General features: G+C 42.8%; 3 protein-coding genes across 3 annotated transcripts in view; all 3 read right to left on the reverse strand.

Annotated features, from left to right (window-relative positions):
• Positions 1-15190: 15190 nt before the first annotated feature.
• Positions 15191-18051, reverse strand: LOC117725889 (microsomal glutathione S-transferase 1-like). Its single transcript, XM_034525737.1, has 4 exons — positions 17870-18051; positions 17368-17500; positions 16899-16990; positions 15191-16014 (listed from the first exon to the last, which is right to left on the reverse strand). The coding sequence occupies exons 2-4, from the start codon at positions 17482-17484 to the stop codon at positions 15768-15770; spliced, it is 456 nt and encodes a 151-aa protein (XP_034381628.1). The 5' UTR covers positions 17485-17500; positions 17870-18051; the 3' UTR covers positions 15191-15767.
• Positions 18052-40873: 22822 nt separating this feature from the next.
• dera (deoxyribose-phosphate aldolase (putative)) lies at positions 40874-53821 on the reverse strand. Its single transcript, XM_034526594.1, has 9 exons — positions 53597-53821; positions 50124-50221; positions 49705-49852; positions 48604-48699; positions 48389-48523; positions 47435-47563; positions 42260-42372; positions 41405-41554; positions 40874-41291 (listed from the first exon to the last, which is right to left on the reverse strand). Exons 1-9 carry the CDS (start codon positions 53625-53627, stop codon positions 41235-41237), a joined length of 957 nt encoding a protein of 318 aa, XP_034382485.1. The 5' UTR covers positions 53628-53821; the 3' UTR covers positions 40874-41234.
• An 11174-nt stretch (positions 53822-64995) lies between these two features.
• Positions 64996-72089, reverse strand: part of hmga2 (high mobility group AT-hook 2) — a 45551-nt gene continuing 38457 nt past the window's right edge. The window contains exon 5 of the mRNA XM_034526800.1: positions 64996-70376. Coding sequence (XP_034382691.1) covers positions 70320-70376 — 57 coding nt within the window. The 3' untranslated portion in view covers positions 64996-70319. The remainder of the gene's footprint in view (positions 70377-72089) is intronic.

Consider the following 72089-nt stretch of genomic DNA (forward strand, 5'->3'; position numbering starts at 1 on the left):
GGTACCACTCTCCATCCATCCTTCAGAAAGGAGACAGGTGATGAGCAACTCTGGACCACAAGCAGCAATTTATTTTCTCTCCAAATGAGTTTTCCTCACCATGCTCAGAGTGTGTGATGTGTGTAGTGGCTATTATCCTTGCTCTGTTCAATTATTGATTTGTGAGCGCCACAGGGTGAAAACTAGAGCACACCACGTACAGGCCAAATAAATCTGTTTGCAATTTCTTTCCGGCTTCGTCTCCATCTTTCTCTCCCTCGTGCTCCCGTTTCCACATCCCAGTTATGCCAGCAGGCTCGAAACTTCAGCGGCTCTGGTTTCTCCCAAGTGCAGCGTTGCAGTCCCACCCGCAGCATCAATGACATCTCCACAGTGTATAAGGGATGTCGCCTTGACAGATACCCCCGCCCCCCCAATCTGATCCGTCAAAGGACTAGCAACACAACCAACACTCTGACATGCTCCTGTACTCGGGAGCAGATCCTCGGCCTGGAGAAATTTAGAAATGATCACAGACAAACTGCGATAGTAGTCAGTTACATCCCTGTAGCACAGACACTGACACACCTACAATGATGACATGATCTGCTTTACGTATGTCTAAGTAAGGTCTCCAGGGTGCCTATAAAAGTACTATACTTTTGCATTTGGCAATTCTGGTTTAACTGGAGACATTGTAGTCTGTAGTTATGAATGTGTTTGCTAGTCTATAAACTATACAGACAGGTGGGATTAATCGAAAAACCTCATTACATGTGAGGCAAGTATAATTGAACAATTAACATTTTGCAAAATGTCAAGTATTAAAAATGGTGAACAGGCCCAGGGGTTGGGATCAAAATCGCAAGAGGTGTGATGAATTATATCCTAACAGCTCAAAGCGCCATGAGGGCCTCCGCTTGTCCTGCAGCTCCTCAGCAGGTAAGGGACCCGGCCTCCTGCTTAATGGGCCCTGCCTCCTGCCTCATTTGTAGCCCAGTGGTTCTCAAACTGTGGGGCGCGCCCCTCTAGTGGGGCGCAGTGGTATTACAGGTGGGGCGCAGGAGGAAATGCAAAAAGACCTTAATTGAGAACTTCACATATTACAAGTTCAAAGTTGTGCACTTTGAACCCCAGTAATTAATAAATACATGTTGAAATGCCTGTTCCTCCGTGTACATGTTTACGTTAACAGGTTATGATGCGCATGCGTGACGGACGAGATCATTGGCAACTCGCTGATTCTTGGCATTTTCTTCTGCTGTTGCCCTTCAAAACAAAAGCTCAACATTGAGCATGAATTGAGAGAAGCCGTATCAAGCGTATTAAGCTATATATTTGTCAGTGTGCTTTTTTTGCACATATATAACTTTATTTGCATTGTTGTAACACAGTGATTGCACATTTGGTTTACTTGAAAGTGATTGCAAAAGTCACAAAAAGTTATTTCAATAAAAAGTCAGCATAGACCATTTTGTTGGAAAGGCGGGACATGAACATTTTTCTTCCTCCAAAGTGGGGCGTGACAGAAAAAGTTAGAGAACCACTGGGTTACACCAGCAGTTACGATATATTCAGAAAGGTTATTTTTAATGTGTGCGCCTGTGTGCACAACCTGTTGAGGCCAGTTTTGTTGAGGTTTTGTTACGTCAATACATAAGTCTGTCATGTAGCTTACGTAGCCTAATGTGGCGTTAGTTGAGTACGTAAGTTACGCAACAAAAGTAAGGTGATATAAGTCAACAGTGGTAGCAGTGGTCCTGTGGTTGTGTCTTCCCCATGCTTTTTATTCTACATCACCAAACTTATTTAGAAGCAGCCTTGCACGTCATCAAGTTAAGGCTCACAATTTCCTTGAATATGTACAGATTTCCATACATAACATTTTGTAGGTAAGTATGAGCAGCGAACGAGAGCCTGACAGAATTGCTTGAATGCAATCGTGGTACATTATGGATGCTGCACAGCCACTTCTAGCAGCTGATAAGCAAGCTTTTATTCCTTAATAAACATGTTCAGATTGATCTATTATTAACTTGGCCTCTCATAATGGCAACATTTATGTCTCACTAAAATGTTGCAGAATGATTACAAGTTAATTAGCCTCCCTCTGGGTTATTGATTTTCCTCCTGCAGAAGTCATTAACTCCAAAAAGGCCGCCTGAATGGCATGGTTGCAGTTTGCTTTATAATAATGCATACGGGATGCCACTGTTGCTGGAGTTTAAGGGAGTTATTAATCACAGGCATTGTTTATACTATTTCATGCGTGGGGAGGTTTTCTTCATGATATTATTGCAATAACAAGATGGCAGGTTTATGAACAACAATCAAATTAAGCAAACACTTGCACAAAAAAATGAAGACACTGCGAGACATGCATTAGTGAATCAATGCCTGCCAGCCAATGGCCTGGCCTCCTTCCCAATGGCCCTGCCTCCTGCCTCAAAGGCCTGCCCTCATTGGTCCGGCCTCTTTCGCGATGCCTCATGCCTGGTGACCCTGATGGCCCTGCTGATGCCCCCCCCCACACTCCCCCCTCTCTACCTACGTCCATGCCTAATTATTCTTTGAATGTGTTTATGTAACTCTGTAACGCTGTTCATCTGGTCACATGACATCTATTCATCTGTCCATCCGGGGAGAGGGATCCTCCTCTGTTGCTCTCCTGAAGGTTTCTTCCCTTTTCCCTGCTTTACAGAGTTACAACACATTTAATGAATATGACAGTTCAATTCAATTCAGTTTATTTTGTATAGCCCAATATCACAAATTACAAATTTGCCTCAGAGGGCTTTACAATCTGTACACATACGACATCCCTGACCTTTGACCTCACATCGAATCAGGAAAAACTCCCCAAAAATAACCTTTGACAGGGAAAAAAGGGAAGAAACCTTCAGGAGAGCAACAGAGGAGGATCCCTCTCCCCGGATGGACAGATGAATAGATGTCATGTGTATAGAATGAACAGTGTTACAAAGTTACATAAACACATTACATGAATATGACAATGTATGAATGGAACTCCAATCTATAAATGTATGAATAATTAGTAGGCATGGACCACGATCCAGACCTCCACAATCCAGTGATGAAAGGCCCACCCAGTGTGACAGATTGCCTCATGCCACGGCCGACAGTAACTACTGACTTCAGAAATACAAAAAGGAAAACTCAAAGAAGGACCCATCCCAGTTTAGAGACACAACCTACTGATTTGTACAACCTGATGATGGTCTGACTGCGATATTCTTTTCCTCTGTGGGACTTTGCTGTAGCGTGGTCTCAGATTTCAACAATTACTTTGACGAGTACAATGTTCATAACAGAAATGATGGCCCAAACTACAAAAGTAAGTTGTAATAAATCAGAGTCGACCTTTAAACCAATCTGTGATTGCTGCAGAGCAAATATCCCCCAACCTAAATGTGGCCCATGTAGACGACACCGTGTGCATCTCAATGAGGAGACAAACGACTACATGGAAAACAACCGCTGGGCAACAACAGCAACAACATCAACATGAGTTGAGCATGAGCATATTCACCGGCCTGCATCTGATTATCAGACAATAGGTCAATAGGGCTCTACCACTTTGATAATCAATTCATCTGTGGATTATTACTTCCATGAAACCATTTATAATCAGACAGAAAGCGGGGGGCTGGGTTTCAGTGTTTTATTAAAAAAACTAAACCTTTTTCTCCTCTTCTTCTATAACCTTTACTACAATAAATAAATGGAGCATAAAAGGGAAATGGAGCTTATATATAACTCCAGAAACCAGCGACGAAGGAGATTTCTTGAGTGCTGCCACAGCGCATGCCGCGCATTCCGAACGTTGACCCGACTAATCGATGATGACATTTATATTATATATAATTCATTCCTGTTGGTCAACATAACGTCTAATTTGAGCCGAGATGTTTGCCTGATTAGTATCACGTCTTTGTTGAAGTGATAGCCTCCTCCGACTCCCTGTGGTTGATGCCACGGCGAAGCAGGAAGTGAATGATGCTGGACAGTCTGTCTGCTGCACTAATCATCACCGCTGTGTCACACATGTGTCTCTGCAGCCAGTCTGCACCCGAGAGGACCAGAGGATGAAATATGGCGGGTTGAGTCTCTCCACAGCCCAACTCGTCTGCACTGAGGTCGGCTGCCTGACAAGCATAAATTATGTTAATAGAATTTAATAAAAAACACTTTATTCCAAAGGTTTCAGTACTTTGAAATGTCAAGATGATCTAGTGTGCTACCTGGAGAGAATTCTGAAGCTTAAGTTAGAACACTAAAATATTAAAACAAGAAATTGTGATCCCTCATAAGGAATGACAGAGCGTGATGAAAAATGGAGAATGTACAAGTGTGTCTCCCAGGTGGAGTTTTCTCCATTTATTAATTGATCTGAGTGTTGAATCTAGTCCTCCATTATGGCTCTGTATAATGAAGAAGATATTAAACAGATTTGGGAATATTCTAATGAGAGAATTGCCTTTTTTTTGTTAACTCCACTTTGTAATTTGCAATCACACTGTTATCTAAAAACAGCAAAATTGTAATTAAGTAAGAAATTGGGCTTTTGTGTTAAGTTTGGTGATTAGTAATGCTGGTCTATTGAAGAGTGAAATTATCAGAAAATTATTCTTATGAATACAAAAAAAACACAGCTTTGTGTGCCATCTCCCCTCTAACATACACACACACACACACACACACACACACACACACACACACAAAATGGAACAGTCATGATGGTGAGACTGTAAATTATCCACTGCTGGTTGTTAATTGAACATTTCCATTGTTACCATGACAGACTGCCTGCTGATTGGCTGTTGGCCCCCAGTCTGCCAGGGAGGTCCACAGACTGTTGTGAGTAGGGGAAGAACACAATGAAGGGAAAGAGACTGAAACAATGAAAGAGTGAGCTGAAAACAAGAGAAAGAAAAGCCTGGGAAATGGAATGGAAAAACCCAAAATCAGAGGTGGGGGATTGACGTTGGGTGCTTGGCCACGGTGTTCAATTACAGCATGTGGGAGGTTAAATCAATAACATTTAAATTGCTTATGGTAATCTCCTGCAATGCCGCTCCAATCACTGGGATCAGCATAAGCAATCTGCTGACCCCAGCACCGGTCAGCCACAGATTAAAACATATGAGGAGGAGTCAGCTGGCATGAAGGGTCAAACTGGAGTGGGCGTGCGCCAGTGTGGATGTGTAGGTGTGGGGTTTTTTTCTTCAAATTAGTTAGGTGTTAAAATGCAAATATTGCTATGTGCAGTCAACGTGAGAGAGCGAGAGAAGAGGAGAGGAGAGCTGCTGGAAACAGACTTGGGACGTTAAAATGTGCTGATGGAGAGTAAAGGTTTGGAGGAGAGACCTCCAAACCTTTACTCTCCATCAGCTGAGATGTGTTGGTATTCAACCGCCCACTGTTCAAGACCTTTTCTTTTCTTTTGGACCAAATGAATGTCTATTTAACCACAGTTGAAGAGGATTCTGAATAATATCTCAGACGTTGTGTTCAAGGTTTTGCTTCAACATTGGTGGGGACACATATTAATCAAAGGGTCTGGGGCCCTCCCCTAGAACATTTTGAGCTAATCTTCTGCATTCTGGGGAATTTTCTGCATCAATTTATGCTGAAGACAATTCAAAATCTAAAACTATAGTGGAATAATATGCATTAAGGCTTTCAGGCATTGCGTAATGCTTTCAAATATATGTTTTCTCCTGTACATCAATTCAGTTTATTTTTCAATATCACAAATTACAAATTATCCTCTGAGGGCTTTACAATCTGTACACATACGACATCCCTGACCTTTGACCTCACATCTAATCAGGAAAAACTCCCCAAAAATAACCTTTCACAGGGAAAAAAGGGAAGAAACCTTCAGGAGAGCACAATCCCTGGATTGTGGAGGTCTGGATTGTGGTCCATGCTTACTAATTATTCATACATTTCTGTCATATTCATTAAATGTCTTGTAACATGATTGTAAGTCGCTTTGGATAAAAGTGTCAGCTAAATGTAATGTAATGTGAAGAAACCTTCAGGAGTGTAACAGTTCAGCTCCACACCTTCTTTCTCTTAGTGGTTGTTTTCATTCTGTCTGCCTGTTTACTAACTCATTTCATTTCAGATCCTGCTTCATACCTGATCATCTCTCATTCCTTCACCTGGTCCTCATGCTCGTCTCACCTGCAGCCCATTCCCTCGTTAGTCCCTCACTACTTAGGTCCCCTCACTTGTCCTCTGCCAGATTGTCTTGTGTTTTTCTGACCAAGCGCTCAGCGTTCTGTAGTGTGTTTCCCTGTTTCTGTCTGTACTGTTCCTGCCGGTACTCCAGTAAATAATAATAATTAGTTTACTCTGTCTCGTGAGTCGTGCTTTGGGTCCCTGGTTATCGCCCTGTGACAAGGAGAGCAACAGAGGAGGATCCCTCTCCCCGGATAAACAGATGCAATAGATGTCATGTGTACAGAATGAACAGTGTTGCAGAGTTACAACACATTACATGAATATGACATCAAGTTTTATCATTTAATTTTGACCTCTGCACATGTCTTCTCTCCTCTTTAGTGTCTTTTATTTGGGGAGGTAATCTCTTTCAATGAATGTGGAAACTTTTCCCATCAGTTAATTCATTTATAAACACCTTGACTTGAATGATGTCACTATCTACACATGGTCTACACATATCTGTGTTCTCTGAGTTGAAAGGGATTAATTGTCGTAATATAATAAACGTGTAATATTATGAGAATAAACTCGCAATTGAATGAGAATGAAGTCATTACTAACTCTACTTCTTCCCTGGAGTCTTCCCTGTGCCTTCTCGCCTCAAAGGGTCCATTGGACCTGGCTGTGCCTGGAGCTGGTCCTGGGTCCTGACTCCTTGCCCCTGCTTCCTGCATCCAGCCTCTGGCTTAGACCTGGCCTCCTTCCCAATGGCCCTGCCTCCTTCTATGTGTCTCCTGCCTCAAAGGCCTGGCCTTATTGGTCCGGCCTCTTTCGCGATGCCTCCTGCCTCCTGCCTCCTGCCGTGGCCCTGCTGATGCCCCCCTCTCCTCTCTTCCTCCTTCTGTTTCATGGATTGTGGAGGTCTGGATTGTGGTCCATGCCTAATTATTCATACATTTCTGTCATATTCATGTAATGTGTTGTAACTCTGTAATGCTGTTCATCTGTACACATGACATCTATTGCTTCTGTCCATCCGCGGAGAGGGATCCTCCTCTGTTGCTCTCTTGAAGGTTTCTTCACTTTTTGGGGAGATTTTTCTGATCTGATGTGAGGTCAAAGGTCAGGGATGTCGTATGTGTACAGATTGTAAAGCCCTCTGAGGCAAATTGTGATTTTGAGCTATACAAAATAAACTGACTTGAATTGAATTGAATAAACATTTGTGTATCTGGAGGGCCTTATAACACACAACCTGAAACAAGACAACCCAGCTCCCTATCAGAAAACATGTGATACAACAAGCCATTCAGTCCCTTCATCTGTCCCATGCAGGCTCATTACAATATAGCACCCAGTTTGACATGCACCTTTGCCAGTGGTGTATAGTAACAAAGTCGAAATACTACTCAATTCTGCCAAAAGCGGGGTGGGTTTCATATGCCGAGAGACAATACTGAGGCCTTGGTACTGACATTGAAACTCTTGGACAGAGAGTCGTAGCCATGTTGGACCTGTGTTCAGTACGAGGCTTTACCGCAGCACAGACAGCTGTGGAAGATGTGGTGAAAGCAAACTTAGGTCTTTAATGGTGAAAATATTCTGGAGAAAAGCCCGCTGGATCTCCCAAGTCTTTGCATGGTCAGAAGAAAGAGTAAAGAAAATGTGGTCTCAAAACGACCACCTGGTGTTCCCCAATTGTTTCATAATTCTCTCCGCCAGCTTTGAGTTGTATTCCGTCTCACCATTCATTAATTTTTCAGGACCTTGGGTGCCGTTGTACGATATAAATATCTGGCTCACCTCAGCACCGGTGTGGAGTGTGACTTTGAAGTTGTGCCTAATGAAGCAGTTGTACAGTTAACCAGCTGAACAATAAGGCACAGGGCAGATCTTAGGCTTGTGGATGACAGCTAATGAAACAGAGAGAACAGACGCACAGAGGGAACGTCTTCACTACTGTGTCTAATCAGGCTGTCATCTATATGTATAGGAGGCCCACAATGACTACAGAGACACATGCACATACTGTGTGTCTCCTACTAAATATGTCATACACTGTAAATGAGCTTTCTCAGACGTATTTTGGAGGAAACGTGATTGCTGCTGGAAGTATGCTCAGGATGGCAGGATGCTGTGGTGGATGCTTGGCTGTACAAGCCACAGCACCATGCGTTGTTAAAGGTGAAGGAAACCATGGTGTGTACATACATATCTTGTTATCTTGTTCAAAACACAATCTGGATGTCATCATTGTTTCAGCCTGTTAGTCCAACTGAAATGCCAATCTGTGTCACTTCTCACTAATATTTCTACCCATGCTATGCTTATACCTAAACAAAGGGATTGGTTGTTTGCCAATGACTCCAAAAGACATATATGGCGTTTGGAGAAAACGAGCATCGGGTGCATGTTATGAAACAAATCTACGAGGTTAAGTTTAGGCAACAAACTACTTTGTTACATTTCGAAAAATAGCAGGGTTAAAATCAGCATGTATTAATAATACCTAACGTACATAACTAACCCATCCAACTGTGATGCTCGGTTTTCTACAGCACTGACTTCCAATTTGCTCCGGTCATAATTACTATGGCCTACTCATGAACGTAAATATTAGTCATATTAGGGCTGCTTCCACAGAAAACCTACACAGGGGTTTTTGGGGGTAGGACGGTCTGCATTTCTCTGTCATTATTTTGACAAATCCCAGGCTGCAATAGAGCCGGGGAAGCATAATGAACCCATTCTTAATCTGGCCTTCAGAGCTCTGATTGGTCAATTAGTTCTCCACCCTACGGAAACAGCCATCAACGAGAACACCAGACCATCTGAATCACTGAATACATTGGAGATGTGGGCAGTGGTTCAGACTGAGGTCTGGGACCAGAATAGGTCAGGGTGGAGGGTGGAACATACAAAGCACAGGTATTGAACACCCGAGACTTCCTGTTTCCTTAACCATGTAATCAAGTTTCCCCGGGAGGATATTGAAGAAAAGACTTTGGCAGTGAACATTTAGCAGATTCGCTCAGGACAAAACATTTGTTGGCATTGAAAATAAGTTGTACATGAATTTCCAGGAGACAGGGTTGATCTGCACAAACACAGAGAGCAAGCATGCCTCCTATAAATTACATTCCACTAGTCTGCATTCACAATATACGTTCAGTGGCTACATTCAGGGGAAAAGCAGGAAATAGTGTGCTTTTCATATAGAGGAAGGGTTTGGGAGGTGGGGTACTTCACAACTAACAGCATGACCAGTGCTATTGTAGGCCTGTGTGGTCCTGCATGTTGGGCCCACTGTGAAGACACACTTGTGGATATAAGCAGCTGACTATAATATTTATAACACTAACTCTTGTACCCGAGCATGTGGCATGTCTACATTAGTTACATTGAGGGTGCTATAAAAACCAAGAAACCATCCCAAATAATAAATCAACTAGGTTGGAAACACATTTTCTCCCGGATTATGTTTGTTTTTGCCGATTCACAAGTATGTTCTATTTCATCCTTGCTGACTGCCCGAGGAGGTACTTAGCATTGGATATCTTCCGTCTCGCGCACACGCAGGTCGAGTCTTAATAACAACAAAGTTACCTGTGACCTCAGATGACCCCAGCCGGGTATAATTTCCGACGTCATCCTGAGATCAGTCCTTTTTCATCTTCTTGCTACGCAGGCTAACTACTACCCATGTCCACAGTAGCACAGTGCTCAGGCTTACTGGTAGGACACCAGTAATTACTGCTACCATACCAGTGATGAAAGTGTCCTCTCACTGACTGTTCCCTGCCCCTCTCTAGCAATCAGCAGAGCGCCCACCGCTCAGAATGACTTCGTAACCCACATCAATTAGTGGGAGTTCAACTCAATTCAATTCAGTTTATTTTGTATAGCCCAATATCACAAATTACAGGGCTGCCGGATCCAGCCCAACCTACCCGTTTCAAACGCCAGGGCTCCCCTCAAGAGGACTAGGTCCAGCGTGCTGGCTTCTAGAGTGGATCTGATGACCGCCGAACTGGCTCAGAGGAAGTCGCTTCTCCTGACCCTCCACCCTGGTGTGGGAAGGATTGAGGCATCAGATCCACCCGCGGCTGAGTCTGTCCGAGTGGAGGATGTTAGCTCAGTGTCAGCCAATCTCTTGCGTAAGAGCGGAGATGTCAGCCAACTGGTTCTCCTTAAGGGAGAGTACCGGTCCTCTTGGTCAAGATGCCCTGGCTCACACGTGTCCAGAGGGTCTTCTTTATGCTTCCCCTCCACCCCCCATTTCCTCTGATCTGCCAACTACTCCTCATGGTTCTTCAACATGGCCACAGACTTTTGCTGGTGGCACCTTTATGGCCAGCCAGGACTTGGTTCCCCCTGTTGCACAGATTCTGCTGCGGTCCGCCATGGCGCCTCCCCGACAAGAGGGACCTCCTATCGCAGCTAGGGGGTGGGATCTGGCATCCCAATCCCAGCCGCGTTCAACTATGGGTCTGGCCGCTGGAGGGCCCAATAGGCTGCAGAGCGGCTGCACAGAACCAGTCAGAAGGACTATTCTGAATGCCAGAGTGCCATCTTCCCGTCTACAGTACAAATGCAGATGGAAGCTGGCAATTGGCGTGTGGAGGGACCTAGTACAGTGCCCTGTGCCTACTGTACTCGAGTCTCCGCCGTCCCTTCTAGATAAGGGCAGGTCTCCCTCTATCCTCAGGGTGTACGTAGCTGCTATTTCATGGCAGCATGCTAAAGCCGACAATGACGCGGTGTCCCTGGTGTCCCTCTTCTTAAAAAGGGCTCCACTACTGCGTCCCCCGAGCCCACTGAGGGCTCCTCCAGGGAACTTGTCTGTGGTACTGGACACCCTATGCTCGCCTCCCTTCAAACCCTTGGCAGAGGCAGAGCTGTGATGGCTGTCGGCAAAGACTGTTTTCATTCTTGCCATCACATCTGCAGAGCAAGTAGGCAAGCTACACGCCCTGTCGGTGAGTGAGTCATGTCTGAGGTGTAACTCAGATGGCTCAGGTGTCACACTGTGGCCTAATACAGTGTTTCTCCCAAAGGTGCTGGCACGCTCGTGTCTCAACCAGCCTATCCAGCTTGCTCAGTTTGACCCCCACCATAACTGTTAGTCGTTTATGGTGGATCTAAGAGGGGCAGTGCCCTTGCAAAACAGCGCCTGTCCCACTGGATAGTGGAGGCCATTGCTTGTGCATACAGAGTGAACGATCGTGCTCTGCCATCCGGAGTAAGGGGCCATTCTACCAAGAGTGTTTCCACATCAGGGGCAACCCTGAGAGGTGTGCCCATGGAGGATATATGTGCTGCAGCCTCAGTGGCATCACCGAGCACATTCAGCAGAGACTACAGAGTGAACGTTGCCACCCTCCATCCACTGGAGGTGGTTCTTCGTCCAAATTCCTCTGCTTGAGCCATGCGAGGTAGGTTCCTTGGGAATCCTCGTGACTCTGTTGATATAAGTCATCCAGTGCTAAGCACCGCCTCTGGCGGTCAGGAAGGATGAAATAGAACGAAAGTTACGTATGTAACTACGGTTCTATGAATCCTGGATGACCGCCAGAGTTCTTGGTCACTCGGACTCTCGTGATTTTCCGAGAAGATTCCGTAGGACTGATCTCGGAATGACACCGGAACTTATACCTGGCCGGGGGTCACCCGAGGTCACACGTGACTTTGTTGTTATTAAGACTCGACCTGCGTGTGCGCGAGACGGAAGATATCCAGTGCTAAGCACCGCCTCTGGCGGTCATCCAGGATTCATAGAACTGTAGTTACATGCGTAACTTTCATTTCCAATCATAATCACGTCCCCATGAGGAGGGCTGGATGGTTCAGACCAACACATGGTTGTGTCCCATGGGAAACCAAAAGCAATGTTGACTTACTAAACATAACATTAATTTGCATAAGTTGCATTTTGTAAATGTTTTTTTGTTTTAATTTGCAACATGAACCATTTAAAAAAACTGCAAACTGAGTGAAAATACATTTTCCTCGAAAAAATGAAAAAGTGCGAATGCAGTTCAGTTGTAAAGGAACGTAACTTTTAGAAGAAATGGTTGCTAACTAACTCAAAAAGGTGTGATTTTATTAATTACTTCATTTGAAGAAAATAGTAAAATAATAATTGATATGGTCTACTTCATTATTACCTGATTGCTGGGGGATGATACATTCATTTCTAAAAATAATGGCATAATGGGGATGCATTTGTTCCACTTGCTCTATTGCTCAGTGCCCAAATGTAATTGTCCCTCAAGTGTTTACTTTCAATACACTCTTTTAGAAAAACACAATTGAGGCAGAATTGCTTAAATATATTTTATGAAAGTTGCACAGTTGCACATGAGCGGGCTATAATTGGATGGAGATGTTGCAAACAGAGTCCTGCATGTAGCACGAGTGAGGCGTGCTGGGTGTGTCTGTGGTTGTTAGTTATACAAGGCGGTGCTCCCCCTCCACCTGAGCTGTGAAACGCCTGCTTGTCTGAGGAATGAGAGACCCTGGAGGGCCCCAAACAAATGAGCTCCCATAAAACTCTACTTCTACAATGCAGACGAGCACGCGCCCAAAGCAGCCTTCATGGTCATACTATTCACAGTGCCCACCCATGGGTCACCTTCACGTGAAGCGTGAGGCATTCATCATATCAGCAGCTGACGCATGTAAACAAGTCAGTGCTCTTTACTTCTGACAAGAGGGAATCGGCCATTGTTGTGTCCACGACGTGAGCAAAGTGGGGTCGCTGATACGGAAGCTGTGTGTTGCGTTCAGTCCCTGATGAAGATGTTTACAAGTAAAAGCTGCATTGTGGGATATGTACGGAGAATGTTTATCAGCAGAGCAAATTAAGTTAATTGTTTGAGCCGAGGCGCTTTTATGAGCTCTTGGTGGGGAGCAGTTGACTTTTAAAAGGCCTCCCTCTAGTGGCGGACAGGCACACTGCTGGAGTCAGGTCCTCCCACCAATAAGCAGGAGTTTATCTCAATATGACTCCTCCTGCGCCTCTGAAGGAAGGAGTGAATAGAACTGTGGAATAATAACACGTGTCTAGCGTAAAACATAAATCGTACATTTCAGAAACAGCTCTTTAATATCTCCCAATGTTTAGCTCCTTCTTTGTTTGTTTTATCAGCTGGCAGCACATTATTAAACATTATTCATTCTGACATAAGCTGCTGAGGTAATCAAACTATGATTCATTTTATCTGCCGTTGAGTCAATAAAGGAAATGAATAATGGACACAAAAAAAAGTATTATATCTTTTAAAAAAAAATACAGATAAAATAAAACTCATATTGATTTTCAGTTTGCTATAATTAAAAACTTTACATAAAACATGGGGATTTACTCTTATAGGAAACTATTCCTCATTCAATTTAAATACAACATGAACAGACGTAAAATTAATGATAATTCAGATGTGTTTTGTGATTTTGAATAATGATAAAATACTAATAAGAATAGCAATTCTTCTCGAACAATAGCGTGTCTTTTATATGGGGAAGGAATACAGAGAAGAGGCCAAGAGAAGGAGCAGTTTTCATTCCTAGAAAGTAAATATCTCTCATATCTCTTCCCCACGCATGCGTCCAGAGTGAAAGAGAACCCGTTGTTATCATGTGTCGTCCCGCCAGCTGATGACCGTGAACATGAACTATTGTGAAATACACAGAGCTAGAAACACATACATCTTTTAGAAAAGACAGTGTATAGTTAGGCTCACATGAATTATGCTGACTGGCGGTTTAGTTCCATTAAAGAATAAATAAGAAAGTAAACAATGACATTCCTTTCTTTTCTCTGCTTCAAACACGTGTTTTCATTCACTGGTCAATTTAGCTTCTATAACATTCTTTCAGAGAATTTGCATATTCAAACACATTTCAGAAAATCATTGTTTTAATGTCAGTAATCAACAGGAGAAGTTTCATGGTGATATCTAGTAGTTATTATTTTACCCTATTCACTAGTGTCTGTTATTTGTCAATGTTCACATTTCTGTTCCGGAAATGCAAATGACCACATTTTTAGTAAGATAATATCCTATGTGCATACCTAAACATATATTTGCAGAAAACTAATAGATTCATTTTTTTATATTAGTTAACCCTATTCACCGTCCAAGAGAAATATATTTTATTTTATTTTAGTTTGCTTTATCGTCTTATTTGATGAAATTGTAATTACCAACAATGAAGAAATGTCTTTCACGTGTCAGTCAAATGTGTTGCGTTTCGTCAAAAAACATCCTCTTTTGAAATAAGGACAAATATGTACAGTAGCTGTAGTAATGTTTATATTTCTTGACGCAAATTACAATAAATAATACAGTTCATAACATCTATTGATGAGTAAGAGGAAAAAGGACTCATCCCGACTCACCAATCTGCAGCCTTTTCCTGCCACATTATGTTATTGACCAACCGCCAATCATCTTCCATGATGCTGCCTTCAGAGGACACGCCTCCGCTTCCCAAACTCAAATGGACTTTGTTGTGGTTTAGAGAATGATCAGTGATATGATGTTATCAATGTGTCAATGCTATAAACATGAACAGAATACAGAGATAAGTCATTTCCATGCTAGTCTACTTGGACCCAAGTCTCTCTAACTGCACTATCATTTAAAACACTCATATAACACTGATATTACAATATATTGTACATATTTAAATTACATTTGTTTGTACTTATTTATTCTTGCTATACATTTTCTGTGTCATTGTGCAACCCAGACAATAAAACTTATCCCTCGAACAGCTCATGAATTCAGATTCAATGAGATTAATGTAAAATTTCAAAAGAAGACCTTTTATTTTATGATTAGTTATCTAAAATTATAGCTATTCCATTTCATTATCAGTTTATATAATGCTCACAGCATGTATGTTCCTAAATATGTTTTTGAGGTGGACCAAAAGAGGAGTTTTGGTCCCACGGGTCATTCCCATAGATCTTAAAACAGGGAACAGCACAACAAAGGAGATTAATATCAAATGATAGGCAAGAGTAGTTCCATTTTATTTGTTGTAGTTGGGATTTTTGCACAATCATTAAAAGCAAAAAGCAAGTCCAAAGATCAGGATGTGTGGAATTTATCCTGGCGTTGCGTAATCGGTGGGAGCACCCCTGACCTGAAATACCACTTCCTCATAGCTACAGCCTCAGACGTACAGATACACTGGTTCATTTCAACAAGTCACATTAACGTCTGAATATTGCATCAGACAGGCTGTTGTGTTCCAACTAACTGGGTGGATTTTACTTTGAAAACATTTTATATGAATGACCTTCTTGGCCACTACCAGATTTAACACCTGTACTTTAAATCATTCAGTTGCATTGGAGTTTTACCACCGAGCTTAGGAAGTCACCTTGAGAAGTTATCACCCAGACACAAAGCTGATAGAGAAGTGTATTCAAAATAAAGGTTCCATCTGAGGCAATAGTTCCAGGGAATGCAAAGATGAAGTACAAATTATGTTTAATAATCAAGCTCATAGATAGCTGTAAAAAAACATAGCCTCTCGCAGGAATGTGAGCTTGTGCAGAAGCTGCTGGACCAGTATTGTCTCTAAAGGACGAGAACCTTGCCGAGCACCCTGTAGGCCATGGAGAAGGTGACCAGCAGGCCCAGCATCCAGGACAGCGCCCTGCAGGGCTGAGGCAGAGCGCCGACGTAGGCGATGCTGTGGAAGATCCGGCAGGCGGTAAAGAAGCGGAAGTGAAGCAGAGCGGTTGAGAGCTCAGGGCCCGTCAGAGCGTAGAGCAGCCCGATCAGCACGAAGGGAACGATGTTCTCCAGGTCGTTCATGTGGCACCTCGAGAACCGAGACAGGGAACGGCAATCAATCAGTGCAAAATGACACAAAACTAAACTTCACTCTCAATTATGTTTGGGAAATGTGTATTTATTTATTTATTTTTTTAAACACAAGTCGTGAACTGAAACAAAACCGTATAGATATGTAGTGCCTGGTTAGAGTTGGTAAATCATCACGGTTTGTCTGTAAATAAGAACGCTGGTTACGTTATTGAAAGTGCTGGAGGCCTCATGGAGTCGGAGCTGAAGGAGATCCTGCATGTTGGAACTTATGTTCTCTGAGGACAAGGGAATCCAAACACCAGAGGCCCGAGACAGGTGGCAGTGTGTGTGCAACCGTGTTGCTTTTGTCTTCAGTGTTAATGTGTTGCTGTGTGTAGATCAGTAGGGTTGGTAACTGGAACGTTATCAGTTCAAAGACCAGAGCAGCAACTCCCAAATCGGAGTTTGATTGATTCTCAACTAGTGGGTCCCACCTTTGGGTTGCAGACCCGTTTTCAGCGCCTTAGCATAGAATTGTATTTGATCTTGAAGGAGATTTTGTTATGCAGCGGAGTGCCGTCTGTTCACACACCTTAATGCTGCGTTCACATTTGCTTTACTAGCGTGAGTTTAAATTCATTTTATATAGCCCAAACATCACAAACTCCCCTCAGAGGGCTTTACAATCTGTACACGTACGACATCCCTGACCTTTGACCTCACATCGGATCAGGAAAAACTCCCCAATAATAAAACGGGGAAAAAAGGGAATTCTCTTCTAGAATGGTCAAAAGATTATCTCAACCGCAACTAGCAATTATGTGTTTTGTGTATTGGTTTCCTGATAAGATCCCAGTGTATCCATCATCAACGTCAAGTGTAAGGGACGGATCTTCTCACCTTCGAACCCGCTCTACATCCGGGTGGGTTCTGAACAGCTTCTTCCTCTCCTCTGCAGGCTTTAAGGCCACGTCTTCCTCATTAGCGAAAGCCTGAAAGCGAGAACGCCTAAATGAGTGTTTACCCCAAGCAGACGTTATGTTGAGAAATTCCATATTATAATGTTGACAGGCATGAGGAGAATATGTATAATAATAATATATAAAAACTGTTCCCACAATAATCAAGTCTAATTAAATGTTTTTTAAGTTGTTGCTTTTCTCAGGAAAAACCTGTTCCAGTCACTCGTTCACAACCCGGGTTGTGCCTTGTCATTATTTTATGTAGTGGTGCTTTTTAGAGGCAGATATGCATCGGATATGCATCTTCATTTCTTGCATATCAAAGAAACCACAAAACAAGTCTTACAGAGTTAGACGTGAGGTACCTGTCACATGTCATGAAAAGGAATGTAAAAAAGATGACGTACCCCCCTGTTGAAGCGGAAGTATGCAGTCATGGGAGCCATCAGCAACATCTTCAGAAGGACGATAGTTGCGTAGGTGGTGAAAGCCATAAATACCTCCTCTTCCATCAGCGTTGCCATCTCTGCTGGTTTACAACTGAATCACAATGAGAACAAGACAGGACCGCTTTTAAATGAGGTTTTAGCAAAGATAAGAAACATCCTAAACTAAATGGAAAAAAGAACTTCTGCTGCCAAAACTTCTACAAAAGTGCAGCATTAATATTTTTGCTAGAATTGTGATCAGTGTAGTTTTGCCTGACACCTCTGGAGTGGAGAATACAATATTGTCAGTAAGACTCAATATGCACCGTCTCTGTTTACAGATCAAGTGACAAAACAGACACACCCTTGCTGCAGAATGCAACACTCTGAAGAAGACCGACATGTAGAAATGATCATTAAATACATGTGTGATATTGTCACAAATATACAGTATAATTTACAGTTGAACAGCTCTACTCACGTCCTGTTGTGACTGCAGAAGTGGAGCGAGTGTGTGTCTGTTACATGAAAACCAAACGGACCCGTCAGAAGTCAGGGGGGCGGGACAACTACGACTGCAGCACAAAACACAACTTCCTGTATGTGGTGGTGTTGCTGTGTTTCTATACTTGTGAGGACCGCATGCATTCATTCCACTAAAGACACTAACACCAACCCTGTCCCAGTTCAGCTCCACACCCCGCTCACTCTATTGTTCAGTCACTCCCTCCTCGTCAGTCTAACCCCCTTCACCTGTTCACTCACCTGCCTCTGATCACTAATCAAGTCCCTATTTAGGCTCCTGCCGTCCAGACACACCTTGCCAGATTGTTCTTCAGTTTTTTTCATGCCAGACTCGCCAGCACTTGTTCTCCTGTTGCCGACCCTGCCCGTCCCTGTTTAACCCGCTAGCCCGCTAGCCCGATTCCGGGTGAACCTACCAGCCTTCTGTGTGGTCGTTAGTCTGCCTGCTTTTTCCGGAGTTTTAAATAAAAGGTCAAAGATCCCTGGTGTCGTGTGGTTGCATTTGGGTCCAGATACGATCCGTTACAACCAGCTCAGCATAGTTTTTTCTAGAATAATGACTTGCAGATTTTAGAGAAGTCCATCAGCTATAAAAGTTGACAGACACTTTGTAGTTGTATCCATTTAGTTTACATGTTTTACACTTGCATGTTTTAATCTGTGATTCTCTACGAGCAAATGTGTTTGTCAACTTAAAGCAGCAGACCTCAGATTATGACACTCAGCTGTAAAGACTGTGATCAACAAAACAAAGACATTTAGCCCAAAGATGACAAACTATTGTAACTGTGACACAGAAATAACCCACGAACACACTGGTTAAAATGTTATGAAGAAATGTATGTGTAAATCTGTTTCACAAAAGCATTTGGTTAAGGCAGTATAATTACTTGTTTAGAACTTGAAACTAAAAGTTTAGGACTTGTTGGTCTGGATTCGGGACCTGACTTGGGGCTTGTTGGTCTGGACTTGGGACCTGACTTGGGGCTTGTTGGTCTGGACTTGGGACCTGACTTGGGGCTTGTTGGTCTGGACTTGGGACCTGACTTGGGGCTTGTTAGTCTGGACTTGGGACCTGACTTGTGTCTTGTTGGTCTGGACTTGGGACCTGACTTGGGGCTTGTTGGTCTGGACTTGGGACCTGACTTGTGTCTTGTTGGTCTGGACTTGGGACCTGACTTGGGGCTTGTTGGTCTGGACTTGGGACCTGACTTGGGGCTTGTTGGTCTGGACTTGGGACCTGACTTGGGGCTTGTTAGTCTGGACTTGGGACCTGACTTGTGTCTTGTTGGTCTGGACTTGGGACCTGACTTGGGGCTTGTTGGTCTGGACTTGGGACCTGACTTGTGTCTTGTTGGTCTGGACTTGGGACCTGACTTGTGTCTTGTTGGTCTGGACTTGGGACCTGACTTGGGGCCTGACTTGGGGCTTGTTGGTCTGGACTTGGGACCTGACTTGGGGCTTGTTGGTCTGGACTTGGGACCTGACTTGTGTCTTGTTGGTCTGGACTTGGGACCTGACTTGGGGCTTGTTTGTCTGGACTTGGGACCTGTCTTGGGTCTTGTTGGTCTGGACTTGGGACCTGACTTGTGTCTTGTTTGTCTGGACTTGGGACCTGACTTGGGGCTTGTTTGTCTGGACTTGGGACCTGATTGGATGGGCTACCTGCACTCGTTACTCGTCACAGGGGACTTCCACAAGCTGCTTGCTTCACAGCTTTGAGTACTAACAAGATGTTTATTCCTTATGTTCATAACAATTGTTTTGGGGGCGTGGCTTTTGAGGGAGGCCTGAAGAGATTGGCTGTTAGTGTTTATTCGCTTAATTTAAAAAAACGGTTCACTTCTGTTTTCACCCCCAACACAAACAAAAGTCTGTTTGTTTGACCCCCTGTTTGTTTATATTTCCCATTATTCTTCAAATAATTTTAGATACACTGGCCTGGGACAAAATTCTGCTCATACAGTATATCTGAGATGTATTAAGACTTATTAAGTATTTTATTTCGAACAAAAATACATTTTCAGGAGATGTTCAGCTCCCTCCCTCCTCCACAAAATCATTTTTTAAAAAAAATCATTTTGGGTGAAAAAACAATTCATTCTCACAAACACAAAATTGCACCTCCCCCCCAATCCTCCACTGATGGATACCACTGCTGTTTTCAATGCAGCCAGCCTCTCTGCTCTCTGTTCTTCATCCTCCCATCAAAGCTGAGCTCCTGTCTCCAGACTGTGGCTAGAATGCAGCTGCGTCAAGTCAAGATCAGTCTCCAACATGCTGTCATTTCGCTTTAATCCAACGTGTGTCACATCGGTGTGTGTCGAGAGCCAGACGCCTGAAACACTCTGAGCTTAAACAAAGAGCCATGTCTTACCAGCATGAGGCGCTTTGAAAAGCGCACAAATACACCTGATAAAGAGACCAAGCTTGTTATTTTCTCCCTGTTCACCAGTTCCTCTTCCTGTCACATCCCTGTAAGCCCAGTGTGGTACCTATGCTGGGAGGGTGCACACCAGTTTGAGAGGGGAGTTACAGTCTGTTCTGTGGAGCTGTGAGTGAGCAGCGTCTGCCTAAGACAAACAGAATGTTGATACTGCGTCTATTTGGCCCAGGGCATGTTTTCCATGATTTGACATGCTGACATATGTGAAGGCATGATGCTAATGACAGGTGGCACGCTCACAGATGTTAGTGCTCTCAACTCCTCTCTCTGCTGCAGAGGCTCGTCTGTGCAGGAGCTGCCTCAGCTGCGTTTGTTCAAGTTGTCGTTCTAATGCGTATCTGACAGAACAGATTCTGTTCCATACAGCTGTGTGCACGGCCTTGTGTTGTTCTCACCCGATACACACACCGTAACCCAATGTGTTGGGCTATTAGCGTGAGCGGAATGCCTGGTGACACACACTCAATGCTGCGCATGAATGCATCCTGTGTTAATGGAGGACTGAACTTTCACTCACAGCAGATAAAGGAGCTTAAAAGGTGCTCAGTAAAACGGTTCATATAGTAAAAATTAAAACAACACTAGTTTATCTGACTTCTATAGACACAAAAAAACAGAAAACAACCTTGCATGGGAAAAAAAGTGAAGAACCCTTCAGGAGAGCAACAGAGGAGGATCCCTCCCCCCGGATGGACAGAAGCAATAGATGTCATGTGTAGAGAATGAACAGAATTACAGAGTTACAACACATTCAATGAATATGACAAAAATTATGAATAATTAGTAGTGGACCACGATCCAGACCTCCACAATCCATGTAAACAGAAGGAGGAAGAGAGGAGAGGGGGGCATCAGCAGGGCCAACGCAGGAGGCAGGGCCATTGAGGCAGGAGGCATCGCAAAAGAGGCCGGACCAATGAAGGAGGCAGGGCCATTGGGAAGGAGGCCAGGTCCGAGCCACGGGCTGGATGCAGGAAGCAGGGGCAAGGGGTCAGGACCCAGGAGCCAGGACAAGCTTCAGACACCGCCAGGTCCAATGGACCCTATGAGATGTGAAGTCACAAAGACTCTGGGGAGGAAGCAGAGTTAATAAGGTGCAATGGAGAGATGTAAATTCATCCATAAGGAGAGAGAGAAGAGGAGATAGGTGCTCAGTGTATCCTAAAACATCCCCCAGCAGCCTATAAGCCTATAGCAGCATATCTAGGGGCTGGACCAGGGCAAACCTGATTCAGCCCTAACTATAAGCACTATCAAACAGGAAAGTCTTAAGTCTACTAACTATTATAGTTATTACATTTATTGTTATTATAATTTCCAATTACATTTATAGGGAATGTTTGTATGTATCAATGTAGGGAGAAGGTTGTGGTGGAAAGATGGGTCAACATCCCCCCAATGCTCTGTTTGTGACCCCTGTGGAACCACAAGTACTTATTTGAACCCTAACCTGACATGAGCTTTACTGAACCTAACCAAGCGGTTCGTTGCCTAAACCTAATTGAGAATGCAGTTATGCAACTGCAAAAGCGCCACAATCTGTTACAAAACTAGTTGACAATGTTAATATGAATATGTTCAGACATGTATACTTCTCTGTCTCGTTGATACTGACGCACAAGGCACCCTTAAACCTCCACATGGCTTTCAAATAACAGTGTAAACCCAATATTAGATGCTCAGAGCGACTAGTGTGGTATAAAAAGCTAGAAAGTCCGGTGAGCGGTGGATGGGTCAAACAAACACAGGACTTTCACTCAGGAGACCGGCATTCATGTCTTGTAAGTGTGGCAGGATCAACATTGTGTTACAACGTCAACTGCAAACGTTCCCCAATGTTACCCACACGTGAACCTACTGCATCACCACACTTGGCAAAACCCTGCCACCGGCTTGCTGCCCTAGTGGTAGAATATAAAGAGTAGGGATGAGATCATCTGTACACATACAAGGATTTCGTATGTGTACAGATTGTAAAGCCCTTTGAGGCAAATTTGTAATTTGTGATATTGGGCTATACAAAATAAACTGAATTGAATCAAGTGAGTACCATCTGCATAGCAATGAAAGTTTATTGAGTGTTTCCTGATAATATTGCCCAAAGGAAGCATATATAAGGTAAATAAAATTGGTCCAAGCACAGAACCTTGTGGAACTCCGTGATTAACGTTGGTGGTCATTGAGGCTTCATCGTTTACAAATACAAATTGAGATCGATCTGATAAATAGGATTTAAACCAACTTAGCGCGGTACCTGAAATGCCAATCGACTGATCCAGTCTCTGTAATAGGATGTCATGATCAATGGTGTCGAACGCAGCACTAAGGTCTAATAATACCAGTACGGAGATGAGTCCTTTATCTGAAGCAATTAGGAGGTCATTTGTAATTTTCATCAGTGCTGTCTCTGTGCTGTGGTGTTTTCTAAATCCTGACTGAAACTCCTCAAATAAACTATTCTGATGTAGGAAGTCGCACAACTGATTTGCGACTACTTTCTCAAGGATCTTAGAGAGGAAGGGAAGGTTAGAGATGGGTCTGTAGTTAGCCAACACCTCTGGATTAAGAGTGGGCTTTTTCAGGAGAGGTTTAATTACAGCTACTTTGAAGGAATGTGGTACATGGCCTGTTAGCAAAGACACATTAACAATATCCAGCAGAGAGGTGCCAATTAAAGGCAACACGTCTTTAAGCAACCTCATTGGGATGGGGTCTAAGAGACAGGTAGACGGTTTAGAAGTAGAAACCGTTGAAGACAATTGGTCTAGGTTAATGGGAGAAAAGCTATCCAAATATACACCAGGGCATACAGCCGTTTCCAAGGTCACTCCTCTTGATGACAGATCGGCAGTAGTTGAGGGCAAGAGATCATCAATCTTGCCTCTAATAGTTAAAATCTTTTCATTGAAGAAGTTCATGAAGTCATTACTACTGAGGTCTATAGGAATACACGGCTCCACAGAGCTGTGACTCTCTGTCAGCCTGGCTACAGTGCTAAAGAGAACCCTGGGGTTGTTCTTATTTTTCTCTATATTATCTCATGTATACTTATGTGTATTGGTAATCAAAACCACAAAATCACAAACCACAAAATCCTGAATAATATTTGATGCATGATTCAATTTACAACTTGCAACAAATCAATTTAGAAGAATAACATTTTGAATAACCTCACTAATATTGATTTAAAATGACCCAACGGAAGTTTAATGCATAATTGTACACATATTCCCAAAAGCCTGACTCTTTTCTCTGCAGCAACCAGTTTACTATTTGAAATGGATTCTTTTTCATGTCAGGAGCTGCCAGTGATCAATACATTATGATCGCATATCATGTCAATGGCTGGCAACAGAATATGAGTTTTTACTCCCTCCCTGTTCTGCTGCCGGATTCCAATCTGAGCTCCGCCCAAATGAAATGGAAGCCAAGTGCTTCAGATAGATCTTAAATATCAGCAGCCAGGCGTCATCCTTTATGCGGCAGATTCCCCAAGAAAAATAATGTCCTGTGATTTCCCTCAAGGAGTGGTAATGGCAAAAAAGCTGCATTGATTCCTCGCCAGCCCTGCCAGTAATTGGGATGCTGGCTGCAAAGGCTGCCATAGATTTCTTATGGTAGCCAGGTTGTGCTACTGGTGTAGGACAACAATGACTAAATAAAAGCCTGGCCAATGATCTTAATGCCACAAGCCAAGCACAGCTATTGATTTCATTACAGAACGCCTCCTAGGTTCTAGGCACATACATTTTTTTATTGATCAGCAGCAATGTCCACATTACTTTCAGCACTGTCACATGCGGCCAATCAATGGCAGAAGAATGCTGAGTGCATGGAATTACATAGGTACAGTGGGGCGCAATGAATTTGGCAGCACATAATCAGGATGCGGAAGGTGACCCCGACTGACAGGATTGATAAGTGTGTGCATTTTCACCGCAACCTGTGGGATAAACCGCGGATACGGTGTGATTAACTTGTCCAATTGGGTTTTATTTGACCCTATTCACCACCCTGTGGCCCAAGGGCAGCAAGAAAATAGGAAATCAGACCAGCATCCGTGCAGGAAAAATTGCTCAGATAAGACTGTATTGATGCTAGAGGTTGGGAGTAATTTGTTCAGCCTTAACCACAAAATAGAGGAATCATATCAACTCGATGGACGACCGGAGAAATAATGGCTGAGGATACAATATCAGTAATTGGTTGATTTTTGTTGAACTGGAACATCATGAGACAGTCACAACCAGCCAATTTTTATGTGCTCCAAAGGGAGGGGGCAGGTTATGGTTTGAGATGTCAAGATAAACACAAACATACCTCATCAACTACAAAAGTCTCCTTGTCAAGAATAGCAAGGTTACGGATGTTTTGTGTGTGTGTTTGTTTGTTTGTTTGTTTGTTTGTTTGTTTAGTAGTACCTTTTTACAGAAGTGAAAAAAAGCATTGCCGCCTCATTCAATTATATACTTACATCATGTCCTGAACCGTGTCTGTCAGATGAAATCCAACAAAAAGGATGGCTGTAAATGAAGATAAAGACACAGGAACAGCAGTAACACAATGTGTACAAGTGCAAAGAACAATCTACAATCACTTCTTGTATTATCACATGAATTCCGATAATAATTTGAATCTCCCATAGAGTCAAATCCATAAATGATTTCATGTAATTTATGTGTGCAGGGAGTCAGCAGCAGTAAATGGTAAAGGACCGGTTCTTGTAAAGCACTTTTCTAGTCTTCCGACCACTCAAAGCGCTTTAACACTACATGACATCATTCACACACTGATGGGAGGAGCTAAGGTTCCACCTTCATCAGCAGTAACTAACATTCACACACTGTAGAACAGCTATGGGAGACATTTTCCTGTTAAGTGCCTTGCCCAAGGACACATCGACATGGGCTAGCAGAGCCGGGGATCGAACCGCCGATCCTCTGATTAAAGGACGACCCTGCTCACCGCTGAGCCACAGTCGCACGTTCTGGTAAGAAAGGAAGCCTGGAAAACTTTCATTTGAATGGAACATGGTATTGAGTTCTCCTGAAACTGTCTACTGAAAATCCATTCGTTTTTTCCCGCCTAATCTCGCCCTACTGTGCAGTGATTGGCTTGTTCTCTGTGATTGGCTCGTTCTCTGTGATTGGCTCGTTCTCTATGATTGGCTCGTTCTCTGTGATTGGCCGATTATCTGGATATAGCAATGCTTTCGGACGCTGTGATAGGAGTGTGTGGATGAAGTTTTAAGTCTTTTAGCGGCTGGCTAGTTAGCTAACTGGCTCTCTTTCATGCTACACCTGTTACAGAAAATGAGGCGAACAAAGCTGTCACTCATAATTCCACATGACATACAAGGTCGTCGTTGAGAACTAGCCAATCACAGCACAATGATACTAACAAATCATCCACTTTGCAACATGCACTTTGTCATCCAGTGACTTAGTGTATTTGTATAATGGTTTTCCCTGGTGGGGGTAGCCTGCCCTGGTGCTCGGGGTGCAGCCGGGCTGCCTCACAGACCTTTCCCTTCCAAATGGCTCCTAATGAAGGAGCTCATTAAGGATCAGCGGTTGCTCTCCTCTCTTAATGAGGGCCACACAGCTGCTCATTAGGCTCAGGCCTCGAGGCTTTGTCTTTTCACCAACCACTGATGACAGCTCAGCACCTTCTTTACATCCACCCTCCGAGAAAGCTTTTCTGTTAAGGTGGATGACCGAGCAGGTTAGCACATCTGGCACCATTTAGAGTCCTTGTCACTGGCTGTTAGCGGCTCAGATACGTTTGTAACGGCCCTAGAGGCTGCGAAGTGCATTACACTCCATAGTACAAAAGCATTTGATGGCACTACATTAGCATACGTCAACGGAAAATACATTTGAGAAAGATGTGCTGTAGTAACAGTTTTAATATTTACCTGCAAAGTCACAATTTGTTCAAACACATTATTCACCATTCAACCAAAATATATCTTTCCATAACCTGAGCCTAAGGTGTGTATGTCTCTGTACTCCATTGGCCCTGACCAAGAAAATATCACTTAATAATAATTAGATCAACCTCCCACAAGCTCTTTTTCTTTACTTTGGCTGGTGACTCCAGTCTATCCACTGTTAACTGGTACTGAATCACTGACTTTGTCCTCGATGTTATTGTGATGAAGACAGCTCAGACATCTAAGACAAAGTCTCCTGAGTCGTGCTTCGTCATTAAAGGCTTTACTTCTAACCCGTGTGGCATACTTTGGGAGGGATGCAGGACTTTCACCAGCGCTGCCTTCAGAGAGGGTTGACGTGGATAAAGAATCCTGATGAGTCGTGCCTGCTCTGGGTTCTAAGTGATGTCGGGTGTGCCATCAAGCCTTCCTTATCTCTGGTTCCCTTAGTTCACCTCATCTGGCCAGACAGCTGAGTTTAGTGAATAATAAGGAGATCATCTCACTCAGCATTCTCGCTGCATTCTGGGTGAGTGAGCAGAAGGACTTGCCTGTGGAGGGATTTCTTAAGTGATCGGGTTTAAGAGCTGATTAGCTCACTGTGGTCAACATGAACTGCAGCGGCCAACATACAGCAGCCAGCATTCAACTCAGGGATCCTCTCATATAAAGACCTTCTTATTTATAATGTCTTATTGATGAGACTTTACTCCCAAACACAACACACTTATTATACTCACCCTTCAGACGCTCCTTTTCCCAGCTGTTAAGCAGGTTATCTGAACTCTGCAGTTGAGGTTTTACTGTATAATTATATTGTCTTAAGTGTGAGATATTTTGTAAGTGGTTTGCTTCTGTTCCTGAAATAAAGGTGCATCACATTAGCCATCTGTTTAGAGCCCTGCATTCAGCCCAGAACAATAATGTGATGTCATGGGAAACAAATAAGTGAGAGGAATTGCAAGTAGTTAATTCAGCAAAGTAGAAAAGGTATTTACACAATATCTGAATGTGTGTAAGCCGGAGAACCCGGAGGGAACCCACGCTGACACGAAGAGAACATGCAAACTCCACACAGAAGGACGGCCCAGACCGGGATCCGAACCCTACACCCCTATATATATATATATATATATATATATATATATATATATATATATATATGATATCATTCATGCTCTCTGTCATTATAAGCTGCATTTTGACTCTTGTCTGTCTTTGATCACTGGTCAACCATTTCTTCTTGATCAAACTATCCCTTCAAAGATGTCAGCCAGCTCCTCCCACAATATGTAGATTGTGATTGTGGCCACTCCCCCCCTCAACTGACTGCATGTCAAACTGAAACAACCTGAACCAAATGGTAACTGTTAGCTAAAAGCATTCAAAGACACTATAAGAAATGAGTGAATTAGAGATGAAACGTGCAAGAAAACTCTCACAGAACTAAAGCTGTGTTTCTACCTAACTTAATTAATAATGAGTATAAGTTAGATGATCTTTGTTGAATATTGTATTTGGAGTCGAGATGAAGTTGAATGAAGATCACACTAGAATCCACAAGAGAACTCTGTCAGTGATCCTTCCGCCATTCGCTTCATATTCCCTCTAATAGAAAGCGAGCTAACAGTGATGTAGATATCAATGTAACCCGGTTTTTCTTTCACAAACAGAGATAATTGTGGACGGCGTGCCATACTGAGCTGTTCGGGGTGTGTTCGCTCAGCACCTGCTCTCCTTTCCTAGCCGGCGGTTGGCAGGATAAAAGCAATGCACTCTGGGTGATCAGGCCAGGCAAGATCCTGCGCGGCAGGGAGGGGCGGCTGCGCCTCATTAGGGCGCTATTTTAACAAAGCACTTTCTCCCCGTGCTGCAGAGAGGCGTGTAGCCACGGCTCCACATCTCACGCGTTCCCCCTCAGCCCTCACAAAGGGATATAAATCTCCTCTGAGCAGGATAATTACCGAGATAATTTTATCCATAATGATGCTTGTCAGTCAGGAGTGCTGATGAAATTAAAGAACTTCTCCTCTGTGAAATTTCTCCCCCAGATTTCTCCCCAGATGTATGTGTCAGGGGGAAGAAGAAAAGGAAAGGAGAAACTGGAAGAAAAGAACAAGAAGTCGGAGAAACTTTTTCCGTCTATAATAGGCCGACTCCATAAATCCCCACGGTGTGAGCGATGTGTTCATTCCTCACCTGGCCTCGAGCAGCGAGTAGCGCTCACATCAATTCAAAACAAAGGTTGCAGGCGCGCAAACGGTCATCGTCGTATTTACATCATTCACGATGACAAAGCCGCCGCGGCGTCGAGCCGGAGCCCTCGTTGTGTGGCTTCTGTCATCGGAGGACATCATTCAACTTGACACTTCATTTGCTGTTCACACACATGCTGCTAACTATGCAGACATGTGTGTTGCGGGCAGATCTCGGGGAATCCAGGACAGGCCTTTTAACAAAACAGCGTACTTGATCATGGCGTACCGTCGGAGAGGAAGCAGGAAGAAGGCAGCCCTCGCCCTCGCTGCACACCTTGATCTTGAATCCGAATTCTTCCGACTTGTCTTAGTGTTTTAAAAAAAAAGGCTACTTAAATTATTTCTGAGATGCTGTTATGCGGCTGGGTGGCAAAGGTAAAGGCCTCCTGTGGATAAGAGGAGATAAAAGGGGGAAAGAAAAGACATCACTGCCTGAATGTTACAATATTTAGCATAAGCAGCGCCAAACATTTCTTCAAGGAATACATTTCTTGCGCTTTCTTTTAAAAAATTAACGTGGAGGAATTGGGACCCTGTTACCCGTTGTATCGCTCAACAAAGGCGACTGAACAATCGCTTATGTCAAAGTTTGACAATGACAGAATTAGAGCAGGGTTTTTCTCGGCTCCCTGTCCCCCACAGGGAACCTGGCTCACACAACTCACAAAAGAAGTTTACTTTCGTTTGTCATTTGAAATTAAACTCATTTGCATTTTTCCGGGAGAACGGGGCCACATGAAAAACAACGACGCCACCAAGCGGGGTGCGACGCGTCTTTGAAATGGAACCTCGGAGCACTTCAATGGGGATGAGCTGTCTGGTGATCACCCCTGCAGCATTTTATAAAGAATCTGTAACTCAGGAGAAGTAGAACTTCTCCAGATGTGTGCTGGAGTTCTGCATTTCCTCCACTGCCTCGCCAACACTGGTGGAGGAGTGGACCATCGGATAATGTTCAGAGGTAGCTCTTCTCTCTGAGTAGCTGGGTACCAATCTCATGTCCATGGGATCAGTACGCAGCTGGAGTCAGGACCTGGTTAGCCTAGCTTAGCATAAAGACTGGAAGCTAGGGGAAACAGCTACTGGCTGATGTTTGAAGTTCAAACATACATTTACCAACATCCCTGAAGCTGGTTTGTTTATTCTGTAGAAGGGGGCGGTGGGGGGGGCGGGGGGGGGGGTCAGGTGATGTCGTCACCGTGAGGGACAGGAACACAAAGCAGGAGGCCGCCGTTCATGTCCTTTGTGACACCAGAGGTTTATTATCTTAATAATCTTCATGTTGTTAATCAATACTATGGTGATGATGTATTTGCGTTACTTGAGTGACACGTGTTCATTTCTATTCCCACCACATTGCATGCACCACAATACACAGACATCTTCATGAGCACACAAGCACACAACTTCCACGCTCATTAATATGCAGCAGTTGTTTCCTCACTAATTACCAGCCGCACTGGTATTGTTTTCACCTTGTGCGTCTGTGTGAGTGTTGATCTTTCTGTCTGATGACAGATTTTGTCACATGTGAAATCTCACATGTTATCATTTCGGTACCTCCTGGTAATTACTAAAGCTTTTCTGTATCTCTATCCTTTTGGTTTTTTGGTTGATGTTGTTGTTTCTTTCTCTCACTGTGTCACATGTCTGCCTGTTTATCACTTATTCTGCACTATTAATAAAGACCCAAAAAAGGACACACATGTTTCCTCGTGATGTTCATGAAAAAGTGTCGTAGTCCGACCGGATGTAAAAGAAGATCATTATATGTGGCAATGTATCCTCTTATTATTTCAAAGTCTGATCTCTCATGGTTGTGGTGATTCACCATTTTTGGAAAACAAATATTCTTCCGCCAGAGTGAGATTGAATTCTTCTTTGTTTGGCAGGGGAGAGCGAGACACTAGCGGAGATCTGCGCTCTCCCGAGTGCACTTTTCTTCTTGTTAATATGTTGGTTACAGCTGAAGACTTGACTGTTTTATTTTGATCCATCGCTGCTGTGAAGAAAAAGGTTTTTTCTCCCACAGAGCCTGTCGATAGCCTCGGTTCCTCCTTACAGGAACATTGTTCTGTCCTAAACACCTCAGAGCTGCAGAACTTTGCTCTGCGCGGATAACCTTTGAACACAAGAACATTTGAAAGAAGGGAAATTAAAAGAAAAATCAATAAGGGCGGATTTTTTTTGTCTGAGCAGGCCAGTGTGAAAATACGGCGGAGCATTTCACATGCTGTCGAGCCCGCCGCTGACCTCCATACAGCCGGCAGATCAATGGACAGGACGGAGGCCACCGGGGTATTGATTGATTAATCAAAGCTAATGTTCTTTTGATCAGAGCCCTATTAACCGGCGAAGGCAACGGGAAGCGGCATGTTTTATTTACTCGTTGGGGCTCCCTTGTTGACTTCAAACAGACGGTGACAATTGTGTCATATCTGAGATTCATAGAAAAAGTTTCCCTCATATTTCCCCCACAACTGTGTGGATGTGTTTACTGGTGAGTGTTTTGCTTTTTGTTAATACATCTCTGCATTTTCTGTGCTGTTGTTTTTGCTAAATAAACTGAATAGCACTGCCTTTTAAATGATGTCATAACATTTATGGGCTACATTTATAAAAACACTGTTTCGAGACCAATGCATCGCAGCTGTTGCTGAAATGCCTGTACACATACCACGATAGAGATAAGTGAGACTTTTTCTTTTCTTTTATATTTTTCTAATTTGCATTAACCCTTAGATTCCATATTCAGCCCTGAAGATTATTTTTTCCTTAGAATCATTTTTGCCAAATCGGTGCCGTTTCCGTCCAGTCCCAGAAGGCCACGTGGACGTTTTTGAAATGACTTTTTAATCTCCTCACATTCCAGGACATACATAATGCAGGCCATTCCACATTTAGGTCCCCGGTGTGTGCGGAGACCACGTGTGTGCAGTCTTATCCTCGCTTACTTTATGATACTGAGTCGCTGTTGAACAGAGCCAGGCTGTCTGTGAGCCCTTATGCTAAGCTAGGCTAACCATGTCTGACACCGGCTCTCTGTACTAACCACCCAATGTGAGACTGACCATCTCACTCCCAGAAAACAACAAAGGGTATTTTACAAAATCCTGAACCATTCTTTAAAGATCAGGCGTGCAACATTTTGGGGGCTCTGTTACCCGAAATGGAATATAATATATATATAATATTTCATTTGTTTTTATTAGTGTATAATAACCTGAAACGAAGAATCGTTGTGTTTTCGTTAACCTAGCATAAGACACTCACGTCTACAGAGGGAGCAGAACCTCTTTACAGGGTCCGCCATGTTTCTACAGGAGCCCAGAGCGGACAAAGCAAACACTGGCTCTCTTCAGCCTTCTGAAGCCAAAATGTTTCTAAAGGAAAGCTAGTAAACGATGTGCTATGAATATGATTTTGGTTTGGTTTGTGTGATTGCTGAAAACAATATTTTTCACTGGAAGTGGCAAGTATCAAAACTGACTGTAAATATATATGTTGCATTGTACCGCTATAAGAGCCACGTCCTTGTAGTACATAAAGTATTTCCAAAAGTAGTTAGGTAGTATTTCTCAGGCCTCGTTGAATCCTGGGCGGTGGCTCAATGACAGAGGAACAGGGGAGAACAGCTGTATGCTGCTAGAGGCCGGTCCGGTCCACATCAGCCTCCCAGCTGTTCCTCCCAGCATGCACACGGAGCGACCACGACCAGGCAATCAGCATCACATGTGGTACACTCTGCGGGGGACCCCCGGGCATCAAAGCATTTCATAACAAATTCAAGGTTTTGAATGTCTTGTTCTCCTTGTGGTTCATAATGGTTTATAATCCCTGCTCGGTTTCGGTACGACAAGGTTCTCTGCTGAATCACCTCACTCTCTCTGATTTGCAAACACAAATTGTTTCATTTTTAATGATCTCCTGAAGTGCAGATATTCAGGTCTTTTTGGATATCTGCATATCCACCCCCCCCCCCCCCCCCCCACACCCCCCCCCCCCCCCCCCCCCACACCCCCCCACCCCACCCCACCCCATCCACGCACGCCTCAGTTTATTCTCACACAAACTTGACGGCATCTTGAAAGAGCTGCTTATAATTTCTGAGGTGAACGCACCTCCATCTTCCTGCTCCTCATCCCCCCCCCCCCCCCCCCCACCCCCGCCCTTGAGTTTCTCCAATGTCAGCGCTCACTTCAAAAGCCTCAGAATGAGTTCTGAGGACTCCGGCGGGATTTCCCATTGCAAACAATTATTCTGTCCATGGTTCTCTGACAGAGATTTCTTTAGATTTATATTACTAGGCCATGAATCAAATATCTCTCGGTCTCAGCGGTGCAGTGGTTATGCTATTGACCAAAACCTTGAGCTGAATGTAGATTATTCTCTGTCGAAGGGATCCGGGAGCTGATTTAATGCACAACAGCTCAGTCAGGAGATCTGGAGAGCAGATTTAAGGGGAAAGGAGAATTCAGATGTAGGCGTCTTCACATTCAGAGTTTTCGGGTTGTTGAGGTTGAGCTAACTTTTTAACTCACTATTTCTGGTCCTCCCGCAACCTTGTCCCCTTATTTCCCTGAAATCCTCCAGCCTGTACACCTGGCATATCCACCTGGGCTGGGGGGGTCTTTCATGGTGTACCATCCAAAATAGATAAGAAAGCCTCTCTGTAGCCACAGGAAGGCGTTGTGAAGTATCCCCAGCAGTGGTCCCAGACACAAGAGGCTGGAGCTTTAAAAGGAGCTCCGCTCCTACGCAGCGCACCCCCTCAGGTAACCACCCACACAGACACAGCCATGTCCTGGAGGGGAGAACCCGATGCGAGTAAACACGCACGAATAAATAAATGCATCAGCTTTCTTTATTCTGAATTTCAGATTATTGCTGCAGGACTCTCGGGTGAAGTTTGAAACCACCTGAGATACGCTGCATGCCAGGCAACTGTTGGTCAGGCAAGCAGCCTCATAGATCCAAACAATAATAGTGAAACATGATACCAGCATTATATCCTATTGGTATGATACAATATGTACTTGTTTTACTGTTGAATATTTTTTTAAGCATACAAAATGTATTCTTTTGAATATCTGAGTTGTATTTCATACCTGTGACCATCACAGTGAACATCAAATCTTCTTTTATTGACGTCAAAAATACATGAAAGTGAAGTGAAACCAGCCTGGAATGTAAATCAATCTGAAAGTTATGGTCGGATGTGAAAAATGCAGAAACACTGCTCTTTAAAGAGATATTGAGGAGAAAACCTGGACTCAAACATTAATTTTCAATAGAAGTTCACTAATTAATTGACGGATAATTAAATATGTTTTAATAGAACATGTGAAATTTATGTTTTAGTGTGTAAAGTTCTTGCACATCAAAAATCTTTTGAGAGAGATAAAAGGTTGGACCGAAATCCTTCACTTGTACTCATTTTATTCAACCCTTTACATCATGGTCACCATCAATAACATGTAATGTAATATTACATTAGAGTACTTGCGATACCCAGTACCGGTATGAGTACTTAATAATAGCATTACAGTTCTAAGAAGAACTTTAAAAACACGTTTTTTTCCATCAGATGTTCCTAACTTTCTGACGAACGATTTAACATTCAAACTTTGTGTTTTTCTGATGAAGAAAAGAAAACAGCTGACGACCTCACGGCTCGACCCATTGACCGCTGGACACTGACGGCTCTCAGCTGCCAGTTGGGCTCACACACTGCAGCTGGATGAATGATGGATTGAACCTGGGGATTGTTTATGGGGTTATTGCTGCAGCTGGGAGAGAGGTCCAAGTCACGTTGCTGTATGGTACCAGGTGTGGTCGTATCGCACGGGCACAGTACCCGATACCCGGTAACATGTTTAACTTAACGTACTCCACCACTCACCGGAGGAGGTCAGGTGACCGGGTGGGGGGGATCAAACGTTGAGTTGTGTTAACATATGTAAGTTAACTTTACATCAGGTATAGAACCAACACACTTGTCTTAACCCAAACCACCATCCCAAACCTTACTAAGTAGATTTTGCTTTTAATTGACAACGTCAACCACGCGTTTGAAGCGCTGTCTTACAGCGTGCGCTCCAACGGTCATATGCGCGGTTTGAGTCATTGGCAATCGACCTATTCATTTGAGGACTTGTATTACACGTGTGACGTCTTACATATCACATGTGAAATCAGAGAATGTGGGCCTCTATATGAACGTGTCATTGGTTATGGCCCCTGGCAGCCTTGTCTTGAGGTGTCTGTTTCTAGTCGCGGTACTGAATGGCCGGTTGATGTGTTTGTTATGATGCACACAGACACGGCGTCGGCATGCCAACTCACCATCATCTCTGCTAGCCTGCAACACAGATCACGTGTGGGGAATGAACTGGAGAAAAAAATATCGACATGCCTATTTAGAGAGAAATCTCCAACCTTCAAGCCTTCTTAAATGTTCAAGACAAAGCGAAGACACATGATGTCGTGGCAGCCATCTTTTACTGGGCAAAACCTTCAGCTAACTAGCTATTTATATTGTCCTTTTTGGTTTCATATTTATAGTTTAGTATGTTTTTATGTGATTTCTTAGCTATCAATTTTCTTTTGAAAATTCAATATGAATAATAATTATTTTGAATATGACTAATTACTTTAGCTCGCTATTTTAATGTCTTTCTGAGCTTGTGCATACCTGTGTCCCGAGCCTATTTATTACACTTAAATGAACCAAAGGATTCTGAATGAACCCCTACTATGGAGTCAGTCTGTGTACAGAAGATATCAGTTGCTAGTAAACTGTGTCATTTTTTTCACAGCTGTGTCTTGGAGCCGAATCAATGCTGATCAACCTAATGAACGCGGGCTGTGAGAACTGTGAGCCCGTGTTTGTGGAGACAGGTGAGCCCGGACGGTTTTGATCTTTCAAACATGTATTCCATCTCTTCTCTCACCACGAGGGAGCCTCCTACCAAGGTCAGTGCTCAAAAGGCAGGGTGCACCATGGGAAATGAGCCTGAGCAGAGCGTGTGCCAGCCTCCCGCTTTCGTGCGCTCAGCGCGGCATCAGAAGGATCTGACTGACACTAGTGAATTCTCCCGGTATCACCTATCACTACCTGTTTCTCCCACAGAGGGAAACCAAAGGCCTGCTCTAATTGTATCATTAATATCATTGCAGTCTGAAAGCCAATTATTCTGTCTTTGAGTTTCACCTGCCCCAACCTTGAATCGGGCTGTGCTCCGTTATTTGAGCATGGACTGGCTGTGCTAGTGATAGAGGAGCTGTTCCAGTCATCTGTGATCAAAGCTGTGTGGATACTGGATTCAGGCCCGAAGACGCGGCCAAGTTCAACACGCGAGGTACAACAAGCCTCCAATGGCTGCTAATAAGAATCAATGGAAACCAGCAGCGTGGTGGACGCTGACTAATGAACATGCACCTGCTGACCAACGTTTGGGTTCACTCTCTGAACTTAATTAAAGTAGAAAGCTGTGTGTACGTTTGACTGAATCAAAACCAACCACAACTACCCCCTGTGTAGATAGGAAGCGTCTCACACGTGTGTTTCACTGGCTTTCTTCTGGATTCTTTCATCCCTTGGACTATTTCTTCACTCCTCTGCACATACCAGCACAGTTAAATAATACACATGTCACTTTTACTAAAACTGTAACATTACATACACTTTACAATTGCACTTATCTTACACTGTACATTTTATTCTGTCTCGTCTGCACTTTGTTGATTGTTTATTTGTTGTCTACTGTTGTTGCTTGTTGTTGTTTGTTATGTTTAACGTCCTATGTTGCACCACCCACCACGCTAAGTTCCTTGTAGGTGTAAACCTACTTGGCTAATAAAAAAGATTCTGATTCTGACTAGATTCTGAACAGAGTTACGTTAGCTGTTAGCTCCGTTAGCCAACAGTCTGCTTCTGTTGTTAGTCACATTTCTCTTTCTGCGTGTATTATCATTATTATTGTATTATATCCACTGCTGCTGTTATTTTAATGGAAATCATTTGTATATTATTATTTCTGCTATTACTACGGCAACGGCGGCACAAAGATAGCCCTGTTTTGTCTTTATGTTTATCCCTAACCCAGCTAGTACCTGAGGCTACTCCACTACCCAGCATGCTCCTGTCTGTCTGATGCCTGGTCCTAGAAAAATAAGATGGATGAAAGCAGCAAGAGGTCAGTGACTGTTGAGCCCACATCTTCACAGAGACCTGGATCCATATAGTCCAGGATCAAGCTGCATTTGACAGGCAGAGAGCAGTGCAGAGACGGGGGGGGGGGAGGCGGGGGGGGGCAAGAGGAGGTGGGCTCTGTGTTTACATCATGATGTTGGTGCTCAAACACAGTCAGAGGTGATGGACCATGTTTCTCATCATATTGAGTTTTTAATATGAAGATGTCGGCCATATTATCTGCCCAGAGAATAGTTTTACATTCCTGAAACATTCCTGAAGCAGTTGTTGATTCATTGCAGCCCCTGCTGGCTAGTTGAGAGTAGTTGGGAGTCAGCAGACATAAAACAGTCAATAAAATTAGTTGAATTACTGCAACCACGAGAGGTCCTCGAGCATATAGTCATGAATGAGCACAAACATATGAGGCGGATGGGTCCAGCCTTGGACAGACAGACACAGACGATGGAGATAAAAAAAGTAATGCCCTCCAATAAAGTATTTTCAACACGGTTTCTTTTCTAAAATGGCACTGACTGCGTGCTACGCCGGCCGTTGTATCCTTCATCATTTCATGCCGTATTTTGATTGGCTTGTCTGTAGATGCCATTTGTAGCAGCATCTAAAAAAATAATATTCATGTCATGTCAAGCACATATTTATTCTGTATTCCCTTATCTAAATGTGAAAATGATACTTAAACCTTGGAACTATCAGTCACACACACTGACATCCTTCCTCTGCTGTGCCGGCCAATAGCAGCGCTGCATCCCGGGATATTAATAAAAGCATGTAGAGTATCTTCAGCATGACAAATCAGGGCTGCGACAGTCGGGCCATTACTGACACGGCTGTCCCCACCAGGCCATTGTTTCTCCGTTATAAACTATGTGTGGTGGCTCAGAAGTCTTGTTGTTCACACCTGCTTCAGGCTAAAGAAACACTGATGAATTAAACAACAGGAAACCAATCAATCTGAGCGAGCCGCTCTGTCAGGTGTGAGCGACTGGATCGCCCGGCTGCTGCCGAGTGTTTATCCAAAACCAATGGGAACCCCTGAGAGGAAAGTACCAACAGACCTCACACGGTCAAATAACACACTGTCCACTTGACCTCAAAGACCACCTCAAGGTGTCCACCTTCCTCACGGGGTCCTCTGCAGCAGCTCCTGACCGCCGTGGCCGTTGAAGGGCAGGAAGTGGCACATGAATGTGAGAAATAAGCTCTTTGTCGGGTCATTGCGAAATACATTTCCAGATCCAATGGTAGCATTTTGTTTTGTCCTTTTTAATTTGATCAAATTATACTGGTCTTGGTGTGTATTAGCTTGGTTATTTTCACACTGTATCTTTTGGTTGAAGTGTTTGAGTTGAAACTTATAATATCTGTGCTGAGCATTAGAAATGAAATGTATGCTTTCCATGGAGTTCAAAAACAATCTAATTTTTGAAAACAATCTAATTTTCTTTTTAACTGAGCTCATTATTATGAAATATTTCACAAGAACAGTGTTTATTGCAGCTAATATATTATGTCTGTTTTTATTATTTTACTAAATATATTTTTTTAATATACAAGATTCTAAATAGTCTAAATAGTTAGTCAGCATATACCATAACAGGTTACTATTTTGTAATAATAATAATATAATACATTCATGTTATTTCACAATGTCATTATTTTAAAAAAAATATTTTCTTTAATATTTTGTCTGGATTCAATTGAATAATACAGAAGAAAAAAAAGATTGTGGTCTCTTATCCAAACAACCCCAAATTAATTTGATTTGATGATTGGACATGATTTTGTCAAATAAATAAAGAGATCTGCTTTTGCAAATGAATCCCTCATTTTTTTATATATTAATAATAAATATGTAACATCTTTGATATCGATAGAAATGTTGTCTTAAACATTCATGAATGTCTTGTTGAAGAAAGAAGCAAGAGGACGCAGTGTGCAGGCAGCAGGAGGCCAAGATGGCCGTCAGTGTGGCTGAGGCATACGTTTAATGATCCCCTGCTCAGCTCCGCGTGTGTGTGTGTGTGTGTGTGTGTGTGTGTGTGTGTGTGTGTGTGTGTGTGTGTGTGTCTGTGTGTGTGTCTGTGTGTGTGTCTGTGTGTGTCTGTGTGTGTGTCTGTGTGTGTGTGTGTGTGTGTGTGTGTGTGTCTGTGTGTGTGTCTGTGTGTGTATGTGTGTGTGTGTGTGTGTGTGTGTGTCTGTGTCTGTGTCTGTGTGTGTATGTGTCTGTGTCTGTGTCTGTGTGTGTGTGTGTGTGTGTGTGTGTGTCTGTGTGTGTGATAGGGATCTTTATGGCTGGGAATCAATCAAGCAGAATCAAGTTCCAGCCCCCGTTGCTCTGTCTTCAAGTCAGTGTGCTGACCGATGGTCCAGATTTGAGATGATCTGCCTTTATGTAAGTGGGGTTAGTCCATCAAGTGCAGACTCCATCATTCCTGCTTTTACTCCTCCAGGAGGATACAAAAGAAAAACTAGTCATCGAACAGTTTCCACAATCGTAGACTGTTTCATCCGTCCATCATCTTTAACCACTTATCCTGTTTAGGGTCGCCGGGGTGGGGTGAACACCTACCAGCAATTTAGAGTCATTAACTTAAGCTGAGAACCCGGAGAGAACCCACGGTGCAACAGGGAGAACGTGCAACCTCCACACAGAAGGGCTGTCTAGCCCGGGAATCGAACCCTTGCCCTTCTCGCTTGTTCCTTATAGTGAGGGTGACATCAGAAAAAAAGATGTGGTGGTGGAACTAGGAGAACTTGGTGCATTCAACCATGTGGATACAACCTAAATATTACCAGAAGTACAACAACTTCATCAAATATGCTTCAAGTGCTGCAATTTGAGAAGAGAAGAGAAAGGGCCAAGCTGACGGGGTACGAGGTTTGACCATGTCCTGGGTGTAGGACCACGTAGGACCAGTGTACTAGCAGCCACTGGACGGTCTGTGCAGGGTTCCGGGGGAGCACTCAGGAAGAGCTTCAGAGGTCGGAGGAACACGTGAAGGCACACCAACCAGGAGCGAGGCAGCAGTGGGGAGACGACAAGTCTGGACCAGTTCCTGGGTGAGGAGAGGACGTCCCGGAGAACCAATGTGCAGAAGCAGCAATGTACAGATCCCGATCCACAGTACCCAATTCAACCAGGACCATGTCAGAGTACGCTTTGAGACCAGAGTGCTCCATGGTGCTTCCAGCCTTCCATGCAGTGTGGATAGCACAGGCTTACTGAGAACTACCGTTCCTAACGCAGCGTGGCCTCATTCCCAGCCCTTCCACCAGTGTCCTGAAGCCAACCCTCTCCTGTGGGTTTTCCATCAAATCCCACATTTCCCCCCCAAAAGCTCACATCCCCTTCCCTCCACAATGAACTCACTCATGTACCCTCTGTTCCAGTCAAGGTCGAGGCCTGTGATATCTTAATTAAAGAAGAAAAGGAAAGAGAAACTTTTCTGTCTTCAAATGAAGCCTCAGATTTGTGAGCTGTTCAATCAGATCTTTTAAACTCACTTAACCCCTGATTAATCCCCAGCGCTCCTCAGTTGGCCGAGCTTCCCGCTAATGAAATTAAGAGCAAAGGAATCCTGCATAACAGATTCAGCACACATCGCTGGGACACCGGCAGCGCGAGCCAGAGGAACTCAGAAGCTCTGGAGCTCTCAGGACCTCCTTCTCAGAGTGCTCGTTTACCGACGCTGAACACGGAACAGGAAATACCTTTATGAAATCCATATTTATTCTGGGATCTGGAAAAACTAAGTGTGGAAGTTTAGGCACAGCTCTGGCCATACACAGCATCGGTGTGGACGCCCGTCACATTATTACAGGACAGACGGATATGTTTGAACACAAAGCCTCTAGATTCACTTTTTCACATATAATGAACAACTGATAGTCTTTAACAATAACTGTATACAATTATTTAAGAGGCGCTGGATTATTTACATGATATTATCATATTGGATATTATAAATATAACGGTTATTGTCAATACCACTATATTGCTACAACCTTATTTACATGAACGTACAAATTAACCATGTTTTTAATATGTAATGTAATGTCTGAGTAACATTACATTACATGACGTATACAAGTGAGAACATGAGTAGTTATAGATAAAGACTTTATTTAGGAAAAGATCAGTTCAAATGAGAGGCAGATTGATGAATATTATTTTCCTTAACTTGAAACCGCTTTCCTGCTTCACATGAAACAAGTTTAGTTCAACTCATCACATCCTCCACAAGCAGCAAGCATAAAGGTATTACGTGTGGCAAAGTGGAATCCCATCTCTTCATAAGTACATTTGATTATTACACAGATAATACAATGACAGCAGTTGTCTCTGTCTCATTGGTCAAAGCACTGATCATGGGCGTGGCTCACAGAATGGGTTGCGCTGCCTGGACGCCCACCAACGTGAGTCGAAGGTTCTGATTGGTCGTTTGGCACAGGAAGGCCACAGTTTCAGGCCATAGGCAGCTCATGATAGGCAGCGTACTGTCCGGTCACGTGATGGTAGATCTGTACAAGCAAGAGCACACAGGAACACTGTTGCAGAAGTACGCTGTGGAAAAAGTGGTGTGTGTGTGTGCGTGCTTGTGTGTGTGTTTGTGTGTGCGTATGTGCGTCCCCACCTGCCTCTCGATGTCAGCCAACAGGCTGCTGGCTCCCAGGCGGAACAGGAGCGGGCAGAGCCAGTCGTTGCCCAGCTCCTCTTTGATTAGAGAGAGCCACACCAGAGACTCCTGAGCCGTCCGGATCCCCCCTGCTGGCTTAAAGCCCACCTGAGGGGGGCACACACACCTCGGTCAACAGGACGACACACTTCGCTTAAGGCATGATGACACCGGGAACGGGTGTAACAACATTTAACTGCTGCACGGAAGAGTCATGTAATTCAGGCCAACATATTTCTTCATTTGCGGCCACTTCTACGGAAGCCTGGGAGGCAAGTGAGGAACAAAAGTCGGATCCAAATGGTTTTCTCTCCTGAAGAACAGGTGAAAAGTTTTTCCGGGTACTTTTTCTACGGATCATTTTCAAAGCGTTTGAACAAAATAAAAACCTAAAACCCCTCCACTGCTACAACTGTAACAGTGTCCAACCACTACAGGGCCAGTACATCAACTTTAGAGAAATTAGAAGATGATGGACATTTATTTTTAAACCAGGTTAAATAAGGGCGTGTCCAAGTCAAACAAGTCATTATCTATCTCATTTTTAAATACACATTATTTACTCAAATAAAAATGCACCTGTCAAACTAAAATACGATAATGTGTGGCGATGGTCATCATGGTTGAAAGTATCAACATATTTCAAACTATCCTCTTTGATATAGGAACAACTTGATAAATGTTGAGTCTACAGTGTGTTTATTTTATTAATGAAACAATAAATAAGAACTACCCTGTAACTATTATGTTCATATACTGTATGGAAGTAATAAATAAAGAAGACAACCTGCATGCGGCTGAACAACAGCATACCTTGTGGCCCGTGCACAGGAAGTAGTCCCGGATGGCCCTCACCATCACTATGGCGACAGGGTAAGTGGCGTTGACAGATTCCTTTCCCGTGGACGTCTTGATGAAGTCCGAGCCTGTCGGGATTCAAACGGGTGACATTGAGACCTCAACACGGCAGACGGCTCCACATTCAAACCCGGAGGATTCAACAAGCTGCTGATGGAGGCCGGGACACGCTGGCTAGGAAACTAGCAACTTACCTGCCCGGTCCAAAAGAAAGGAAATCAAACAGCAGATGGCAGAAGCTAAGGGGGGGGCCACCTCCCTGCCTTCTCATCTCCGTTGAGAGCTGCACATGCTCAGTACCGATCGGCACTCGTGAGAAGACGGCGGCGGGTTAAGGCAAAGTTTATGATCTGAAGTGCCCAAAAGCCTTTTAGTTCTCCTGTAAACAGGAGCTCAGTGAGGATGTGGGCAAAACTAATGTTGTTCTTTGTTGTTATTTCATAACTGCTAATATATAAGATTATTTTGTAAAGGGGCAAGTGAGTATAGAGTGCACGTAGATCCCTGAGCCAAAAGAAGAGCTTCCTGCTCACAGGGCATCAAGAACAGATGCTGCCGATGACGGCTAACAGAGGGCAGCTTGCACGCTCATCAATAAAAGCCTTCATTTTTCATTCCTTTCCTTCACAGACAATTATGTTTTATCAGCTTTCCTGATAAAAATAGAAGATGAAATGACACTCTTTAATAGATTACCCACAAACTGCGGGCTGCAGGAAAGAAAAAAAGAAAAAATCCTCCCCTCTGCCTCCCTGGTGTATAATGACTGTTCATTACTGAACAGAACAAGATGAACATTTTCCAGTTCATTAAAGACATGTTCTATGTATTTTTCCAGTCAGGTCTTTATTTCAGCCTCTTTCCCCTCTTCCTCAAACTGGCATAATCCTTAAGATTCGTTATGGGGAGTCTTAATTACCAGATAATGGATAACGGTTATTAAATGCGGGTGGCGGTAATGAAGCTCTATTCATTTGCGTGGGCAAGGGGATACTGGCGAGGGACCAGCGGAGTAAAATAGCCTGCATCGGAGATTAATAGGTGAAATTATCATTCAATTTCAGGAATCTCATATGCAATTCATAGGAACAAGGGGAGATTAAGGAGTGAGTGTGGCGACAAAAGCAATGCATTTTAATAATGATCTCTATCAGAGCCCCTGACAATTTGGTTCTGTAATCGGCTTATTATGTGATGGCTAGTTAAGCGTGTGTGTGTGTGTGTGTGTGTGTGTGTGTGTGTGTGTGTGTGTGTGTGTGTGTGTGTGTGTGTGAGAGAGAAAGAGAGAGCTCCATTATCAGGTTGACAAAGGAAAAAGCTAAGCAGCAGTGCCACAAGCTGGATGGCTGCAGGAATTACACCAGCTTTGACTGACTTGAGACTTCCTGCTAAAAACCTCTTAAATGTCTCTTACTTATAGACTACTTAAATGTCACTTACTTATAGACCTCTTAAATGTCTCTTACGTATTGACCTCTTAAATGTCTTTTACGTAGACCTCTTAAATGTCTCTTACCTATTGACCTCTTAAATGTCTCTTACTTATTGACCTCTTAAATGTCTCTTACTTATTGACCTCTTAAATGTCTTTTACTTAGACCTCTTAAATGTCTTTTACTTATAGACCTCTTAAATGTATCTTACTTATAGACCTCTTAAATGTCTCTTACTTATAGACCTCTTAAATGTCTCTTACTTTTAGACCTCTTAAATGTCTCTTACTTATAGACCTCTTAAATGTCTCTTACTTTTAGACCTCTTAAATGTCTCTTACTTTTAGACCTCTTAAATGTCTCTTACTTAGACCTCTTAAATGTCTCTTACTTATAGACCTCTTAAATATATATCTTACTTATAGACCTCTTAAATGTCTCTTACTTAGACCTCTTAAATGTCTCTTACTTATAGACCTCTTAAATGTCTCTTACTTAGACCTCTTAAATGTCTCTTACTTATAGACCTCTTAAATGTCTCTTACTTATAGACCTCTTAAATGTCTCTTACTTATAGACCTCTTAAATGTCTCTTACTTAGACCTCTTAAATGTCTCTTACTTATAGACCTCTTAAATGTCTCTTACTTTTAGACCTCTTAAATGTCTCTTACTTATAGACCTCTTAAATGTCTCTTACTTTTAGACCTCTTAAATGTCTCTTACTTAGACCTCTTAAATGTCTCTTACTTATAGACCTCTTAAATATATATCTTACTTATAGACCTCTTAAATGTCTCTTACTTAGACCTCTTAAATGTCTCTTACTTATAGACCTCTTAAATGTCTCTTACTTAGACCTCTTAAATGTCTCTTACTTATAGACCTCTTAAATGTCTCTTACTTATAGACCTCTTAAATGTCTCTTACTTATATACCTCTTAAATGTCTCTTACTTATAGACCTCTTAAATGTCTCTTACTTTTAGACCTCTTAAATGTCTCTTACTTTTAGACCTCTTAAATGTCTCTTACTTTTAGACCTCTTAAATGTCTCTTACTTTTAGACCTCTTAAATGTCTCTTACTTATAGACCTCTTAAATGTCTCTTACTTTTAGACCTCTTAAATGTCTCTTACTTTTAGACCTCTTAAATGTCTCTTACTTATAGACCTCTTAAATGTCTCTTATAGCACTTTGTTGTTTGGCCTTCTTGAAGAAATTGTCCTCGCTTGATTCTTGTTGTTCTGAGTTTGTACTCATGGTTGGATGCACTTATTGTAAGTCGCTTTGGATAAAAGTGTCAGCTAAATGATATGTAATAATATCCGACACACACACACACACACACACATAAACACACACTTCTACCGGACTCTGGTATGTGCAACCCTGGAGGTAACCAGACTGAAGAATAAGGAAATATAGCGTTATACCCTGTCTGCGTTCAGTCCCAACACACACTCCCTGGCTTGATTACATGCGTAAAACAGACTCTCCTTCTTGTTCCAGCTGAACAAGAAGGATATCTGTTCCGTTAGCAGCTGTGAGATGGCTGGAACGGCCTCCTGTGTCGACACAACGCAAGCTTCCTATTCATTTAAGAATAGTTAGTTAGTGTTATTTTGTGACTTTAGTGAATCCCCAACTCACTCTTTAAACCACCAAGGTCACACAAACAAACTAAATGATGGTAAACCAGTAGGATGGGAGCCAGAGCCTTCAGTCATCAAGCTCCTCTTTTATGGAACCAGCTTCCACTTTCAGTCCGGGAGGCAGACACAGTCACCTCATTCAAGAATAGACTTAAGACTTTCCTCTTTAATAGTGCTTATAGTTAAGGCTGAATCAGGTTTGCCCTGGTCCAGCCCCTTGATATGCTGCTATAGGCTTATAGGCTGCTGGGGGATGTTTTAGGATACACTGAGCACCTATCTCATCTTCTCTCTCTCCTTATGGATGAATTTACATCCCTCCATTGCACCTTATTACTTCTCGTCTCAAAGGGTCCATTGGACCTTGCGGTGTCTGAAGCTGGTCCTGGGTCCTTTTCAATTCAATTCAATTCAATTCAATTCAATTCAGTTTATTTTGTATAGCCCAATATCACAAATTACAAATTATCCTCAGAGGGCTTTACAATCTGTACACATACGACATCCCTGACCTTTGACCTCACATCGAATCAGGAAAAACTCCCCAAAAATAACCTTTGACAGGGAAAAAAGTGAAGAAACCTTCAGGAGAGCAACAGAGGAGGATCCCTCTCCCCGGATGGACAGATGAATAGATGTCATGTGTACAGAATGAACAGTGTTACAGAGTTACATAAACACATTACATGAATATGAATATGTATGAATGGAACTCCAATCCATGAAACAGAAGGAGGTAGAGAGGAGGGGGGGCGGGGCATCAGCAGGGCCAACGCGGGAGGCCGGCTCACCAGCATCAGACACCTCCAGGTCCAATGGACCCTATGAGATGTGAAGTCACAACGACTCCGGGGAGGAAGCAGAGTTAACCAGCTCGCTAAAATTCAAGAATGTCTTAAAGACATAAAAACATGGATGACCTGCAACTTCCTGATGTTAAACTCAGACAAAACTGAAGTTATTTTACTGGCCCTGAACACCTCAGAGATCAATTATCTGGTGATGTGGTTTCTGTAGAAGGCATTTCCCTGGCATCCAACACCACTGTAAAGAATCTCTGTGTTATCTTTGACCGAGACTGGTCCTGACTCCTTGGCCCTACTTCCTGCATCCAACCAATGGCCTCCTTCCCAATGACCCTTCTCTGTGCCTCCTGCCTCATTGGTTCCGCCTCTTTCGCGATGCCTCCTGCCTGGTGGGCCGGCCTACTGCCGTGGCCCTGCTGATGCCCCCCCCCTCCTCCTCTCCTCCTCTCTTGCTCCTTCTGTTTCATGGATTGTGGAGGTCTGGATCATGGTCCATGCCTACTACTAATTATTCATAATTTCTGTCATATTCATGTAATGTGTTTATGTAACTCTGTAACTCTGTTCATTCTGTACACATGACATCTATTCTTCTGTCCATCCGGGGAGAGGGATCCTCCTCTGTTGCTCTCCTGAAGGGTTCTTCACTTTTTTCCCTGTCAAAGGTTTTTTTCTGTTTTTTTGGGAGTTTTTCCAGATCCGATGTGAGGCCAAAGGTCAGGGATGTCGTATGTCTACAGATTGTAAAGCCCTCTGAGGATAATTTGTGATTTTGGGCTATACAAAATAAACTGAATTGAATTAAACCAGCAGCTTTGAGAGCTGAGTTAACGGCTTCAGTTCTCTGTTTCTAGCTGTGCCTTTTATTTTAAAAAGGAGCCTGTGTCTCTACTGGAGGAAGGACACTGACCATGGAGAAAATGACATACTGACATGGAAGTCATTCTTATTCTGTGCGCAGAAATAAAACAAGCCTCAACATGTAATTTGTTATGATCATGCCGAACATATGAAGGCTGCGATCTATTATTCAACAGACATTTGTCCGACAGGAGCTACTAATGGTGCTTATCACACAGACAGATTGATAACGAGCTCCTCAGCTCTCTCACTCTCTGAGAGAAAGAGAACAACTTGCCCAACTGTTCCCCACATGTTCATAGAAAGAGAATGCCAACTACTCCTTGAGATGAACCTTTTCCTTCAGGAGTCACCCACTGGGGCGATGGCAGACTTACCCGCCATCATGGCGACCAAGCTGGCCTTGTAGACGTTGGTGAAGGTGCCCAGCTCTCCGATAGCCAGGATGGTCTTCATGTGGGCGTCGCCACAGGCCTCCCGAAACTCACGGATCTCATCATACAGGGCTGTATATACACATAACACACACATAAGGACTGGTTAGTATTAGTTATTTAGAGTCACCGCTCAATATTTGGTAATTAAGTCACATAAAACATTTGTTTTTCGCTTTTTAGTAAGAAGCAGACATTGTTCTGATGTTCTCTACAGGGCTTGTTGTTTGTTGCCAGTAAGAAAATGATTCACTATTACAGTTCAAACCATGACAACAGCAGACAAAACGATCTCCACTCAAGGTCCTCTTTCTTATATCTGCTTATCCTGCTGATGAAGACCATATGCTCTGGAGCAAGCAAATAGGCTTGAGTGGATATTGTTTCATCAACTGTCATTTCAAGCTCAAGAACGAACAGAAACGGCCAAGCTCAACTTTTAACTTTCAACCATCACGGGCAAGAAGTCCTAAAAATGCTGAGCATGACAAAGAGTTTGATCATCTCCAGTTTCATGATAACGGAGGAGCAGCGGTTCAGATGAAAGCCCTGCAAATACGAGTAAATGGACCTTGAGCAAAGATAGTTCTGTGAGTGTATATCTTGTAATGGGGCTCATTTACTGGACGGAAAGAAAATGTATGGATCCAATTTTAAGATTTTCTTTCCTTTGTTTAGGACTTAAGATCAGGTGGGAAAACTGTTTTTTGCAGGAAGTTATTTTTCTAGTTATTTTTCTCTCCCCTGTTTCCCATACGAACAAAGATATTAAGGGAACTTTTTTCCACCTGCTCGAAAGTAAAAAAAAAAGATATCAGACTCAGAGCAGATGGATTCTTGTGTCACCTGCAGTCACCTGAGCTAATCGTCCTCTCTGTTCTCTCGTGCTCAGCGTACCTTCCCACTCTCCGGTGATGGCGAGCGTCCTGTTGATGACGATGTCGATCTCCGCGGCGCCGTCGGCCACTGCCAAGCGGACTTCCTGCAGGCGGGTCTCCAGTGGTGTCTGGCCTGCTGGGAAACCAGTGGCCACTGGGAGACGGGACACGCACACATTTCAGCGCACCATTCATGTCATCCCTGCAGGTGTGATTGGGCCTCAGCTGACTCACCTGAGGCCACAGGAAGGCTGGAGTTGGCTGCTTTCAGTGATTTGACGGCGTCGGCCACACGAGACGGATACACACACACTGCTGCTGTAGTAACTCCTGACACATGACACACAGCAGGGAAGAAGAGACATGCTGATGAACTGGTCTGTGTCGCCCTCTGCAGGCGGAATCCAGGTCTGATCAGACTGTGTGATCTATGAAATGTATGAAAATAAACCTGAATTATGGTTTCATGTTCTGCTCAGACAATCAGCTAGTCAATCAAAAGAAGAGGAAATGGAAATAATTTATATAATTGACCAATTGTTACAACAATCGTGCGCTTTTCTTTGTTTCATATCATTGTAACCTGAATATGATTGGTTCTAAAGTTGGTAGGATAAAATGAGACATTTAAATAGGTGTCACTTTTGTCTTTTTTTATTTAATCAACTTTCTTTATTGCATATAATTCTTCAGTTTTGTCTACATAAATAAAATGATGGATTTATTTTTGGACTTTACACTGGAGATTTTAGAAAAGTTTGGAACAAATGAGTCGGAAATACTCTTACTAAACCCCACTGTAATCTACTTTTACAAATAGTATAAATATAATAATATAAGTGTAGCTTGATCTTTATCTGCAACTCTGCAGAAACCCTGTGTTGTATTTTTGACTGAAGACAAAGAATATATATTTTTAAATAGTTTAAATATATATTGGCTTTTGTATAAACTATACAGGAAGTGTGTTTTTATGACTTATACAAGTGCAAATCTAATTTAATCCTGGACCCAGACTGGGAGCCACTGTCATCGACCAAAGAATTAGTTGATGAATAAATAAAATGATAAGAGATTTCCTGTTATAATGTCAGAAGCATGTCATTCTCCCTGTACTTTGAAGAAGAGTTCAAGGACCAATGCAGCCCTGGTTAATGAAGTGTTTGTGCAGAGTTGTCTGTGAAAGAGTTCCCTAAATTGGTGACGCTGTAAGAAGGGATTAGAGAATCTCCGAGCATCTTCTTTGAATTTCATAATCATCACACAATCTACTCAAACCTCCCGCTGGCCGTGACAGTAAGCAGTATGTTCACAGCGGTGTGCCTGGCAGCAGACCTTTGTTGTGCATGTCCACTGCCCGGAGCAGGTCGTGTCGGACCGGCTGGATGGCTTTCAGGCACAGCCGGTGGACGTTGGACGGCGTGTCGTCTCCAGCGAGAGTCGTCAGGTCGATGCATGTGACGGCCTTCAGCAGCCAGGCGGCCTGCAGGACAAACACACCCGAAATGGCGCCCAATGTCAGAGCAAACGGTTTTCACTTGGTCTCCGTCTGCATAGCTCAGTATCACTGCGGTCGGATGCTTTGTCAAACCAACAGTTACACACACCACCCATGATGCTGCTTTGTGAGGGGAAATGAAAAACATACGCAGCAACACACAACATGATACATGGACATTTATGTCATCTTGTAAAAGTAGTACATGCTTTTTGGTAATCATGTACATTGGATGCAGGTGAAAGAGGAGCTCTACCTGCCACTGTTTCTTGGGGATCTTCTGTCCTTGTATGTGCTGGGCTCTCTTCAGGACGGCATGTGTGTTCACCCTCACTTTGGATATCCACTCCAGGTCTGACGTCCATGAGCAGGGAAAGAAAAAAAAATATTCTACAATTATATAACAATAACAATTCTATATGTACATATACTTTAAATAGCAGTCGAGCATGTTGGCTCTTCAGATGGACTAAGAAAAATTGGCTATGAAGTGATTTTCCTTTCCACAACCTGGGCACTACTTTTTAATTTTGGGGGGATTTTGGAAATTAACCTGCCGTTTTTTTGACAAGTAGCGATGCATTAGTATTCTGAAAGGTGAAATTAAGACCATGAAATATGTCATATTCGTAGAAACTATGCTCCAACTATAGTGATTGGCATCAAACAAAAAATACATATGGTAAATTTAGCAAAAAACTGATGTTCAATGCATCAAAAGCTTCAGTAGCCACTGAGTAATCAGAGGAGGAAGAAACAAAAAAATAAAAAGCACACTTTAGCTTGAGATGGCTGAAATGAATCTCAATGTGACTCCACCTCCCTTTATTTTATGGGGATTGTGGTCAGATAAGAAAATTACTTTTGTCTATGTGCATCCAATGTAGACACACCCTCACAGTGTATTTAACCTATCTCTAGCACAAAGCACAAATATATGATTCACAGCGTGTAAAGTAGAGCTGTATTCTTTTCTCTTGTGTCCCAGTGTAGACCTATCACTCCACGAGAAGCACAAACTCTCATGGGCAAACTCTGTAACGCATTAGGCATTTAAGTAGGCACTATTCAGATCAAATGATATGCGCAGACATTTAATCCAAGCCCTTGAGAATGTTTTGGCAGCTGTGAAAGGAAGAACAGAGCTGTAGTACTAGTCACCTGAGCAGGGGCAGCTGGGCTGTCACAAGCTCTCAATGAGGCTACACTCATATGTAAAACTGTTGTTTTATGACATGTCACACGTTATATGTGTTACAATATGTATTACAATATGTGTTACAGTTTGTGTGTTACAGTTTGTGTGTTACAGTACGTGTGTTACAGTACGTGTGTTACAGTATGTGTGTTACAGTTTGTGTGTTACAGTACGTTTGTTACAGTATGTTTGTTACAGTATGTTTGTTACAGTACGTCTGTTACAGTATGTCTGTTACAGTATGTGTTACAGTACGTTTTTTACAGTACGTTTGTTACAGTACGTGAGTTACAGTACGTTTGTTACAGTACGTTTTTTACAGTACGTTTTTTACAGTACGTTTGTTACAGTACGTGAGTTACAGTACGTGAGTTACAGTACGTGAGTTACAGTACGTTTGTTACAGTACGTGTTACAGTACGTGTTACAGTACGTGTTACAGTACGTGTTACAGTACATGTGTTACAGTACGTGAGTTACAGTACGTTTGTTACAGTACGTGTGTTACAGTACGTTTTTTACAGTATGTGAGTTACAGTACGTTTGTTACAGTACGTTTGTTACAGTATGTGTGTTACAGTATGTGTGTTACAGTACGTGTGTTACAGTATGTGTGTTACAGTGCGTGTGTTACAGTACGTGAGTTACAGTACGTTTGTTACAGTACGTGTGTTACAGTACGTTTTTTACAGTACGTGTGTTACAGTACGTTTGTTACAGTATGTGTGTTACAGTGCGTGTGTTACAGTACGTGTGTTACAGTACGTGTGTTACAGTACGTGTGTTACAGTGCGTGTGTTACAGTGCGTTTGTTACAGTACGTGTGTTACAGTACGTGAGTTACAGTACATTTGTTACAGTACGTGTGTTACAGTACGTTTTTTACAGTACGTGTTACAGTACGTTTGTTACAGTACGTGTGTTACAGTATGTGTGTTACAGTACGTTTGTTACAGTGCGTGTGTTACAGTACGTGTGTTACAGTACGTGTGTTACAGTACGTGTGTTACAGTACGTTTGTTACAGTACGTGTGTTACAGTACGTTTGTTACAGTACGTGTGTTACAGTACGTTTGTTACAGTACATTTGTTACAGTACGTTTGTTACAGTACGTTTGTTACAGTATGTGTGTTACAGTACATTTGTTACAGTACGTTTGTTACAGTACGTTTGTTACAGTACGTGTGTTACAGTACGTTTGTTACAGTACGTGTGTTACAGTACGTGTGTTACAGTACGTTTGTTACAGTACGTGTGTTACAGTACGTGTGTTACAGTACATTTGTTACAGTACGTTTGTTACAGTACGTTTGTTACAGTATGTGTGTTACAGTACGTTTGTTACAGTACGTGTGTTACAGTACGTTTGTTACAGTACGTGTGTTACAGTACGTGTGTTACAGTACGTTTGTTACAGTACGTGTGTTACAGTACGTTTGTTACAGTACGTGTGTTACAGTACGTTTGTTACAGTACGTTTGTTACAGTACGTGTGTTACAGTACATTTGTTACAGTACGTTTGTTACAGTACGTTTGTTACAGTATGTGTGTTACAGTACGTTTGTTACAGTACGTGTGTTACAGTACGTTTGTTACAGTACGTGTGTTACAGTACGTTTGTTACAGTACGTTTGTTACAGTACGTTTGTTACAGTACGTTTGTTACAGTACGTTTGTTACAGTACGTGTGTTACAGTACATTTGTTACAGTACGTGTGTTACAGTACGTTTGTTACAGTACATTTGTTACAGTACGTTTGTTACAGTACGTTTGTTACAGTACGTGTGTTACAGTACATTTGTTACAGTACGTGTGTTACAGTACATTTGTTACAGTACGTTTGTTACAGTACGTTTGTTACAGTACGTGTGTTACAGTACGTTTGTTACAGTACGTGTGTTACAGTACGTGTGTTACAGTACGTTTGTTACAGTACGTGTGTTACAGTACGTGTGTTACAGTACATTTGTTACAGTACGTGTGTTACAGTACGTGTGTTACAGTACGTTTGTTACAGTACGTGTGTTACAGTACGTGTGTTACAGTACGTTTGTTACAGTACGTGTGTTACAGTACGTGTGTTACAGTACGTTTGTTACAGTACGTGTGTTACAGTACGTTTGTTACAGTACGTGTGTTACAGTACGTTTGTTACAGTACGTTTGTTACAGTACGTGTGTTACAGTACGTGTGTGTGTTATATGTCGGTGATCAGCAGGTCAGCCACCTTCAAAATGTTACTTATTAAACTGAAGCCAAGGCTACGTTGAAGTTAGCTTTGCTACCTTACTTAACTGTTGTTTTTAATAAAACACATTTCTATACAATAGAACACACGGCGGTATCTACTTTAGAAATGATTAACAAAGCGTAGCTGGCACAAAGACTGCGGGTAAAACGAAAAGTTGCGGTGAAGCCACAGCAGCACGTGACCTTAGGTTAGATATTTAGAGTTCTAACTAACGTTACCTCGGATATGTTCACAGGAAGTGACGGTAACTTAGTGAAAGCGGCTAGCTCCTACTCACCGAGCGTTGTCCCCGGGTTCCTGGCCGACATGTCGAAGGACAGGGTCAGATTTATTCACGGGCAGATACTGAAATGAACAACGGAGCCACTGACAGACCTGTCAATCTTCCACTTCCTGTCTGCAAACGGCATGTAACGTTAGCTGTAGTGTCTAGGAAGAGGAATCCCTCCACAATAAAACACAAACAAACCAAAAAACTCGTCCTCGAGTTCCCTGTGCAGCTAAATGACTTCCGGGATGTTCTCATTTCACAAAGGTACATAAGACCACATATGGCAGCCTTGATATATGTTACCAACTGGTATATGTCTTAAATGTCATAAATCCCATGCTACATAGCAGAACAGAGAGAGAGTGGGCATAGTGGGGTAGTGGTGCCTTGTATTTGGGTTCTTATTCTGCATCCTCATTAATGCATCTTTATGCTAATAATAAATCAATAATTTAGGTGGTAATAGTTGTGAACTAAGAGATATTTTATTTACATGTCGCTGATTATTTTATGTTTTCTTTACATGTAATGGAGTATTTGTATTTTCTGTTACTTTCAGGATCTCAATACTTCCTCCACCCCCTATTACGACAATTGGAACAACGAGAACTAACCAAATATGATGCTTATGATTTACTAATGATCCTCCTCTGTTGCTCTCCTGAAGGTTTCTTCACTTTTTTCCCTGTGAAAGGGTTTTTGTGTTTTTTTGGGGAGTTTTTCCTGATCCGATGTGAGGTCAAAGGTCAGGGATGTCGTATGTGTACAGATTGTAAAGCCCTCTGAGGATAATTTGTGATTTGTGATTTTGGGCTATACAAAATAAATGTAATTGAATTGAATCGAGGGCAATGAAAAACCAAAGTCTTGTATGTACACCTATTTTGACCAATAAAGCTGATTAAGATTCTGATTCAAATGTGCACTGATGCTTATACAGCACATAGCCACATCTTATTGCTTTCATTGCCAATAATTAATAATGTTTACATTAAATACTGTATATTGATTGAAGCTGTCTAATTCGTCCCTAAAGAATCAAATATATATCCGGAAGAAAAACTCCAAACGGTGAAAATATAAATGGCATGGTTTTATTAGAATTTTAATCATGATCTCTCTAGAGACAGCATATGTCCATTTTCTGATTATTTCCCTTGGAAGAGTCTATTTCCACAACTACAGGAGGTTCACATGTGCGGAGCCCCGGAAGGGACAAGTAGGGAGAAAATAGTTTTATATTTAGGGACAACTTCAGTAGCTTGAAAAATAGTGATATGGGGACCTGAATATAGTGGGTTCACTGTTAATCGTTAAAAAAAGGAGAGTGGTTGGCAGCTCCAGAGACTTCCATTAGCGTCTTGTCTTCATATTTAAGGCTGATCTTAAAATAAAATGCATCTGGGTAGGCCTATGGTTTTTACCAGTGCAGGAGAGGCAGCACATGAGAAGGTCTTTTGTTCTTTTGTTTGTTTGCTTGTTTTGTTTAGTAAAAAAATTATCATAAAAACGGATTCCTGAATGGATAATGCTTTCTTTTGGCTGCGTAAACCACAAACCCATGTGCGTCAGTGGCAATTTGATTTATGCTTGTTTGTGATTTAACAAATGGCCACTACAATATATATATATATATATATATATATATATATATATATACAGTATACAGATCATTTTGTTTCATTTTGAATATATATATTTGTATGTGTGTATATATATATATATATATATATATATATATATATATATATATATGTATATATAAGATTGGGATTGTGTTATGAGTGTGACTCTAAGACCGGGAGCAGATGGTTGAGCCAGTAGAATGTGTAATGGTCTTCACTGTTGTTTGGCGTAGGCTCCGCCCACAGGAGCCTGTATACTGTCCCCCAACAAATCACAATAAGCAAGATAACGTCTCGTAGCTTTTCGAGACATATATATATATACATATATATATATATATATATATATATTCTACAATAGAAATATTCGACCTGTATTAGTTAGTATGACTTGCTTTGGACAATGGTCAGCAGTTTAGTTTTTACACCATTTTGCATTACATGAGCTGAATGTCCAAAGCATATAGTCTACTTATGCTTTGGGCTCAGGAACAGCATGTTTTTGGTGTGATTCAAGACTGAATTGTGACTTTGGCCGTAACCAGACTCCCAGAAGTGTACGGCAGACTTTTCCATTACCCACCCAGGAACATTGTTTGATCCCTTCATCTTTCACCGAGAAGCAACATCTGGATGCATAAAGATATAACCAGAAAATATTCATCCAATATCAGTGAAGCCGCAGCCAAATGGCTGTTTCAGTTTAGTCCATTTCCAGTCGGAACGTTTCCGAAGGCCAATGGGGAAAGGGGAGACCTCATGTACAAGTTCAAGGGCCCCTATGTACAGACAGGCTCTCGCCCTGCAAGCAGTTAGCCCGCCTGCGTGTTTTACATGCTTGAGTAATTGTTGCATACCAGACTTATGCAGAGGCACATATAGAATCTGTGGCTGGGGGAGCACGGGGCCTCTGCCAAGCCCCGCCCAGTTACCATGGAGCTGCTGCATAATATTATGGAGATGTACAGTATGTTGGCGAAGCCTTGTATTGTTATGTTGTCTTTGTGAGAAGAAAAACCCTGAATGGGACAGGAGAGGAGGTGTCTGGTCTGGTCCAACGGGAGGCCACTGTGAGAGATGCCACAGCATTTAAATGTCAAGTTAATTCAACTTGACAAAAGTCAATAATCAAAACTGGAAATCTTGCAAAATAAGGCTTGACGTCATTATTCTTTCTTCACAGCTACATTAGATGATCATGCAGCTTTGACACGAGGGACTAGATACTAGTGTTGCAACAAAGGAAGGGCATGGTTCTGCTTCCTCTGCAACGAGGAAACCCTCCATGCCGTGCCCTGACCTTCCACTAGATGTCAGTGCAGTGCTGGATTTATGGCAATGCGGGTCAGAACTCAGCAGAGACCCAAAGTCCTATTTTTGTCTTCCTGTAATTCAAATCGTGGTGCCAAAACTTTGCTCAAACCCTCAAGGCCATGTGTTGTCATCACATGTCCGAATATACGGCAACGGCAGGCTGCATCATGAAGCACGAGACACTGTAAATTGAGTAATTGGGTAAACCTATAACCCTGGCAACCAGCATTGTGAACGCCTTTGCATGTGATCACAAGTAGCTGGTGCCGTGTACATGACAGTGATCCCTCAAACTCCCATGACCCGTGTGTTTTGTCACCAGACACATGAGGTGGAAATCCCCTTAAAACCAGATCCAAGTTATCACCAGAGGTTATTGTTTTGTTGTTGTTGTTTTTTTTGCAAACGGCAACAGCAAATCTTTTCTTGCCAACTTTGAACATCTTCTTCGATGCACAGCGATCTCATTTTTCATGAATCCACCAAGACGAGTTTTCCCTCCGGGTCAAGTCTTGTTGACTCATCTCACTATTCGGCTGCCAAAGAATGTGCAGACGCATCTTCAGAACAGCGCCGCGTGTCTTTGATCCATGCGGAAATATGAATGGCCGCACAGTTATGCCACTTAGGAGTGAACTTGTCACGAACCGGGCCGCACGGCCGTGACAACAAAGTAGTCAACAGAAAGGGTTTTATTTAACATCACTTAGTGGCGTGTGGTTTCAGTGGCGGAGGTGAGTGCATGCGTGGAAAGTGTGTGATAAGTTGCATCGTGTCGGGTCAAACCATACTCTCCTCGCCGCCGCGGTTCGGTTGGGCCCCCAAGTCTGTGCCTCATTAAACTGAGATCATGCTCAAAGCTGGGGGGGCAAACTGAGGCCTAAATGAATCACAGAAAGAGTAAGAGGAGAGGAGGATGTGCGGGGGGGTGGGGGGATTGTTCCTCGATGACTGGGCTCTGACTCACTGAGGAACGGAGCCCACTGGAAGTGAGTCAGTGGGCTCCTGTGTCTGATCCTCTCCAGGACTGAAATAGCGTGTTCCTCACCTGAACTTGATGTCGGCAGAACCCTCCAGGTTTACACCAGGTTTACTCCAGGTTTACTCCAGGTTAACACCAGGTTTACTCCAGGTTAACACCAGGTTTACTCCAGGTTTACTCCAGGTTTACACCAGGTTTACTCCAGGTTTACTCCAGGTTTACTCCAGGTTTACTCCAGGTTAACACCAGGTTTACTCCAGGTTTACTCCAGGTTTACTCCAGGTTTACTCCAGGTTTACACCAGGTTTACACCAAGTTTACTCCAGGTTTACACCAGGTTTACACCAGGTTTACTCCAGGTTTACTCCAGGTTTACTCCAGGTTTACATATCTGAGCCTCTAAGTATGGTTTGTTTGCCAGCTGGACAGCGAGTCTCCCGCCGTGTCATGCCTCGTGTTGGGCAGGCGGTCACCAGGTCACACATGTCGCGGGCCGGTCAGCTCCTGAAGAGTCAGCAGAGATGCTGCAATAGCATCAGTCCTCACGGGGCCTGGTCGTACGCAGGGCTTTAGTCATGCCATGGGGCAACACCTGAGCGTACCATGGGGGGTTCAGGGGGCCTGAGACAGCAACAAGTAACGAGATGTATTTTACAGCGTTATTTAACGTTGGATAACCAAATCATTAAAACCTTATCATAGCATGAAGGATCCACACGACAATCTGAAGGGAAAGCAGAAGAGGCGAGAAGTATCACAACTATGTGCTTAGCATAAAGTAATAGTGAATATCTCTTTTCTAGTCTTCTCAAAGCTCTTTACCACTTATTGTCATGATTCACTGATGGGAGGGGCTACCATGCAGAGTGCCTGTAAAGGGCACACTTAGGTACCATAGAACCCATTTGTGTTCACATTTCTTGAGGTGAGAGATCAAGGGACCTCTTTGTTGTTCCATCGCCAAAGCTTCATTTGAAAGCATTAATTGCCCGTCCTTACACCATGACATGGTTGGTACATTCATGGGTTCTTTCTAGTTTCACATGAGACCAGGATCTTTACTGTAGCTCTAAAGCTGCACTCTGAAAACCAACGAGTTGTTAACTTGGAACACTGAAAAACCAAAAGAAACCAGGACTGCAGAACCTGCATGGACCTCCAGACAGAACACAGAACCCATGTGGGCTTTAAAACCTGCTGGACCCAAACGCAAATGTGTTTGTGGAGCAGCCACACCAGCACACACACTTCAGACACACACACACACACACACATACACACGCTCACATACACACACACACATACACACACACTCCCACACACCCACGCACACTCACACACACCCACACACACACACACACCCACACACAATCACACACACACACACTCACACTCACACACACACGCTCACACATACACACACACCCACACACACACACTCACACACACCCACACACACACACTCACACACACCCAAACACAATCACACACACACACACACACACACGCTCACACATACACACACATACACACACACACACACATAAACACTCACACACACTCACACATACCCACACACACACATACACACACACGCACACCCACACACGCACACACATACACACACAAACTCACACACACACACACACGCTCACACATACACACACTTACACACACTCACATACACACACGTACATACACACTCAAACACACACACATACACACACACACATACACACACTCACCCACACACATACACACACATACACACACTCACACACACACACACACACACACATACACACACTCACACACACATACACACACTCACCCACACACACACATACACACACTCACACACACACACACATACACACACACGCTCACACATACACATACACACACACACACTCACACACACACACACATACACACACTCACCCACACACACACATACACACACACATACACACACTCACACACACACACACACACACACACACGCTCACACATACACACACTTACACACACTCACATACACACACGTACATACGCACTCAAACACACACACATACACACACGCGCACACACACACACACACATACACACACACATACACACACTCACACACACACACACAGGTGCTACGGTCAGGCCTGGAAACATCCAGAGAGGGGAACATCCACCCAGTTTCAGGGCGGAGACTCTTTCACGACACCTGAATCAGCTTTAAGCTCCTCCCATCAAACCCACTGGGTCCGGTTACTGCAGTGGACACTGGTCCACTGGCAGGAGGCACGGCGTCCATTTGGAGCTGTTCTATGACATTACATGGTTAGTAGTGATGGAGCAGTTTGCTGTTGCAGCTGCTCGAGGTGGAGCTAGATGTTATTACACCACCCTTCTCCATCCTCCAGGGCCAGTGAGTGGTAAATCACTGGAAACAATATATCCCCTCCTGGTACCTTTTGCTTTTTCTCCCATCGTTGGTATTTCCTCCAGGAAGTAAGAATGCATCGATTGGCAGTCTCTGACTGAGGACAGGAGACGAAGGAGGAAGCAGTTACATCCTCTCACAGCGTTAGGAAACTCATCAAACAGTTACACTTTGAGTAGAGGTTAAGTGGTTCAGAACATATTCCAATAGTTTCAGGCGTTGCCGTCATAACGACAGAGAACCAGACATCTCCCAGAAAGAAAAAAACACACACATTCACAACACACACATTCCTGAGTAACGGGGAAGGCTCCACAGCAGCAGCAGTGTGGGCTGTGAAGTGAAAGAGGATGTACAGCTGCAGCGGATTGAAGGACTGTACGTTGCATTTGTCATATACATGACGCGCCGGGGCACAACCCGGGGTTCGGTGTCTCGCTCAAGGAGCCTTTGACCCTTTGACCCTTTGACCCTTTGACCCTTTTGGTGCAGACCGTTCAGAAGCTTTGAAAATGTGAGTGAGAGTTGGAGAGGCGTTCCAGGGTCAGCGGAGGTCGTTGAATAGAAGTACAGAAAGCGTGTTATCTGAAGATGGAGGAATATTTACAGCTGGCCGATATTTAGGTTATTTACTCAAGAGGTGTGGGGAAGTGCCTGTCTGGAGGGTCTGTGTGTATGGTGTGGTGGTGTAGCCTACTTTTATAAAGGTGGTTTATCGTGCGGTGCCACTGAAAGTCCTTCAGTGTTTGAGGCCTCAGGTCTCTGTCCTCCATCCAGGTGGTGAAGATGCTGATAACACCTGTTGACTCACACAGCTCACACTCATCTACTGCCTTTCTCATAATGTGTTCCCAGTAGAGGACATCACTACTCAATATGACTAAATATGCAAATAAGGCCTTTTCTTATCATATGTGCACATGTGCATACATTTCTTAAACAGAAATCTGAATAAAGCCAGGTTTCATTTTGTTGACATATTAGAGTCAAAGAGGCAATTTTGGATATCTCTTTGTAATCACTCCATGAATCAATAAATACTGTCAACAGCCATTAACAATATTCTTTGCCACATTTGTATGAATAATATGTTTTACTAATCAGGCTCTGAATGATAGCTGAACAAGCCCCTCAGTAGAAATCTTCAGAATATATTTATGAATGAAAGTGTAATGTCTGATGTAAGAGCTGATGAAGAGATTTCTGGATCAGAGAAAAACAAACGAATAGATATCACCAAGAAACTTCCACAGCTCATTTATTACAGGTTCTTACATTTTTTGTATCACACATTTTCAGAAATGTTCTGTTTAAATATGCAAAAGAGGCATTATTTGATGGTAACTTTTGATGAATTTAGTCCATTTGGTCCATTATGTTGAACTAACTATCCAGTGACAACTCAATCTAAGTGTTCTACATGTATGTATTAGCCTCACGCCTGTTCTTCCATTTGGACTCTGATGAAGCCACAGTGAAGCATGGAGCCGTCGATGTTGGACCACATCTATTTTCTTCCCAGGGAACAGCCTGTTCTCAAACATGGACACAAATGAGATCTGTGCCAACATCGGGAAGAACGGTGCTGATCACTTAACAAAAGGTCTGATATGAAAATAATCTCCTAGAATATGTCAAACTGGCTCTTTCACAGTGTCGCATAGTCGCATTACTCAGCTTATATTTTCTTGTTCAGAAAAACTACAACACAAATGTGTTACAAATGTGCCTTTTTGACAAGAATTTGCAAAAAAAAGCTTATTTTATGTCAAAGTGAAAACAGAGTTTTACAAACTAATGTCAATTAATAAAACATGTATAGTGTAAAGTAAGTGTTTGCATTAATATTCACCTCCTTTCATGGGACTGACCTAATTCAACAGAGGGCCAGCTAGTTGATGCCAGCAGTGTCACAAATAGTGAAATGGAGATCATTGATCTCGTTGATGTGTGTCAAGTGATTGTAGTATAAAAACACCTTCCAGTCATCAGTATTCCAAGCAACTGAGAGAAAAGATCATCAAAACGTCAAGAGATGGCTACACAAATATGTCCAACTGACTGGACTTCCCACAGAGTTCAGTTAAATCCATCATTAAGAAGTGGAAGCAGTATGGCACTTGTTTAAACCTGCCTGGAGCTGGCCGTCCTCACAAACTGAGTGACTGGGCAGGAAGAAGACGCCTAGACCTCTCTGAAGGAGTTACAAGCTTCAGTGGCTCGGATGGGAGAGACTGTTGCCCGGTTCTTCACCAGTCAAAGCTGTCTGTGAGAGAAAGCACTGCTGAGAAAAGCTCATATGAAATGCATGGAGGACTCCAAGGTCAATGGGAAGAAGGTTATTTGGTCTGATGAGACATGAATGTAGCTTTTTGGCTATCAGACTAGACGCTTTGTTTGTCAAACACCAAACACTGCACTTCACCACAAAGTGAAGCATGAGGGTGGCAGCATCATGCTCTGGGATGCATCTCAGCAGCCCTGGAAGAGGGGAACATCTATCTATCAAATCTGATTCACTTCACTGTGCATAAATGAGCCATTATCATGCTTGCTGCCTGTATAAAACCGAGTGGTACACTTGAGAGAAGGGCGCGGCATATTAAGCTGCTCTACACCGCGGTTCAAACCCACACATGCACACACACTTGCTCCTCTTCATGGGTCAATCAGGAGGAATTAGCACAAGGCTTTATCATGGGCTCTGGCACTAACAACAGGAGGTGGGGGGGCTGAGTGAGGCAGCCTGTCAGGACACAGCGAGTCGGCCAGCTTTGATGTGCGGGAGGGAGCCCCGTTTTGTTCTTGGAGAAATCCCTTTAAGGTCAGAGGTCCGGGGCTCCGAGGTGGTCACATACTCCCAGAGGGGAAGGAGAGAGATGTTATGTTGAGGAGGAGTGGGTCTGAAAGGATGGAGAGGGTGCAGTGTGGTATCGGGGGGAGGGCAAATCTTTAAAAGTCTATTTAATCCTTTCAAAACCTGTGTTTTCCTCAGATTCAGTGAAGACAATGTAAAAGGCCTACATGGCAGCCTGCTGTTGGTGGGTGTGAGTGCGCCTGCATGGTGGCTTCCTGTACTCTGCACTGACACACACAGAACTGGAGAGATGTTTACTGAAAACCTTCATTTTTACCCAAATCCACTCCATACATGAACCTTTAAGACATTGTCATGAGATTTTGGGGCTTCATCTTTTTCTTTTTTTTTTTAAGAATTTCTTTTGTAGAAATAGTTGGGATTCATAATTATTTCTCTTGCTGACATGTCTCTTCACTACCATTAACACACACATGCACACTAAAGTTTGCTTTGACTCAAACCTGCTTACTGTCCTGCTGCCTAAAACCTGATGTGGATTAATCTGCTGCTAAAAATAGTGCCAGACAAATGCAACATGTTCCTGTTTGCTAAAAACTAGTGTTGTCCTGTTTTATGAAATCACTGATATTTAAAAAATTAAAAAATAAAACTGTGGAATCCTTGGAAGCTGCTGCGGACTATACAGACCAAAGGCTCACTTAGAACACAGAACTCATAGCAGATGTGTCACAACTGTTGTAGTCAGAGAGAGAGAGAGGACCCAAATGCCGACAACGGTGTAAAAGAAACTTTATTCCTTTTGGAAAAAACAGAGGAATCACAAAAAGGTAGACTCTAGGCAGGGAGATGATCTACGGACAAAACAGAACGAACCGACATGGTGAAGGAGACAAATACAGGGGGAAGGTGCGGACACAAAAAAACAGAATCACAGTAGAAAAATGCTCTCAAATAATTATTTGACTTCCGAATGGATTGGAGGTGACAATCCATTGGCGTTTGTGAATCAACTAAAGAGGTTCGGTCCACCACTTACAGTATCTACCTACAGTTGCTAACTTACCGGCTCTGCCCCCAAAGTCCAAGGAAAGAAGGGAAGGACAGAATGGTCCTTACTAACCAGATAGATATACTGTAGGTACCCATAGCTTTGTGCGGCTTACCAAGCAGCCCACCCATAATGTTGCAGTTCCTGCTAGGCCACCAGAGAGTGAACACTTCCCGATGTTCTATCTGGCTTCAGCAATTTTATCAATTTCTACACTGGGCCTTTCAAAAGGAAAGGAACCTCCCAAAAATGCATCCACGAGTGGAATTTGCAAGTTCTCTTAGAACAATTTCCCAAACACAAAACAGACTTAACATGGCTACCTTTCAATGACATTGGAATCCCACAACCCACACAACTGTCCCTGCTCTCTTGCCATACTTGACGCTCAGGCATAATGGATGAGCACCTTGAAATCGGCAGAGAACGACAGCAACCCAGAAGAGCTCACCTTGGTTACAACCAGCTTATGAGAATTAACAGTGTGCTAATACAACTAGCTATTTCAAGTTTATCCAGCATTTCACTTGGCGCTCTGCAAGCTGCACACGAGGTACATTAACCATTGGCCAACTTGTCTGCGCTCAACACTGAGTGCGTTAGCTGGTGACCACAAGCCATACCCTTCAGGGGTACTTCGCCTTCTAACCATCTCAGGCTTATTCACTTCACCAGAGGAGGGATGCATCCTCGGATTTGAACAGTCTTGCACGCTGTTATGTTATTCACATCAAACACTAAGCAAATTATCCGCGCGAGTACACTACATACAAGGTCAATGCAAAGACCCGAATGGACGCGAGTATCGCAAATCTTGAAATTCTACTCATTGGCCCGAGTTGAAATTATTGTGATGCTGTCTCGTGAAAGCCTATCAGCGTTGAGATGGTGGCACCGATCCGAGCCAACAGGTCATCAAACTGGCTACTGGTGGTCAGCCTGAAGTACGCTGGAAGTCATCCAGACGCAGTTCCTGGAGAGTTGGTGAAATTCACCGAGCTGTGTGCGGCTTGCGGATATTATTATGAACCCAGATATGAGGGCGTCTGAAACATTTTTTACAAAAAAATGAAAAACTCACTCACATGTCTGTTATGGATGCCATACTTTTTTTTTTATTGTGCTGGGTAAAACGCAGTGGATATCTATACAGACTTTTGTTTAGCAAGCAAGCAGAATTTGCAGTGAAATGAAAGACAGTAATACTATGTGGATAGAGAAAGCAACAAAAGTTATATATGGTAGAAGACATTTGAAATGATACAGAAGGAGTAAGGCAGGGGAGAGCCGGAAGCTCTTCTCACTTCTACGAAACATTGCATAAGGTAAGAAACATAAAGGTTACATGTCCGGTCTTACCGAACGGTGACTGAGAGGCAGAGAAAAACAGTCTTATAAAATTCATCCCCCACAAAAATAAACTATATATATATATAACATTTTAAAATGTTCTCCATATGCTCTCGGACACCTGAATTTTGAACAGTAAGTTTGAAAATGAGGTAAAAGTAGGGCTTTCTGGAGGTAGCAATTTGTATTTGATTGTACTAGAACATGATATCATGAAGAGCAAACTTCATTAAGGCTCCCAAAGCTGAACGCTTGTCAACAGCTCCTACAACCACTCTGCCCAACAGCGAGGTAGCATCGCCTCCAGAGAACATCAGGAGGTGTTTGGGATTCTACTGAACTCCCCATCATCTTTAAAAAGCTCAAAGCCTGGAGCTTGACAAGCTCTGGGGTGTCACTTAGACCCCATTTACACCTGGTACTATCACGTGATGCACGTCTTTTTTCCTGATCCAGATAGATGCAGATCACATGTTAATAGCAGGTCTACATGGGGTCCCTCTGGCTGATGGAGGGGCGGTGTTACATGTCTGTTTCAAAGCCATTCATTCAAAGCTACTGATCAGCCATCATTAACAGCTGCACACAGTTCATGGAGTATTGCTCAGGTAGCTCATTTAACAGCAGCTTGTGGATTGGTTGGATTATTAGCAACAGCATCGCCTGCACCGTGTCTGCATATGTATTGAAGGCAACAGAAATAGTTTAGTAACTTGTAATTACTGATGTAGTTTTTCAAGGCCTTAGGCCTTCTGACAACACTTCAAATATTTTGTTATAGTTGTTGTTAGTCCAATAAGGTACGGAAGCCCTGAGAGGGAAGTGAGAAATAAAAGGTGATCCATATTCAAAGTACGATCTAAATAATTTGCTCTCCTGTGTTTATGACTGAGGAACAGGTGGGAACATGTTTCACCAAGATTATTCTTTTTGTTTCATCTCTAAAACAGGTGTTTGTTGTTGTAATATTCATTCCTGCCACAAGAGGCTGAAGTGCACTACTAACCTGAGTTTTTAGTGTGGCTTAAACCTCGGACAAAGACTGGCAGCAGATAAACGTGCTTTGTCAAAAGGAGGTTCTTGCACCAATGTTTTAGATGTTGCTAGCAAGCTAACAGCTACAGCTAACATCTGGACAGTTGTTAGGCTGGCTCTTTGTGACAAATAAACACAGACAGCCTAGTACAGGGGTCACATTTTGAATAAACCAAGGGGAGAGTTTGCTTTACAGTGTGAAGGCACCCTATGATTCAAAACACTGTGCATATTGTTGGCTGATGAGTGTACCCCAACTTGTGCTAAGTCACGGGTTCCATTCTGGTGTTGCTGATGAAGGCAGGTTTGACAGGATCAACGTAGCTCCTCTGAGGCTCTACCTCAGGCCGTTTAAAATACAATGTCAACTCATCAAATGTTGCCATGGTGACGGGTGAAAAAAGGTATAATCCATCACTAAGTAAAAAGAAATTCCATATACGGAAGTAACATAGCTTGTGTTTAAACCATATCACAAAAAAAGAAAATCACATGTTTGTGAAGTACACAAAACAGCTAATCAAGTATATCGATATCTACTAATTAAAAACAAGAAAACATATTCATGAATACAATATACAAAATCCAGACATATCTTTTTCAAAACCTGAAAGTCACTTTGAATGTGAGAATCCAAATGTACTGAGATTGGAAGCTTGATCTGATACATTAAGTAAGGAGCTTCTGCAGTCCTGATATAGATCATATCATACATCAATGTGAAGAGACTGGAGGTAGGTATTTGTCAATTGATTAGTCCATTTTTAACGGTCTGTTTATGGTACTGTACATATATAGGTAGTACATAACTCAGGAAAAACAACTCCAACTATTCAAAGCCAAAAAAACAAAAACACATTTGTAGTTATATCATGTAGTGCCATAGAGACACTTGTGTGTGTAAATCAGAACAAAATAAATTCAAGTTACCGTTTGTCAAACAGAAGTCCCAGTTTGCAGATGATGGTTTCATTACAATGTTGAGATACAAATTAACATTAAGTTAAATATGAAAAAACAGTACGTAATATGTCAGCTGCTTTAATGTTTTAAGTATTAAAAACAGACCACTGAATGGAGGCTTTTTCCAGGAATCTCTAAAAAAGATAATGTCAGGACAGTAAGCGCCAAGTGATGATGGAGACGGACTCTAAAGACTTCACTTCAACTCTAGGACCAGATGTATGGAGCGATGTATAGAAACAACCGAAGCTGAAGCTGAAACTAAGAAACAAAGATGTAACATTTGATGCACGGACTAATTATGGACAAATGGATTTAGAAACTGCACATGTTGGACTGTAGGCTTTAGAGTCGTCTCCAATTAAAGGAAAACATTTGGATTATGTTTTTGACCTGTCTTATTTCAGAAGTTTTGACCATCACGCCTGAAGGTTATGATGACATTTTTGTCACATTGGTAATATCTGGCAACTCTTCACAAACGAGGTTGGAGTCAAGTAAACACATTCTGAACCAAGCTGAAGCGTTTGGATCTAGAAAGCACAGACAGATGTTCTGGCATCTGCAAGGTGGATAACTAATGGCCCTGCATCCATACCACTATCAGTGAGGCATCTTATTGCCTTAGGAATGAATTCCAACTGTATCATTAAACCTTTTACTCAAAGTCAGTGTGTTTACATTCAAATGTCTAGCGAAACAAACTTTTGAAATGTCAAAGAAAAAAATGTATGTGAATTAGGCGCATTTCTATCACTTGGTTTGAGCAAAAGAAACTTGGCTAAAGCGTAGTCCGCCCGGAGACAGAGCAGAGCAAGTAGAGGCTGTGAACCGGAACTTGGCCATCGAACCATCTACGGAGGTCTTCGGGGATTTGGGGTAATTGCTCAGCTTGTATCAGCTAATTTTTTTCTGCAGTTGAGGATGTTTGTTTTCTTTTCTTTTTGCTGTTTACATACAGATTTTTCGAGTACGATACTTCAACATGCAAATAAAAACGTCTACCTGTAGCGCTAATTCCAGAATTTTTACTGCACACATAGTGCAGTAAAAATGTAAACAATACTTTGGGTGTAATTAGTTTTTGTTAAGCCTTTTAAAATGTTGTTCTGACAATGTGGTAAAAGCTGGAAGTCACAACATATTTTAGGTCAAAACTTGAAAAACTTTCTTCCTGTCTGTGCACTCCTTGTACCCTTGTAAAAAGCACTTGTACGACTCATCATAACCAACAGGACAGATGGAGTTTTCCTTTAAAGTTGATGCACATGGCTCTGTCATATCTGACTTTTGCTTCTTTCTGGATTACATATTGTTTACCCGACTGAATCAAACAAAACAGTTGCAGACAAATTGTTGTTCCCCATGACAAGACAACAATCAACCGGCATGACCTCGCTTTAATGTACAGTATAAGGTTCAACATCTGAATGCACACTACCGTGCCTTGCATTGGTTTGTGTGTGCTGAGCAACAGCTTCTGTCAGAGTCAGAGGTAGTTTGAAATCATGAGAGGATGTATTGCATATCAGTGAGCAGAAAGGGAGCATACCATCAGGGTTCCTGAAGGTAGCCTGGCTTTCTGGAGTAACAGAGCGGGATGAGTCATCCCATGTCGCGCTGCCACTATTCCAGGTATCAAGTGATTCATGAGGTAATGTGTGGTTTGATCGTGTGGTTTTTGTTCTTGAGGTTTATTTTCTATGACGGTGTGACGTCAATGATGGACTCAAGGTTTTAAAGCTATGAAAAAATGTACACAAGCGTGTTGATGTAAATCTGAGTAAATGGCATATAGTAGTTCGATGCGATGTCGAGCCGTTTGGTGGTGGAGCACCGATGGGATGTGGAAGGGGTTCCATTGTTTTCTAGAGCATTGGATGAGGCACGGAGAGCCAAACAGAGCTCTGGTGGTCTGTTCTATCACTGGCACCATCCTGGGTCAAGTCTTCAAAAGCATTCTAGAGGCACTGCTGGACGAGACCACTCTAAAGAAGGGCTTGCTATCTTGATCGCCTCTAGTTTTCAAAGTTTCTAGTTTCTGCTGAATAAAAAGTGAAGAGGAAGAAAATATTCAATAAGAATGATCTGTTGGGAGTTTAGCAAACACAGGTACTTTGTCCACCTGGAGCAGGTTCCAATGAAGAACCCAACCCTGGATATATCATGTGAAGCTACAATGTGTAAATATTAAAGCTGTCGTGTTTTCAAACGGACAAAAACAAGAGGCTCCAAATTGATCGATTTAAGTTATAAAGACTATTAGTTAATTAAATGGTCTTTTCATTGAAATTGAACAACCATCCTTCCAGCAGAGCATCTTACATTAATATTGAAATGTATGTAAACTGGTGAAATTGACCAGAAAGGTTAAGGATTGTTCTCATTTCTAATTAGTTTTATTTAGATGTAAAGATGATGTTTGGAGACTCAGTCTGAGCTAATGCTAACCGCGTGAACAAGTCCTTTTTAAATGGCTTCTAGCCAACATGAAAACTGCCACTGAGTAAAGATCTCTGTGTCTCCCTGTGATTGGTGACCTAACAGCCCGGGTGAGGGGGCTGGTTTGTTTTAGATGTATTAGAACAGTTGTTCTACTGTCCCAGTCTCTTTCCTGCCATCATGAATCAGTCACTGTGACCGTGTGTGAAAGACTGTGTGTGTATGTGCACATAGAGTAGTCTTCAGAATGCTGCTCACTCATGTGAAGATGATGCTGCTCTGAAGATCCTAAATCAAACACTGCCAAACATTTACTGACTGGTTGCGTCTCATTGAGGAGTGTAGGTGTGTTGTACAGGAACCATGTTGTGTCCGTGTGTTGCCTCATTTGTTTGTTTCGACAGCCAGAATGTCTGGAGCTGAACTTTGTGCTTGTTTGAATCTGTTCAACCAATAAGAGCTAACACTAGCACAGTAATGACAAGTTGACTGTGCGGTCTATGTGAAACTGTATGAAAGGGAATTTAAAGGCCACACTTTTGCTGGACATTTTTGCCCGTTCGGTGACAGAGCAAAGATTGAAATTCTCTAACTGAAATTAAACCGAGTATAATAGCATGCGGGATAAAGTCAAAAATAAGTGGTCATGACAGTCTTTTCCCTTTGAAAGACCTGACAGCTGAATGAGGTAGAGATTTCATGGTGTGGTAGCTTAGTCCTCCTCTGGGGACTCTCCATCCTGCTCTTCTTCCTCTTCATCCTCTTCTTCCTGTAGATGAAAACAAGATGTGTCATTTCAACTATCAGCTCTGTTGTAGAATGATTATTAAATATGTATACAATATATATTTCTCTGACAGTGTGGGTCTCGCTGTGAACAGTTCGGTCAAACAAACTCTGGAGTTTCACCCAGTTTCGTCTCATGTGAAACCAAAGTCAACACGTTGAGTTATTAAAAGTTATGTACGTAACAAAGTTAATACTTGTCTTGGGGACTTCGTCTCATGTGAAACCAAAGTCAACACGTTAAGTTATTGAAAGTTATGTAAGTTAATACTTGTCTTGGTGACTACGTCTCATGCTTGCATACGAAACAAACATACTGATTTTAACCAAAAGCATATTTTCCTCAACAACACCAAGTAGTGCCGTTTAACAATGTTAACCACTTGTTCAAATAAAACTACGACCGTTTCCCACCATTAAATTAAATGGTCATGTGTGCAGTTTTTGCATGCCGTCATTGGCTATTAACTACCTATTCTGTCTTTTAGGTTGCTCATATACTGTATATTTGCACTCTTTCTTATTTTATACTGCAACTTCTGAACATCAAGTTCCCTTTGGATGAGTTATCATATCTTGTTTCATAACAGAGGGGCTCACAGTCTCCCTTCCAGATGAGGAGGACCACAACCAGAGCTGTCCAGTCACCTGTTAATAGGGTTAATGAAGCAGTACAGCCACAAAGTGAATGCTTAATCTCTGACAGGAAATGCTCATGTGCATGATGAGACAGAGCCATCCCCGATGCAGAACCAACACACTGCTTTGAACCTGATTAACAAGTCAAGTCAAGGCCACATTTCCTGGATTAAACCACAAACTCACTTTGGCCTGAGGTCTGGCCTCAAGTTTTTATTTTCCTTTATTCATGGCTTTATGGCCATTTTCATTTCCTTTATTATTTAAATTCTTAAATGTAATATGCCCTGCTATTTTATTTTATTGTTTTGTATATTTGTAAAAATTGTTTTACTGATGCGTCAAGAAACTTCCCCCTGGGGATGAATAAAGTATAATCTAATCTAATTATTTTAGATAACTCAGAAAAGGGTACTATCTCTACCTCATACATTGTGAGAGTGTCACTGCCACAAATAATCTGACTTCATTGTGCTCGACATGCGTAGCTGTCACCTTTGTTTCCCGTCTATTTGCTTTTGATTTCTCCGGTGTCGTGCCAGTGTAGACACCAATGGAGGACTGAAGCTGCTGCTGCAGTTCTGCTAATGTGGTGCTTTTGCTCTGCAGCCAGTATTGAAAGGTGTTAAGGTTAATCTATACTTCTGGATTAAGAGGTTTGCTATGACTATGGTGGCTACGAGCATAGGCTTAATAGCTAGTAGGGAAATAGCTGGGAAAAGTATGTTTTGATTCACACATGTCTGATTCCAGAAGTGTGTGTAACGTTGGACTGAAAGAAGAAGCACGTTTCTCCTTCCTCCTCAGATGAAATGGATTTCATTTTCCACATGGCTTCATTTTATTCAGGGAGGCTAACTGACACAATTTATAACCCTCTTCCTTTCCCAGGCCGCGGATGGTGCAGCTCCAACTCCAACTCCAACTCCATTCATTAGTGCTCACACACTTTGGGTTTTAAAGGCCCGCTAAATGCTACCATGTGTGACAAGGGCGAGTGAGAGCAGGAGAGAGAAAAGGTGGTGGTAGTGTCGGTGGGGGACAAAAAATAAGCTTT

The sequence above is a fragment of the Cyclopterus lumpus genome, chromosome 23 (assembly GCF_009769545.1).
Source record: "Cyclopterus lumpus isolate fCycLum1 chromosome 23, fCycLum1.pri, whole genome shotgun sequence".
NCBI lineage: Eukaryota > Metazoa > Chordata > Actinopteri > Perciformes > Cyclopteridae > Cyclopterus > Cyclopterus lumpus.

Excerpts from the sequence above, each read along its gene's own strand:
- LOC117725889 (XM_034525737.1), bottom strand. The coding sequence starts at position 17,484 with ATGGCAACGCTGATGGAAGAGGAGGTATTTATGGCTTTCACCACCTAC. Across the intron at positions 16,991-17,367 it reads ACTTCCGCTTCAACAGGGGG|GCTTTCGCTAATGAGGAAGA; the intron begins GTACGTCATCTT and ends TCTCGCTTTCAG. Across the intron at positions 16,015-16,898 it reads GATGTAGAGCGGGTTCGAAG|GTGCCACATGAACGACCTGG; the intron begins GTGAGAAGATCC and ends TCGGTTCTCGAG.
- dera (XM_034526594.1), bottom strand. The coding sequence starts at position 53,627 with ATGTCGGCCAGGAACCCGGGGACAACGCTCG. Across the intron at positions 50,222-53,596 it reads GAACCCGGGGACAACGCTCG|ACCTGGAGTGGATATCCAAA; the intron begins GTGAGTAGGAGC and ends CATGGACGTCAG. Across the intron at positions 47,564-48,388 it reads CATCACCGGAGAGTGGGAAG|CCCTGTATGATGAGATCCGT; the intron begins GTACGCTGAGCA and ends GTGTATATACAG.